Source organism: Dasypus novemcinctus (assembly GCF_030445035.2).
Source record: "Dasypus novemcinctus isolate mDasNov1 chromosome 12 unlocalized genomic scaffold, mDasNov1.1.hap2 SUPER_12_unloc_4, whole genome shotgun sequence".
Lineage (NCBI taxonomy): Eukaryota > Metazoa > Chordata > Mammalia > Cingulata > Dasypodidae > Dasypus > Dasypus novemcinctus.
In genome coordinates this window covers 6,917-79,005 of record NW_026688132.1, presented here as the reverse complement: position 1 = coordinate 79,005, position 72,089 = coordinate 6,917, and positions in this window count along the sequence as shown.

Here is a 72,089-nt window from a genome sequence, read left to right as displayed (position 1 = left end):
AGGCTAGTGGGCCCTGCACCAGCCTATCCAGAGAACTGCAGGTACCTTTGGCTGGCACAGAGTGAATAATCGGAGGTCTACCAGGGCAACTGTGGTCATCTTGGACCTGCACTGCACAGATTGCTGCCCACACCTGGAGCTCCATCCCTGCCCCAGGCAGGGGAGAAAGGGCCATGAATATTCATTAGTCTCTCTGTGGGAACTACAGTGTAGGCCTGCATGACCTGGATTATTCCACATAGCTGTGACTCTGTCTCTACCCCGGCAAAGGAGAAAGTTGAGAGAAGCCTCATGGGTTGCTGAAAAAATGAGGGCAGCTTGAGCCTCCAGAGGTTGTAGTACCATCTCCATCCTTGGCTCCTCCTGCACAACCAGCAAGGAAGACAGAGCAGGAAGCCTTAAAATAAGAGAAAAACTGCACCCAGAATAAATACACTAGTAAGCCAGATGCCAAGACACCAAAAAGAAATTAAAATCCACACCAAGAAACAGGAAGATATGCCCCAGTTAAATAAACAAGATAAGCCTCCAGGGAAGCAGACTTGGCCCAGTGGTTAGGGCATCCGTCTACCACATGGGAGGTCTGTGGTTCAAACCCCAGGCCTCCTTGACCTGTGTGGAGCTGGCCCACACACAGTGCTGATGCACACAAGGAGTGCCCTGCCACGCAGGGGTGTCCCTGCATAGGGGAGCCCCATGCACAAGGAATACGTGCCATAAGGAGAGCTGCCCAGCACGAAAGGAAGTGCAGCCTGCCCAGGAATGGCGCCACACACACGGAGAGCTGACACAGCAAGATGACACAACAAAAAGAAATACAGATTCCCATGCCGCTGACAACAACCGAAGCGGACAAAAAGAACATGCAGCAAATGGACACAGAGAATAGACAACTGGGGGGGGGGGAAGGGGAGAGAAATAAAATAAATGAATAAATCTTTGGGGGAAAAAAAAGATAAGCCTCCAGATGACAAAAAGGAGTTGAGACAACTAATCATAGATGTTCAAATCTCCCTAGTAGATTCAGTGAGATGGCTAAAGTGATGAAGGATAGTAAGAAGCTACTGGATGAGCACAAAGAAGAACATGAAAGCATACATAAAAAATAGCCGATCTTATGGGAATGAAGGTGCAAAAAATGAAATTAAAAAAAATTGAAATCATATAGCAGGTTTGAGGCAGCAGCAGAACAGGTAAGTGAGCTTGAAGAAATGGTCTCTGAAAGGGAACCTACAAAAGAATCGATGAAGAAAAGAATGAAAAAAAAAAACGAGCAAGGTCTCAGGGAAATAAATGACAGCAAAAGTCATGCAAGCATACATGTCATGGGTGTCCCAGAAGGAGAAGAGAAGGGAAAAGGGGCAGAAGGAATAATGAAAGAAGTAATGGTAGAAAATTTCCCAACCCTATTGAAGGACAGGGATATCCCTGTCCAAGAAGTACGATATAGTCCAATCTGAAAAAATCCAAATAGACCAACTCCAAGACACATCCTCATCAGAACATCAAGTGCCAACGACAGAATTCTAAGAACAGCAAGAGAAAAGCAATGCATAATATATAAGGGATACCCAATAAGAGTAAGTACTGATTTCTCACCAGAAACCATGGAGGCAAGAAGACAGTGGTCTGATATATTTACGATACTACAAGAGAAAAACGTCAAGCCAAGGATATTATATCCAGAAAAGCTGTCTTTCAAAAAATGAGGGTGAGATTAGAATATTCACAGATAAACAGAAGCTGAGAGAATTTCTAAGCAAGGGACTTTCAGGAAATACTAAAGTGTGTGCTAGAGCCCGAAAAGACAAGCCAGGGGAGAGAGGCCTGGAAGAGCGTCTAGAAATGAAGATTTTATCAATACAAGTAACTAAAAGTGTGAAAACAACGGTGAAAATAAAATATAAAGGATAAAACACAAATAGTCAAGATTAAACTTAACAATGTAAAGCATTTGTATTCAAAAAACTGCAACTCGATGTTAAAAGAAGTCAAAATAGGCCTAAACTGGAGGAACAGTCCACGCTCATGGATCATAAAACTAAATATCATTAAGATGTCAATTCTACTCAAATTGATATGCATATTCAATGCAATCGAGATCAAAATTCCACCAGCATTTTAAAAAGAATTGAAAACACCTATCAAATTTATTTGGAAGGGTAAGGGATACTGAATAGCCAGAAACAGCATAAAAAGGAAAAGTGAACCCTCATCTCCAGACTTTAAATCATATTACCTAGCTATATTGGTAAAAACAGCATGCTATTGGCATAAAGAGAGACACATAGACCAATGGAACCAAATTGATGGTTCAGAAACATGTATGGTCAAATGATTTTGGACCAACCTGTCAAACCCACACAGCTTGGGCAGAACAGTCCATTCAACAAATGGTGGTGAAAGAAATGGATACCCATAGGCAAAAGAAGGAAAAGGGACTCCTATCTCATACCTTATCCAAAAATTAACTTGAAGTGGATCAAAAATCTGAAAATAAAATTTAAAAATGTAAAGTTTCTCAAAGAAATTATAGGAAACTATCTTCAAGACCTGGTGGTACATGGTAGATTCTTTTTTTTCTAGGTTTATTTTTTTATTTCTCTCCCCTTTCCCACCCGCCCCCCCCCCCCATTTGTTTGCTGTCTGTGTCCATTTGCTGTGTGTTCTTCTTTGCCCACTTGTATTCTTATCAGCAGCACTGGAAATTTGTGTCTCTTTTTGTTGTGTCATCTAGCTGTGTCAGCTCTCTGTGTGTGCAGCACCATTTTGGGCAGGCTGCACTTTTTTCATGTGATGCAGCTCTCCTTATGGGGCACACTACTTGCATGTGGGGCTCCCCTATGCTGCAGATAACCCTGCATGGCATGGCACTCCTTGTGTGCATCAGCACTGTCTATTGGTCATCACATCACATGGGTCAGGAGGTCCTGGGTTTGAACCCTGGGCCTCCCATGTGGTAGGCAGATGCTTTATCAGTCGAGCCAAATCCACTTCCCACCATGCCGTTTTAACCACTGTAGGTTTGTAGTATGTTTTAAAGTCGATTTCATTTTTCTTTTTCATTATGTCTTTGGCTCTTTCGGCCTCTTTCCCTTCCAAATAAATTTCATAGTTTTTCAAGTTCAATAAAAAATGCTGTGTTGCTTTTTATTGGGATGACATTAAATCTTTAGATCAGTTTGGGTAGGATAGATACCTTGATGATATTTAGTCTTCCTTTCCATTTACTGGAAATATTTCTTCATTTATTTAAGTCTTTAATTTTTTTTAACAGTGTTGTGTAGTTTTCTGTGTATGAGTCCTTTACATCTTTAGTTAGATTTATTCCTAGGTATTTGAAGTTTTTATTTACTATTGTAACTGGTAATTTCTTCTTGATTTCCTCCTGAGATCCCTCATTATTGGTGTACAGAAATGCTGCTGATTTTTGTACATTGATCTTATAATCTGTGACTTTACTGAACTCATTTATAAGTTCTAGAAGCTTTTTTTGTAGGTATTTCAGGGCTGTGTATAGGATCATATCTTCTACAAAATGTGAAATTTTGACATTTTACTTTCCAATTTGGATGCCTTTTCTATCTGGTTCTTGCCTCAGTGCTCAAGCAAGTACTTCTAATACAGTGTTAAATAGGAGGGGTGATAGTGGGCATCCTTTTCTTATTCCTGATCTTAGAGGGAAAGATTTTAAGATTTCACCATTCTAAATGATGTTAGCTATGGGTCTTTCATATATGCCCTTTATCATGTTCAGAAAGTTTCCTTCTCTTCTTACCTTTTGCAGTGTTTTTATCAGGAAATTGTGCTGCATTTTGTCAAATGATTTTTCTGCATCTGTATATATGATCATGATTTTTTTACTTACATCTATTTAGTGGTATATTACATTGATTGATTTTTATATGTTGAACCAACTTTGCATCCCAGAGATGAAGCCCACTTGGTCATGGTATATAATTCCTTTAATGTTTTGTTGCTTTTGTTTTTCAGGTGTTTTGTTGAGGATTTTAGCATCTAGGTTCACTAGAGAAATTGGTCTGTAATTTTCCCTTCTTGTGGTGTCTTTGTTTGACTTTGTTATCAGGGTGATGTTGGTATCATAGAATGAGTTAGGCAATGTTCCTTCTATTTTAATTTTTTGAAAGAATTTAAGCAAGATTGGTGTTTGTTCTTTCCAGAATGCTTGATAGAATTCACCTGTGAAGGCATTTGGCCAGGGCTCTGCATAGACGGGAGGTTTTTAATGACTGATTCCATCTCTTTATTTGTGATTGGTTTGTTACGCTCATCGATTTCTTCTTTCGACCTTGTAGGCTCTTTATGTGTTTCTAGAAGTTGATCCATTTCCTCTAAATTGTCCTTCTAGTTTGCATATAGTGTTTCAAAGTATCCTCTTATGATAGTCTTTATTTCTGTGGGGTCACTGGTGATATTCCCTTTCTCATTTTGTATTTTATATATTTGATCTCTCTTTTTTCTTTATTAACCTAGCTAAGCATTTGTCAATTTTATTGATCCTGCCCAAGAACCAGTTATTTGTTTTGTTTAATTTTCTTAGTGCTTTCTTATTTTCTATTTCATTTAGTTTTGCTCTGATCTTTATTTCTTTCTTTCTTCTTGCTTTGATGTTAATTTGTTGTTTTTTCACTAATTGCTCTAAGTGTGCAGTTATGTCTTCGATTTTAGCTCTTATTTTTTTGATGTTTGAATTTATGACTGTGAATTTCCCTCTCAGTACAGCTTTTGCTGCATCCCATAAGTTTCGATATGTAGTGTTGTCATTTTAGTTGGTTTCTAGGTAGGTTTTGATCTCTTTTGAAATTTCCTCCTTGACCCACTGTTTACCTAAGAGTGTGTTGCATAACTTCCATATCTTTGTGCCTGATCTGGTTCTCTGGCCCTTGTAGATTTCCAGCTTCATTCCACTGTGGTCAGAGAAATTATTTTGTAGGATTTCAGTCCTTCTGAATTGAGACTTTTTTCTGTGGCCTAAACTGTGGTCTGTCTTGGAGAATGTTCCATGTGTGCTTGAGAAGAATATCTATCCTGCTATGTTGGGTGTAATGTTCTGTATATGCCTATTAGTTATAGAACCTCTTATATGTTATTGAAAGTCTTTGTTTCTTATTGATTCTCTGTTGAGATGTTTTGTCTAATTGTGATAATGGTATATTAAAGACCCCCGGGATAAGTGTAGAGGCATGTATTACTGCACTTAATTTTTCTGATGTTTGCCTCATGTATTTGGAGGTACACTGGTTTGGTACATACATGTTTATGATTGTTCTTTCTTCTTGAAAGATTACCATTTTACTAATATGTAGTGTGTATCTTTGTCTTTCACAATTGTTTTGCAATTAAAGTCCATTTTGTCTGACATTACTATAGCTACTCTTGCCCTTTTTTGGTTATTGTTTGCCTGTAAGGTTGTTTTGCAGCCATTCACTTTCAACCTCCTTGTATCCCTGTGTGTACGGTGGGTTTCTTATTGACAGCATATAGATGGGTCATATTTCCTTATCCATTCTGCCAATCTGTCTCTTCACAGGTGAATTTAATCCTTTAACATTTAGTGTTATTACTCTCAAGGGATTATTTACATTAGCGATATTTTCTTTAGGTTTATTTTACTTGTTTTTATTTCTCTTTTTGTCTTTCTAGTTGGTCTTACACTCTCCTGCAACTCTGTCTCTCCTGTTATTTCCTTTTCTCCTGCAGAACTCCCTTTAATATTTCTTGAAGAGCAGGTTTCTTACTGACATGCTCTCTTAGTCTATGTTTATCTGTGAATATTTTTAACTTTCTGTCAATTTTGAATGCTAGCTTTACTGGATAGAGTATTCTTGGCTGGAATTTTTTTTCTTTTAGTGCATTATGTCATTCCACTGCCTTCTTCCCTTCATGGTTTCAGATGAGAAATCAGTACTTGGTCTTATTGAGCATCCCTTGTATGTGATGGCTTTCTTTTCTCCTGCTGCCTTCAGTATTTTCTCTTTGTCTTGAGCATTGGATAATCTGACAAGTATATTTCTTGGGGTCGGCCTCTTGGGATTTACGCTGTTTGGGGTGTGTTGCGCTTCCTTGACTTGTACATCCATCTTCCTCAATATCACTGGGATGATATAACCATTAAATAGGTGGGGACTTTTGGAAGTGAGACATTGTTCGAGGACATAGCAGTGAGAGTCTGTTTTTGGGTTGAGGAGAACTGGTCTTTCTAAAATTAAATATGGATATGCGGTCACCCCTCGGGCTGAAGTGTGGTTTGCTGGCCTGGCGGGGGAGCAGCCGCGGCAGGCCAAGCCGCTGCCCCCATAATAGGGTGGCTGGTCGGACTCACTGCCACCCCTGAAGGGAGCTCGGCATGGGCGCAGAGTGCCCTTGGGTCTCCCCTTCTCGGCAGCCATGCTTCCGCGGCCGCCCCTCCTCCCGGGTGGCGCCACACGATGCCTGTGGGGCAGTACCCTTCCTCTTCCTTCTCCCTGCACAGGTGCAGGGCGGAAAAATCCAGTCTGCCCTTTTCCCTTCCCCCGACAGCAGCAACAGCCAGGCGTGGGTGGGAAACTCAAGTCTGCCCTCCACCCCAGCAACAGCAGCCACCAATCCCTAAACCCTGCCCCTTCCCCCAGCAACAGCGACAGCCAATCCCTAACCACCACCCCTCCCCCATCCAGTACTGCCCACTGACCTTTCACCGGCAACCAATCAGAACAGGGCGTGGCTTCGACCAATCAGCCTTCCCCAGCCCCTATAAAACTGTTGCCTCTACCTCAATAAAGTTGGACTTGCGTGTTTACCTTGTCTCCGCGGTAGTTCTTCTGCCGTGCGCCCTCCAGTCCTGAGAGCCCCCGACAAGGGCCTGGCCTCCCTTGTCCCCAGTTCGTCGCCTGCTTCTCCGGGTGACCCCTTCGTCGCCGGCTTCTCCGGGCGACCCCTTCGTCGCCGGCTTTGCCGGGCGACCCCGTCAGCCAAACCGCGCAACCCCTTGTGAGACCGATCCCTCGTCTGCTGCCGGACCGACCCCTCGTCCCAAGTGGGACTGACCCCTCATCCCAAGCGGGACCGACCCCTCGTCCGCAGCCAGACCCCACCTCTACCGACCGAGCAAGCCGTCGCATGGATAGTTGCACAGAGCTTATTATACAGAGTGATTATTGCAAACAGGACATTACAGAGAAATGCTAAGAATTTGTTCTACTTGTGATATAGATTTATTTGTAACCAAACTTTTAACTTCTTATTAAGAATTCATTTTAATTAATAGCCTTGGAAAACAAAACAACTTTGATATACTTGATCATATCTAAGCATAGATATTTTAGAGTTAACATATATTTTTTAGGAGGTTCTAAGGATTTAACTGGGGACCTCATACAAGAGAAGCAGCCACTCAACCACCTTGTTACACCCAGTCCCATCATATTCTTCTTTCTCTACTCTGTTAGTAATCATCTAATGTACTTTTGCCTTGAACACACCTCTCACCTCTTCCAGGTATTGGATGCCTATTCTATGTACAGTGGAACATTGTTTATAAGTGTTTTAAAGATGACTCCTGAATAAATATATATCCAAATACATATTTATAAGGTACAAAATACAGTATTCAAGTAATAATATAAATTCATTGCTTTTTATGTATCTTATTTTCATTCTGCGTACTTCTTGTGTTCTCTAAATTCTGTATTTTAAGTGGGATTTGCGTGAATTGAAAATGCTGGATTATAGCAGGAGGGATTGTAATAACTGTACCCTGCCTTCACTAGGAAAAGTGAGATTTGTTTTCCCCTAAAAGAGCTAAGCCTGAGCAAATCCCATTTGAGTCTCTGGATTTTCAGATTTGTGTCCTGAGAAGGTTTCCATGTATTTTGAAGTAATTCTAACAGATTGCTGATAATCATGTGCTGTCCTCCCTTTTGTTGGCAGGACCTTGTTCACCATGGATCACAATATGATTAAATAAAAATAACAATAAGGAGCACCTGGGGATGGGACAATCCCATCAATCTTGGTTTAAGGATTTTGCTTTTTCAGAAAAAACAAAAAGGCTCCAAGGCTTGTACCTTGGATCAATATGACTGAGCTAATGTGGACTTTCTTTGACGAGAAATTTGTCCATAGTAGAGTCACTTTGAGTAAATTGCATTTCATGATTCAGTTTTTTTATATTTAATTTCTTATTATATATTTTTCAAATACATAAATCACAGAAAATGTTACATTTAAAAATATAAGAGGTTCCCAAATACCCCACTCCCGCTTCCCCCACTCCTCTCCATCAACAACATCTTTCATTAGTGTGGTATATTCATTGCATTTGATGAATACATTTTGGAGCACTGCTACACAGCATGGATTATAGTTTACATTTTAGTTTACACTCTCTCCCAGTCCATTCAGTGTTATGACAGGATATATAATGTCATGCCTCTGTCCCTGCAATATCATTCAGGACAACTCCCAAGTCCTGAAAATGACCCCATATTATACCTCTTTTTCCCTCTCCCTGCCTTTGGCAACTCCTGTGGTCACTGGCTCCACATTAATAGTACAATTTCTTCCATTGCTACAGTCACAATAATTCTATACTAGAATACTCGTAAGTTCACTCTTATCCATATTTTATTCCTCCATCCTGAGGTCCCTGGGATTACGATGCCCTCTCCACCTCTAATTTGAGAAGGAGCTTAGATCCCACATGACTGATGGATGGGAGTCTCGTGCTTTCAATTGTAGACTTTCTTGGTGTGGGGTTAACCATCCTCCCCTCCTTGTTAGTTGACCTGGGTATGTCCAACAAACTGGCCAGTAGGTGTTTCAACTCTGCTCAGGCTTGGTACCAGGCTGACACATGGACAGTCCAGAGATTCAAGTCTCCTGTGTATACACCAACCCCAATGCCAACCACAGGTTCAGTAACAGTGACAGAAGAGTCAGGTGTAGAAAAGTCATATCTGAGTCCAACTCCATCACACTCAGGAGCACAAATTTCAATGTAGGGCCCACTGGCAAGGCACTGAACTCCAGAGCCATCTGTCATGGCCAATGGCCCTGGGTGTCTCCATAGCCCTCAGGAGCACCACTACTTTGGGTTGTATCTACTTTGGCTGTCTCTGAGATTCTGCTGAAATGTGCATAAGTGCGACCCTTCTGATGAGCTCCTGACTCATTTTGAAGTCTCTTAGCTTTATAAACTCATTTCTCTTCACCATTTCCCCCTTTCAGTCAATGTCTATTTCTTGTTGCATCGCCAGGCAGTGCTTGGTAAAAATACCCTCACTACCATGAAGGTTCATCCCTGGGAGTCATATCCTGCTCTGGGGGACGGTAATGCATTTACATGCCTAGTTTGACTTAGAGCATGGCCACATTTGAGCAACATGGAGGCTTTCAGTAGTTAACTCTTAGGTTCCCTACAGCTCAGGCTCATAAGCATAGTCATCAGTATCAAGGGCCCATCATTGGACCATCCTTCTCCACTGGTCTTTGCCTTTGCTCTTGGTGGATTGTTCCTCTTCCATTGGGGGATGTGACAGAGCTCCCCAGGATGTGAACTCAGCACTCCCTCAGTTGTCATGTGAAATTCTACCTACTATGTCAATACACGATTAACATCTGAACGTATATATACACACACACACACACACACCATACATGTATGCCCTGGAGAACTCCCTCCCACCCATGCATCTGCTGTCAATGACACCCCATAACAGTGCTCCTCCCCTGCCATAGTTGAACCCCTCTGTGATCCAAAACCTCTTCAAAAATGGAGCCTAATACATTGCCAAATTCAATTAATAGGAAAATTGAATAGTAATGATAGATTTAAAGATAAGAAATAAAATACATAATAATTTAGAAAAACTAAAAGTAAAAAATAATTTGGGGTATCAAAAATGAAAAAAGTAAAAAATTTTTTGATGTTTTGCCTTTTGCCACTGTAATTGGTGTTGTTGTGCATGTACAGTGGCAAGGCAATCTCTTCCATTTCTTCCGCTGTGTCTTACATCAGATTTTTTGTATTATGTCTTCAAAAAAGTTTTAGGTCATTTTAAAGTCAAATATAAAATGTAAGGGACTCTGATATACCCAACATCCACCCTGTTTTCCCTTTACCACAGCAAGGGTATTTTCACATGTGGATGTTACATTTCCTACAACTGATGTACAAATACTGAAATATAGCTACTACCCATTATTACATTATGGTTTACATTTTAGACTATATGCCTTTATAAATTTTGGGTGATATTTAATGTAGCCTGTATCCATCATTGCACGATCATGCACAACACTTCCATTGCCCCCTGGTTACCCTCTCTTCCATGTATTCTGTTCCTCTTTCCCCTTCCCCTTGGGGCCCACAGTGGCAACCAAGCTTCACTGCACATTTCAAACTACCACATATGGTAAACGAAAATGTTTGCTATTTTTTTTCTTTTGAGGTACTGGCCTTGGGTAGAAGCCAGGGCCTTGTATATAGAAAGCTGGTGCTCAACCACTGAATTACATTGGCTTCCCTGAGTTGATTTTTGCATTATTTTTGCTTGTTGTTTGTTTTTTGCTTGCATTTTCAGGAAGCCCAGGAACAGGACCCAGGGCCTTCCATTTGGAAGACAGGCATTCAACCACTTGCGCACATGGCTCCAAAGATTAGAATTTGATTTTCCCAATTTCCAATTGCATGATGGTTATCCTTGAGGAAACAGAAAGAGTACTACAGTTTTTCATTGCTTCTTTACATGTCCACTTGAGGAATTTTACTCCACATTCTTCATCTTTGTGATATTCTCAGAACTTATCAAAACAAAACCATTATGCTATATCTGTAATTCTGGCACATGTTAGATGGTGTATAATACATTCCTTTGAATGACCCCAATAATAAAAGCAATAGAGCCCTATATTTCTATTTGCAACAGTTCCTCTATTTTTTTATTTCATTATTTTTGGTCTTTTTTTGTTGTTACATTAAAAAAATATGAGGTTCCCATATACCCCTGTCACACCCAACACCCCACTCCTCCCCCCATAACAACAACCTCCATCATCATGAGACATTCATTGCACTTGGTGAATACATCTCTGAGCACCACTGCACCTCATGGTCAGTGGTCCACATCATAGCCTACACTCTCCCACAGTCCACCCAGTAGGCCATGGGAGGACACACAATGTCCAGTAACTGTCCCTGCAGCACCACCCAGCACAACTCCAACCCCCAAAAATGCCCCCACATCACATCTCTTCCTCACACTCCCTACCCCCAGCAGCCGCCATGGCAACTTTCACCACACCAATGCCACATTTTCTTCAATTACTAATCACAATACTTCATGAATAGAATATCAGTAAGTCCGCTCTAATCCATACTCTATTCCTCCATCCTGTGACCCTGGAATGGTTGTGTCCACTCCATATCTATATCAAGATGGGGCTTAGATTCCACATGGATGCTGGATGCAATTCTCCTGCTTGCAGTTGAAGGCACTCTTGGCTCCCTGGTGTGGGGGTTGACCTTCTTCACTTCCATGTTAGCTGAGTGGGGTAAGTCCAATCAACCAGAGTGTAGGAGTTGCAAGTCTGTTGAGGCTCAGGGCCTGGCTATCACATGGTTAGTCCAGAGATTCAGGTCCCCTGGGTATACACTAAACCCCAGCACCAACTACAGATCCGGTAAAAGTAACAGGAGAGACTTTTGAACAAAGATCACATCTCAGTCCAGCTCCATCACACAGAAACGCAAACTCCAAAGTAGGGCCAGCTGACATGGTATACTCCTGTCATCCCCTCACTGCACAACTACTTACCTCCACTTTATCATATGTGTGGGTATTCGTTCACCACCTTCCTCGCCCCCTCTATTTCCTGCAAGCCTATCTTCCAGTCTCTAGCTCTGTGAGACAGCTTGATTTGCTTAATTCATAACAGAGAGGTCCTGTAGTATTTTTCCTACAATGCCTGGCTTGCTTCACTCAACATAAGGTCCTCAAGATTCATCAATGTTATCCCATGTGTTAGTATTGTATTCCTTCTTACATTGTATGTATATACTACATTTTATTTCATGATTCAGGTTTTTAAAGCCTCTCCACAGTTAAATGATTTGAGCCAAATTCTCAGAAATTAAGAGAACAATTTTCACTGTAAATAATAAAAAGCGGAGACCACTCACAGGATCAGCAGAGAATGGAACATTCCTAGCTTGAGTATCTTTCCTCATTTCAGAGACGCAAAGCTTCAGCTCAAGTTACGGAGTCTTAAATCAGTGATCTGCTTGCAAGTTCCAGCAGCAGTCAGTAGATTCTGAAAGGGATAGGACTATCCTCACGGACTGTATTGTTAAGAATTAGAACAATCCTTACCAAATCTGTAGAATAAAGCATACTCCATTTGCAGGAGGCTTAATTCTTAGGGCAGACATTCAATGATGAGCAATAGACTTGTCTCCAAAGCATGACAAAGCCCTATTCTAGCCACCACTTGCATTCAGATTATTATCAGGGCAACATTTTCACCCACTTCCTTACAATCACAATCACAATTTGTTTGGGTGTGGCAATTGGCCAGCTAAAAACTATTTTTTCCAACCTACCTCGCAGCTATAGTTTCCCACATGAAACAATTCTAGCTAAGGAGTTGAAGAGGAAGATTTTAGTTTGTACTTCCAAGAAATCATTTAAAAGGGGACAAACTTGGTTGGCTTGTGCCTTAAACTTTTGTCCTTTTCCACTAGTACTCTACGTCTAGAACACAGATGCAGTAGTGGAGGCAGAATAGCAGACAGTTTGTGACCATGAAGTGACCAGCCCGAGATGGGGCTTGCTGAGCCCAGTGATAGAGGGAGTTGGGCTCCCAGTGACATTGTGGGGCCTCATTGCCAGCATGAGACTGTCAAGCTCCAGACATCACAATAAAACCCTCCCTTAAATAAAGCACTGGTATTTCAGTTTTCCCTTTAATGTAGCTGAGTTCAGTTCTTGCCTAATACACACGTACCTTAAGCAAATATATGGACAGTTGACATAATAAGCAGTGGACTTTAAATTTCTTTAATGTTTCTTATATGCTTTTGAAAATTTCAAACAAGTTTTATGGTTTATACTATAATATTGCTTTTGTAAAACAATACTTAAAGTAAACTTAATGATCCAGGAGGTTTTGTAGCAGTCATTCACTTATTTCCCACAGCACACACCATGGTGCTGTATGTCCAACTTGGAAAATACGCCACTGGAATGAAGTCCGGGAAATTTGCGTCAATTCACAACTCTTAAGCTGTAGTTTTCTCCTCTCTAAAATGGGCATAAAATAACAAAAACATCTCATTTTTGTAAGGAATAAATAGGATGAAACAGAATCACCTAATGCAGGGCCTACCATATACTAGGCACTCAATATTATTTATATAAAACTTACACTATGTATTTCAATATATATTTATATTTTGCATAAAATTATAACTATAATTTATTAGATTTTAGTATCATACTCGACATGTTTAGAGAATACATATGGTATATATTAAATATTCCTATTAACATTCATCTAATCTCATACTTTGTGCCAGGCACTCGTCTATATATAGGTGAATCCAGTGGTTAACAAGATGGATATGGCTCTGTCTTAAGAAGAATACAGCCTGTTATGCTATAGAGAATAGACCTTGGAATACTCTAATATTTTAGGAACACTCCTCAAAGGATTTGAGTCAACATGGAAATTGACACTTATTAATGTAGATAATTCTGTAAAGACAACTTTTATACTTTTTTTTTCAAAGCATCATTTGCTAAGAATATCATGACTTAGGTGCGTGAACTTGTACATACACAATCCAATTCATTACCACAGGCTTTATCCTAGTTTCTTTCTCTCTATATTATTATTTTTATTTCTCTCCCCTCCCCCCACCCTGCCCCAGTTGTCTGCTCTCTGTGTCCATTTGCTGTGTGTTCTTTATGTCCGTTTCTGTTGTTTCAGCAGCACAGGGATCTACATTTCTTTTTATTGCATCATCTCGTTGTGTCAGCTCTCCATGTGTGTGGCCCCATTTCCAGGCAGGCTGCACTTTCTTTTGCTCTGGTGGCTCTCATTATGGGGTGCACTCCTTGCATGTGGGGCTCCCCTACATGGGGGACACTCCTGCGTGGCAGGGCACTCCTTGTACGCATCAGCGCTGTGCATGGGCCAGGTCCACATGGGTCAAGGAGGCCTGGGGTTTGAACCGCAGACCTCCCATGTGGCAGACGGACGCCCTAACCACTGGACCAAGTCTGCTTCCCCCTCTCTATATAATAAACTCCTTTTTCCAATGATAAGAAAGCTGACACCCATTATCCTTAATTTACTGATATAATTTATCACCCTAATGTAATCAATCTCTCATTGCTGCTGTCATCTTCGCCTCCTCACTCATTGTAAAATACCTTCCAGGATCGATAAAATTTTATCTAAAATATCCTTACATATATGAATCCTTCAAACAAGTCCAAAAAAAGTGTGCAGCAAGAATCAAATAATAGAGAAATACCCACTGCTGCAACACTGACAATTGGTGGTTCCTTCCCCACGCCTGAGTAGTGTACAGTAGCCCAGTGTGGACGAAGGTGAACTTGAGTTGAATGAAATAATTGCTCCTAGTAAGCCGGCACATATGCTCATTATAGATGTGCCCTGGTGCTAAATACCCTACGTATTATTATTTTTTAGTGGTAACACATAATTTCTATGAGGAGGAGGCCCTACACTCTGATGGTTAAATGAATGAGCTCTGGAATCACGGAGCCTGGGGTTCAAATCCTGAGTTGGGCATTATCATTTCCATGACACAAGGGAAGTTCTAAAACTTCAGTGTTGTGTTCACAAAATTTATAGAAAGAAGAGAAGAGAACCTAGCTGTGCCAGGAAGGGACAGTGTGGGGTGCAGCATCTGGGCAGGTCAGGGCATTGCGAGCCCTCTGGGAAACCTCTGCGGCCCTCTTGGTGATGTTCATCGACAGGACGGCCATGGAGAAGACATGCCAAGACCGCACAGGGTGCTGGAGAGGACCACTGAGGCGGGTCACTGGGCCTAGCGGTTTGTCATTCTGCACCTTTTCCGTCTGCCCTTCCCTCTCCTCTTCCCCATCCCTCACACACCCTCTCTTTGTGACATGCCCTCTGTGATGCACCCTCCTCTGTGACATGGCCTCTCTCTGTGACACGCCCTCATCTGTGACACACCCTTCCTCTGTGACATGCCCTCCCTTTGTGACAAGTCCAGATGCTGCATATAAAGCCTCGAGCTGAACAGTGCCAGTGTGGTCTTTGCCTGGAGACGCTGGGAGCTAGTTGACCTCTCTAGAGCGTCACACTCCACTCCCTCGATTGGGCAGCCACAGGTAGCTCTTCCTGAGCAATTTCCTGAGCCAACTTTGCTCCCAGCCCTGCAGCTGCTTCTCTGGGCCCGGGTCGCCCACCCGTTTATCCCCTCCTCAGTGCTCCTGGGGCTCATCCGGATCACCCGTTGCCCCAGCACCCCTCCCTGGCCCTGCCCACAGGCTGTCCAACCCGGATGCCATGAAGTTACATTCTGGGACTTACGTTGCCCCTAAGAGGAGATACCCCATCCGGAGCCCTCACTGCTCCTCTCTGGGGGTCCTGCCGTCCGTGTTCAGGAGGGAGAGTCTGAAGCCAGTGCTGTCATCTCACAACTCCAAAATGTTTGGCTACTCTTCTGTGCAGTGAGGATCCCTCCTCCAGGGCCCAAACTGTCCCTTCTGTGTTTGCCCCTGAGCAGGTCATGCCAAGGAGGCTGGCGCCATCCAGACACCTCCCACCTCTTCACCTGAAGGAAAGTGGACAGAGGACCCAGAAGAGGGCAGAGAAGAGCGAGCAGAGGAGGAGGTGCATCGCAGACACCAGAGGGCAGGACAGGCAGAAGAGGGACCCCACACCAGAGGGAGTGTCCGGGCCCTATCCAGGCCCCTGGAGCCCGAGGAGGTGGTCACGTCCTTCCAGGGCGGTCCTGGACCTGGAACAAGCATCTCCATTGTAGGGACGGACAAGGAGAGAGCCAGTGTCAGGAGGCCCAGGCGTCTGTGAGCTCCTTTGTCCACTACTGGGCCACCCCAGGCTCAGACAGGCCTGCGGGAGGCATCCTGCCTGCTGGAAGGGGCGGTCCAGGGGCAGCACAGCTCCCTGGTGCAGCCTCCTCCTGCTGCTGTCAGAGAGACCACCCCATGCGTGCTGGAGGGAAGCCACGGCCGCAGCTCTCCAGGCTCACAGCCAGGGGAGGAGATGCAGGAATATCTCGTCCAGCTGGGCCGTCAAGGAGCGCTGCTCTACCCACACCAGCCAGTGTCAGGCCCCGTAAATGGAAAGGACTGAGCCGCTGCCATTGCCACTGCTGCTGCCACTGTCGTGGGGTGGAAGTGAGCAGCCCCCAGCCCTGAAGCTTCCTCGGAGAGCCGCAGCTGGAGACTCATGCTGGGAAGAGAAGGCTGAGCAAAAACAGGACCAGGGCATCGTGGAGGAAGGTAAAAGTGAGGCCTCTGCAGAGAGCAGTGTCCCCGAGCCTGCCAGTTCTTCCTCTCTGCCTTCGGTGGAGACTACAGACGCCTTGCGCCAAGCCCCAGTCACTGGGCCAGTCCCAGTACAACCGCCACAGCAGTCACTGTCTTGGCTGATTGCCTGCCAGGCCCCAATCCTTTCTGCCCCTGTACCTTCCCCCACACCAGTTATTAATGATCAAATACCAGTTCCCAACTCTCCTTTTGGTCTTCCTACTCAATCTTTGTCTCTCTGTAGGTTCAACCCCCTCTCTGAGGCTTCATCTATTGAGAACAGTGGCCTTTTGCATTCATTGACAGATGCCAAAGCTTTGCCCCTGCTCATGGCTACCACAGCTTCGCGTCCACCGAAGGCTGCCACAGCTTCATGTCTGCTCAAGTCTGGCACAGCCTCTCATCTTCTTCTGCTGCCACACATTCACTTCCATTGTGCCTGCCACAGCAGCACGTGCACTTGATGCTGCCACAGTTTCACATCCAACTGAGGCTGCCACAACTTCAAGTCCAAGTATGTCTGCCACAGCTTCACATCCACCTGTGGCTGCCACCGGTTCACACCCACTTGAACCTGACACAGCTTCACGTCCACAGACAGCTACCAAATGTGCGTGTCCACTCATGGCTGCCACAGCTTCCCATCCACTTGAGGTTGCCACAGATTTGTGTCCAACTGAGGATGCCACCTCCTCACCTCCACTGGAGACTGCCACAGCTTCGTGTCCACACATGGCTGCCAAATGTTCACATAGTGAAAATAAGATACATAAAAAGCAATGAATTTATATTATTACTTTAATACTGTATTTTGTACCTTATAAATATGTATTTGGATAATAGCAACATTACTGAATTTGTTGTTTAGGAGTCATCTTTAAAACACTTATAAACAATGTTCCACTGTACATAGAATAGGCATCCAATACCTGGAAGATGTGAGAGGTGTGTTCAAAGCAAAAGTACATTAGATGATTACTAACAGAGTAGAGAAAGAAGAATATGCTGGGACTTGGTGTAACAAGGTGGTTGAGTGGCTGCTTCTCTTTTATGAGGTCCCCAGTTAAATGCTTAGTACCTCCTAAAAAATATATGTTAACTCTAAAATATCTATGCTTAGATATGATCAAGTATATCAAAGTTGTTTTGTTTTCTGAGGCTATTAATTAAAATGAATTCTTAATAAGAAGTTAAAAGTTTGGTTACAAATAAATCTATATCACAAGTAGAACAAATTCTTAGCATTTCTCTGTAATGTCCTGTTTGCAATAATCACTCTGTATAATAAGCTCTGTGCAACTGTCCATATTTAATTTTAGAAAGACCAGTTCTCCTCAACCCAAAAACAGACTCTCACTGCTATGTCCCCGAACAATATCTCACTTCCAAAAGTCCCCACCTACTTAATGGTTATATCATCCCAGTGATATTGAGGAAGATGGATGTACAAATCAAGGAAGCGCAATACACCCCAAACAGCATAAATCCCAAGAGGCCTACCCCAAGAAATATACTTGTCAAATTATCCAATGCTCAAGACAAAGAAAAAATACTGAAGGCAGCAGGAGAAAAGAAAACCATCACATACAAGGGATGCTCAATAAGACCAAGTACTGATTTCTCATCTGAAACCATGAAGGGAAGAAGGCAGTGGAATGACATAATGCACTAAAAGAAAAAAAATTCCAGCCAAGAATACTCTATCCAGTAAAACTAGCATTCAAAATTGACAGAAAGTTCAAAATATTCACAGATAAACATAGACTAAGAGAGCATGTTAGTAAGAAACTTGCCCTTCAAGGAATATTAAAGGGAGTTCTGCAGGAGAAAAGGAAAGAACAGAAGAGACAGAGTTGGAAGAGAGTGTAAGAACAACTAGAAAGACAAAGAGAAATAAAAAGTAAAATAAACCTAAAGAAAATATTGCTAATGTAAATAATCCCTTGAGAGTAATAACACTATATGTTAATGGATTAAATTCACTTGTAAAGAGACATATTGGCAGAATGGATAAGGAAATATGACCCATCTATATGCTGTCTATAAGAAACCCACCGTACACAGAGGGATACAAGGAGGTTGAAAGTGAATGGCTACAAAACAACCTTACAAGCAAACAATAACCAAAAAAGGGCAAGAGTAGCTATAGTAATATCAGACAAAATGGGCTTTAATTGCAAAACCATTGTGAAAGACAAAGATATACACTACATATTAGTAAAAGTGGTAATCTTTCAAGAAGGAAGAACAATCATTAACAATTATGTACCAAATGAGTGCACCTCCAAATACATGAGGCAAACATCAGAAAAATTAAGTGCAGTAATACATGCCTCTACATTTACTCCAGGGGAATTTAATATACCATTATCACAATTAGGCAAAACATCTCAACAGAGAGTCAATAAGAAACAAAGACTTTCAATAACATATAAGAGGTTCTATAACTAATAGGCATATACAGAACATTACACCCAACATAGCAGGATAGATATTCTTCTCAAGCACACATGGAACATTCTCCAAGACAGACCACAGTTTAGGCCACAGAAAAAAGTCTCAATTCAGAAGGACTGAAATCCTACAAAATAATTTCTCTGACTACAGTGGAATGAAGCTGGAAATCTACAAGGGCCAGAGAACCAGATCAGGCACAAAGATATGGAAGATATGCAACACACTCTTAGGTTAACTGTGGGTCAAGGAGGAAATCTCAAAAGAAATCAATACCTCCCTAGAAACCAATTAAAATGACAACACTACATATTGAAACTTATGGGATGCAGCAAAAGCTGTACTGAGAGGGAAATTCACAGCCATAAATTCAAACATCAAAAAAAAGAGCTAAAATCGAAGACATAACTGCACACTTAGAGCAATTAGTGAAAAAACAAGAAATTAACATCAAAGGAAGAAGAAAGAAAGAAAGATCAGAGCAAAACTAAATGAAATAGAAAATAGGAAAGCACTAAGAAAACTAAACAAAACAAAGAACTGGTTCTTGGGCAGGATCAATAAAATTGACAAATGCTTAGCTAGATTAATAAAGAAAAAAGAGAGATCAAATATATAAAATACAAAATGAGAAAGGGAATATCACCAGTGACCCCACAGAAATAAAGACTATCATAAGAGGATACTTTGAAACACTATATGCAAACTAGAAGGACAATTTAGAGGAAATGGATCAACTTCTAGAAACACATAAAGAGCCTACAAGGTCGAAAGAAGAAATCGATGAGCGTAACAAACCAATCACAAATAAAGAGATGGAATCAGTCATTAAAAACTTCCCGACTATGAAGAGCCCTGGCCAAATAGCTTCACAGGTGAATTCCATCAAACATTCCGGAAAGAACAAACACCAATCGTGCTTAAATTCTTTCAAAAAATTAAAATAGAAGGAACATTGCCTAACTCATTCTATGATACCAGCATCACCCTGATAACAAAGTCAAACAAAGACACCACAAGAAGGGAAAATTACAGACCAATCTCTCTAGTGAACCTAGATGCTAAAATCCTCAACAAAACACTTGAAAAACAAATGCAACAAAACATTAAAGGAATTATACACCATGACCAAGTGGGCTTCATCTCTGGGATGCAAGGTTGGTTCAACATATGAAAATCAATCAATGTAATATACCACTAAATAGATGTAAGTAAAAAAATCACATGATCATATATACAGATGCAGAAAAAGCATTTGACAAAATGCAGCACAATTTCCTGATAAAAACACTGCAAAAGGTAAGAAGAGAAGGAAACTTTCTGAACATGATAAAGGGCATATATGAAAGAGCCATAGCTAACATCATTTAGAATGGTGAAATCTTAAAATCTTTCCCTCTAAGATCAGGAATAAGAAAAGGATGCCTACTATCACCCCTCCAATTTACACTGTATTAGAAGTACTTGCTTGAGCACTGAGGCAAGAACCAGATAGAAAAGGCATCCAAATTGGAAAGTAAAAATCAAAATTTCACTCTTTGTAGAAGACATGATCCTATACATAGCTCTGAAATATCTACAAAAAAAAGCTTCTAGAACGTATAAATGAGTTCAGTAAAGTCACAGATTATAAGATCAATGCACAAAAATCAGCAGCATTTCCATACACCAATAATGAGGGATCTCAGGAGGAAATCAAGAAAAAATTACCAGTTACAATAGTAAATAAAAATTTCAAATACCTAGGAATAAATTTAACTAAAGATGTAAAAGACTCATACACAGAAAACAACACTGTTAAAAGAAATTAAGGAAGACTTAAATAAATGAAGAAATATTCCCAGTACATGGAAAGGAAAACTAAATATCATCAAGGTATCTATCCTACCCAAACTGATCTAAAGATTTAATGTATTCCCAATAAAAATCAACACAGCATTTTTTATTGAACTTGAAAATCTATGAAATTTATTTGGAAGGGAAAGAGGCCCCGAAGAGCCAAAGACATAATGAAAAAGAAAAATGAAATTGACTTTAAAACATACTACAAAACTACAGTGGTTAAAATGGCATGGTGGGAAGTGGATATGGCTCGACTGATAAAGCATCTGCCTACCACATGGGAGGCCCAGGGTTCAAACCCAGGACCTCCTGACCCATGTGATATGATGACCTATACGCAGTGCTGATGCGCACAAGGAGTGCCATGCCATGCAGGGTTATCCCCATATAGGGGAGCCCCACATGCAAGGAGTGTGCCCCATAAGGAGAGCCGCATTGCACAAAAAAAGTGCAGCCTGCCCAAGGTGGTGCTGCACACAAAGAGAGCTGACACAGCTAGATGACACAACAAAAAGAGACACAGATTCCTGGTGCTGCTGATAAGGATACAAGTGGACAAAGAAGAATACACAGCAAATGGACACAGAAAGCAAACAACTGGGGGGGTTGGGGGGGAAAGGGGAGAGAAATAAATAAAAATAACATTAAAAAAAAAAAGTATCTACCCTGTACCACCAATTCTTGAAGATATTTTCCTACAATTTCTTCAAGAAGTTTTACATTTCTTGATTTTATTTTCAGGTTTTTGATCCATGTCGAGTTAATTTTTGGATAACGTAGGAGATAAGAGTCCTCTTTCCTTCTTTTGCCTATGGGTATCCATTTCTTTCACCACCATTTGTTGAATGGACTGCTCTGCCCAAGCTGTGTGGGTTTGACAGGCTAGTCAAAAATCATTTGATCATAGATGTTTCTGAACCATCAATTTGGTTACATTGGTCTATGTGTCTCTCTTTATGCCAATAACATGCTGTTTTTACTGATATAGCTAGGTAATATGATTTAAAGTCTGGAGATGAGGGTTCACTTTTCCTTTTTATGTGTTTCTGGCTATTCAGAATCCCTTACCCTTCCAAATAAATTTGATAATCATGTTTCAATTCTTTTTCAAATGCTGGTGGAATTTTGATCTGGAGTACATTGAATCTGCATATCAATTTGAGTAGAATTAACATCTTAATATTCAGTCTTACAAGCCATGAGCATGGACTGTTCCTCCAATTATTTAGGCCTATTTTGACTTCTTTTAACATCAAGTTGCAGTTTTTTTAATACAAATGCTTTACATTGTTAATCTTGACTATCTGAGTTTTATACTTCATATTTTATTTCACCGCTGTTTTCACACTTTTAGTTACTTGTATTGATAAAATCTTCATTTCTAGACGCCCTTCCAGGCCTCTCTCCCCTGTCTTGTCTTTTCAGGCTCTAGCACACCCTTTAATATTTCCTGAAAGTCCCTTGCTTAGAAATTCCCTCAGCTTCTGTTTATCTGTGAATATTCTAATCTCGCCCACATTTTTTGAAAGACAGCTTTTCTGGATATAATATCCTTGGCTTGACGTTTTTCTCTTGTAGTATCTTAAATATATCAGACCACTGTCTTCTTGCCTCTATGGTTTCTGGTGAGAAATCAGTAGTTAATCTTATTGGGTATCCCTTATATATTATGCATTGCTTTTCTCTTGCTGTTCTTAGAATTCTATCTTTGGCATTTGATGTTCTGATGAGTATTTGGATTTTTTCGGATGGGACTAATTGTACTCCTTGGACAGGGATATCCCTGTCCTTCAATAGGGTTGGGAAATTTTCTACCATTACTTCTTTCATTATTCCTTCTGTCCCTTTTCCCTTCTCTTCTCCTTCTGGGACACCCATGACATGTATGCTTGCATGACTTTTGCTGTCATTTATTTCCCTGAGACCTTGTTCATTTTTTTCCATTCTTTTATTCTATTCTTTTGTATGTTCCCTTTCAGAGGCCATTTCTTCAATCTCACTAATCCTTTCTTCTGCCACCTCAAATCTGCTATATGATTCTAAGTTTTTAAAATTTCATTTTTTGCACCTTCATTCCCATAAGATCTGCTATTTTCTATGTATGCTTTCAAATTCTTTGTGCTTATCCAGTATCTTCTTAATATCCTTCATCTCTTTAGCCATCTCACTGAATCCACTAGGGAGATTTGTTTGAACATCTATGATTAGTTGTCTCAACTACTTTCTGTCATCTGGAGGCTTATCTTTCTTTTTTTTCCAAAGATTTATTTTATTTCTCCCCCTTCCTCCCTCCCCCCATTTTTTTGTTCTCTGTCCATTTGTAGCATGTTCTTCTTTATGTCTGCTTCTGTTGTCAGCGGCACAGGAATCTGTGTTTCTTTTTGTTGCATCATCTTGCTGTGTCAGCTCTCCGTGTATGTGGTGCCATTCCTGGGCAGGCTGCACTTTCTTTCATGCTGTGCAGCTCTCCTTATGGTGTGTACTTCTTGCGCATGGCCACCCCTATGTGGGGACAGCCTCGCATGGCAGGGCACTCCTTGCGTGTATCAGCACTGCATGTGGGCCAGCTCCACACAGGTCAAGGAGGCCCGGGATTTGAACCACAGACCTCCCATGTGGTAGATGGATGCCCTAACCACTGGGCCAAGTCCGCTTCCCTGGAGGCTTATCTTGTTCATTGAACTGGGGCATATCTTCCTGTTTCTTGGTGTGGATTTTAATTTCTTGTTGGTGTCTTGACATCTGACTTACTAGAGTATTTATTCTGGTTGCAGTTTTTCTCTTATTTTAAGGCATCCTGCCCTGTCTTCCTTGCTGGTTGTGCAGGAGGAGCCAAGGATGGATTTGGTGCTACAACCTCTGGAGGCTCAAGCTGCCCTCATTGCTTCAGCGACCCATGAGGCTTCTCCCAACTTTCTCCTTTGCTGGGGTAGGGATAGAGTCACAACTATGTGGAATAATCCAGGTCATGCAGGCCTACACTGCAGTTGCCCCAGAGGGACTAATGAATCTTCATGGCCCTTACTATCCTGCCTGGGGCAGGGATGGAGCTGCAGATGTGGGCAGCAATCTGTACAGTGCAGGTCCAAGATGACCACAGTTGCCCTGGTAGACCTCCGATTATTCACTCTGTGCCAGCCAAAGGTACCTCCAGTTCTCTGGATAGGCTGGTGCAGGGCCCAGTAGCCTCCTCCCTGCCAAAGGTGGCCTTGAAGCCTAGTGTAGGGTTGCAGGCCTATCTAGGTGAAAGAAACTGGTTCCTACCATCACTGTGGTGTTTGGTCAGCCCAATTTTCCCTCATGCTGGGGATGGAATAAAAACGGTGGCTACTGGCGGCAGACTTGGCCCAGTGGTTAGGGCATCCATCTACCACACGGGAGGTCTGCAGTTCAACCCCGGGCCTCCTTGACTCATGTGCAGCTGGCCCATGCACAGTGCTGATGTGCACGAGGAGTGCTGTGCCACACAGGGGTGTCCCCTGCATAGGGGAGCCCCATGCGCAAGGAGTGTGCCCCGTAAGGGAGCTGCCCAGTGTGAAAGAAAGTGCAGCCTGCCCAGGAATGGAGAGCTGACACAAGATGATGTAACAGAAAGTAACACAGATTCCTGTCACTGACAACAGAAGTGGATGAAGAAGATGACACCACAAATAGCAACAGAGAACAGACAACTGGGGTGGGGGGGAAAGGGGAGAGAAATAAATCTTAAAAAAAAAAAAAGGTGGCTACTCAACTCTTTTTTGACTTGGGCAGATTCACACCTCAGCTGTTCCTAGGGTTTTACCTTAGCCAACTGAGTTTACTAATCAGTAGCCGAAATCCGTAGCCAACTGTCTCCTCCTCCCCTGTTTTTGGTAAATGGAGCTTCCAATTCCAGTCATAAAACAGCTCCTGAGGTGACTTGCACTGCCAAAGTAAAGTAATCACCAGCCTCCATGTCTTGGCTGGTAATTTCCCAGAGAGCCCAGCACAGGTCACAGCAGCTTCCTCCCTGCTGGAGGAGGGGCTGGGGCTTAGGCTAGAGTGCAATGTGATCTGGATGGAAAGAAGCCCATCTCCACTGGCGCTGGGATTTTTACTCTGCCCTGCCCGGGTGTGGAAGATGGTGGCTCCTGGCCTCTTTGTGACTTTCACAGGCTCAACCTTCAGCTGTTCTTAGGATTATACTTTAGCCTGCTGAATTCACTCATCAATAGCTGAAGTTGGTGCCCAACCATCTCTTCCTCCCCCATTTTTGGGAAGAGGAGTTTTCAATACCAGGTGCGGAACAGCTCCCGAGGCAGTTTGTGCCTCCAGTGGAGCTCTACTTATGAATCTTCTCTGCAGATGGGCAGTCTCCTCCTTCCATTCCTCCAAGTATATTGTAGGATGCCCTTCTGGCCTCCTAAAGACCCCAAACAGGTGCTTCAGATAGCTCCAGAGAGCTCTGGGTGTTTACTAACTGCCCTGTAGCAGGAGCTGACTCTAGAAGTTCCTTACTCTGCTACTGTCTTGCTAGTTTCTAGTGACTGCTTTTTGATAGACACTGGAGTTTCAAATTAAAATTTGTGCTTGCTGTTAGAGGAGAAGCACATTGATGAGGTGTAAGAAAAATGAGAACATAGCCGGTCCTCCAGTTTCTGATTAAGGTGTTTGATATTCTGTTTTCGCCATTAAGCAGTTTTTACTGGTACACATGATAATACAGAGGTCTTGAGAGTTTTGATGTTATATGACACTGAGTCTGACTTCAAGGACTATATTAACCTGTTCTTTGTTGTTTTTTTTTTTTTTTTTACACTGGATATTACCCAGAAAAGGGACTTTTAACCTTTAAATTGATTTTTAAGTCTGCACTTATAGTATGTAAACACACAAGCACATTCACATCCAAACACTCTTGATCAAAAAGGAATAATGTCAAAAATAATAAATACCTCTTTACAATGATTTCACCACATCCTGGTACCTGGAAAAATAGCTTTCCCTTATGTTCTGCTTTTAATATTAATAACCAAGATCTGTTCACTTAGCAGATATTTTTATGACATGCTAAATAAAATTCATGTTTATATGAACACTCAAGCAGTTCACAGGGTACTTATTTCATTTATAACTCTGGAGGTTCTGGGTGGCATTGAAGATTTAGGTGGTTACTCAGTTTGTTTTTTTGGTCCAAAATAGCTGATTATTTCTTTTTAAAAAAAGTATTTGAACCCTGTTAGTGTTAGGAACAGCAGTTCCTTTGCATCTTACAATTTCCAGACTCCATCTGATTGGGCAAACGTGTCATGCTATATACTTCCTTATAAATGTAAAGGTACTGTTTAATTACAGTGGTCATCTATTCAGGGAGTGGGAGGTGGGGATAAGTGAAGTATGGGACATTGAATGCTTTTTTTTTTTTTTAAGAAAACAAACTCCCATGTTATAATATTTCAAAAAGACTAAGCCTCAGGTTAAAATCCACCATGCAGTCTGGAAATTAACCCATACATTTATCATCAAATAATTTTTTTTTAAGATTTATTTTTATTTATTTAATTCCCCTCCCCTCCCCAGTTGTCTGTTTTCTGTGTCTTTTTGCTGCGTCTTGTTTCTTTGTCCGCTTCTGTTGTCGTCAGTGGCACGGGAAGTGTGGGCGGCACCATTCCTCGGCAGACTGCTCCCTCCTTCGCGCTGGGTGGCTCTCCTTATGGGTGCACTCCTTGCGCGTGGGGCTCCCCTACGCAAGGGACACCCCTGTGTAGCACAGCACTCCTTGCGTGCATCAGCACTGCACATGGGCCAGCTCCACACGGGTCAAGGAGGCCCGGGGCTTGAACCGCGGACCTCCCATGTGGTAGACGGACGCCCTAACCACTGGGCCAAAGTCCGTTTCCCTCATCAAATTAATTTTCAACAAGGATACCAAGAACCTTCAATAGGGGAAAGATTGTCTCTTCAACAAATGGTGCTGGGACTACTGGCTGTTAACATACTAAAAAAATGAGGATGAACTCCATACCATATAAAAAAATTAAGTCAAATGAATCAAGTACATAAATATAACATGAAAACCATAAAACTCTTAGAAGGAAGCAGGAGTAAACCTCTAAGACCTTGTATTTGGCAGGGGATTCTTGTATATGATATCAGAAGCATAAGTAATCAAAGAAAAAAATAGATACATTGGATTTCTGTTGGAGATTTTGACCCAAAGGGTATCAGGAATGAAAGAAAGTGAAAGAAAGAAAAAGAAAGAATGAGAGAGCTGGGATCATGGGGTCTGCGAGTAATAACTCATCAGACAACTTTATTGTTTACAAGGGGCTCTCTATCTACCCCAGTGTACATGACAAGAAGCAGGCATATGTAGCCTATGTGCCAATAAGCATTAACATGTAGTGTACATGACATCAAGCAGCAATGCATATTAACTATCAGCATTATCTGTAGTCTAAGGAATTTTTAAAAATCTTATCTCAAGGTACAAAGTCTAAGTGTTCTAGTCACTACAAAAGGTATGTTCTCATCTTTTCTTTCAGCCTTTAATAGCTTCATCCCATTTGCCAGGAACTTTTAATTACTGCATTACTTAGGTTGCAAAGCTAGCCATGGAGACAGCACTAGCATGGAGACAGCACGTCTCTCCTTGAGAGGCTACTGTGCCTCAGTTTCCAACATCCCCCCTTTTTGTTTTAGTCGAGGTGACCATGCCTGTCTTAGGTTGCCCTCCTCTGAGAGTCTTACACATCATTGGCTACTGGCCAAGCTCTTCGACTTGGGGAAATTATTGAAGTGCTTTTGCTAGCACCAGATTATTTGCATGTCCCATGGCTGTTAAGCTTTGCAATTTTCTTCAATAGCACTGTCCGGCACAGGCAAGAATCATGAGCAATAGAACAAATATGATTAGCCCTATTCCTAAAGCTGACAGGAAATGCTGTGATTTCCACCAATTAACTGGGTTAAATTTTGTAATATGTGAAATCATATCTGAGAAAATATCCTTATCATTGGCTACATGAATTTGATTTTGGGACATTTCTAATATTTTCTTTGTAATTCCATTATTTCCAGAGATATTACTTTTATGGCCGAGCAAATGATTCTTAATTTCCCCCCATTCTATATCAGATGAATTATAGGCAAGAGGAGTAATACAAAAGTTGCTTTCATTCCAATCACATCTCAATATGCAAAACTCATTAACCCGATTATTTACCTGTTCATCAATGTGTTCTTGGCTATGCCACAAATCACTAGCATTTTTATGCCAATCATGCACGTATTGTTGAGTCTGTACTTTTCACGTAAAGGTACCATAGCAGTAGCAGCAGCTGTAATGATTCCAATCAGTCCCAAAATGCTTATAAGAGGCAGTCCAATAAAGCATTTAGTCCATTTCAAGAATTCTTATGTAGCAATAATTGACTTTCAAATAATTTCAAATAATTGACTGCCAAATCTGCATCATTCACACTGGTATCCAGATGCATTTTCTTTTTCTGGCCATGGCTCATCGATGTTCACCTTTTCAGTGGAGCCACTTTTGCCTTTTCTCAGGTTTCAGTGGTAGGGCCCTGGATCTTCACAAAGGCATCTGCGTCAACAGTCCTAAAAGGGATGTTAGTGGAGTGGGCAGAGACATGACAGTCACCTGTTACTACTACCATGTTCCCAGATGTTTTTTCACAATCTGAGGATGATTTACAGCAGTCCATCATTTCTGTCTTGCTTTTAGTGTTTGCAGTCTTTAGAGTGACCAGACACTATTGGGTTAAGTCTTTCACTTTTATCAGGACCTCCTATGCTGCACACAATTGCTTTTTTATATTTTACTTTTGGCCTCCTTCCACAATTGTGATTAAAACCCAAGGGGTACTTGTTCAGAATTTTGCTTTTGCCATAAATCTACTCAAAGCCAATATGGGTGCTTGCTACATCCAATTCATAGGCTAAGTTAATGTCCATGATTTACCTTCCTTCTGTTATTTAAAGCAGCTTGCTGGAGGTTTTCCTACTTCCATGAAGGACCTTTCCCAATTAATACATACAATGGTTTTAATATTTGAGACTAAGTGAGAGAGAAAACATTGTACTTTATCAATTATAGTAGGTTATAGTTTTGTTTTACCTAACTAAACAATATTGAAGAATTTGATAGAGCAGCAGGGATCCTGCAGCCTGTCCCAATTGATTGCCTAGTTCAGGCTCTTAAGATAAGATAGTATTGTCTCTGATGTTTCTTTTCATTCTGAGAAAAGGATTACTGGTTAACAATGTCATCAGTAGAGTTTCAGCCACTGAGTTTTTTTCTATGCAGGTAGATTATCATCACCATGCCAGGACTGATGGTTGGGCTATGCACACAGCCTTGGGGAAGCACTGCAAAAGTCCATTGTTGACTTTTCTACAGGTAGGAGAATGCAGGTTGGCTTGAGTTGCCTAAGGAAATATTAAAGAAAGTCTTTGCATGTTTAAAATAAAGTGATAGTGACATAGCTGGACATTAACTTCTTGCAACAAACTAGCAATATTTGTGACTGTTGCATTTTATATTTTCTTAGTAACCAATTATTTTATTTTAGTGTTATAGACCAGCGATATTGACCAGACTCAGATTTTGAATAAAGTTCCAGTTGAGAGCTTTATTAGCCATGCAGCAAATGCCTCATCCTATGCAGAGGAGAGAGCAGCCCCGAGTCTCAGGGAAGGGGTGGTTTTATAGCCTTTTAGGAAGGGGGGCATTTGCGAGCAAGCAAGCAGGCACAGAAGCGGAACACTGCAGTTAGCTGAAGATAGCATATCTATTTTTTTTCTTTTTTTAAAAGCCCCTTCTTGTGAGCATCCCCATGTTACTGGCCCTTTTCTTGGGGACAGTCCTAAGTTATTTATTGGCACTCTCCTTGGAGACAGTCCTAAGTTATTTATTTATCTGAAGGCACTAGCAATTCCTACTTCCTAATGTAGTTCTATTCCTATTTTCCCAACGTGGCCTTACCCTTACATTAGGACAAAATTATTACTATTATTTTTAATAATAAAAACATTCTATATATTCCACATACTAAGTTACCAGGCAAACTTCTTACAACATATAATTGCCATCAATAGTAAACAAGCTTGTTAAAATAATGAACTTTTCTTCACTTTAAATACTTAGTAGCATGCAATACTAGAAACAGTCCCCTAGAAGCAAATTGGCACGGGAGGCTGGCCACCATGTTTTCCTGTTATAAAATTACCTTTTATTAGTAGTATCATCAATTCAGATTTTGTTTAATAAAGACTTTTTGGAATGAGCCATTTAAATACCTTTATTTAAACAATGCTTTATTAAACTTCTTATAATTATTTATAACCATGTAGACTATAATTATTTTTAAGACAAATTTTACCTTCACAGAACACATTTCCTTACTTAAAGTTACCACAATACCTTCTACAACTTGCCACATGCATTTAAGTTCCAAGAGTTGATGAAAACTAGCCATCCTACTTTAGGACAAAACACACCTTTTAGAAAAAAACTTATTAAATTTCAGTCAGCATTCCCACAAACTTTTAAACTTCTTTAATATTCATTTAAGTTTTACATCCTTCATTTTATCCTGTGAGGAAAAAGAAACTATTCGTTTCAATCTAGGCAAGAACTATTTTTTATGAAAAGACTTACAGTAATTTTGTTAATCAAGACTTACAATTTTTTTATCATTGTAGATATCTTATTAACATTTAAACTTATGTATTTAAACTTATGTATTATATAAGGACTTATTTTTGGCCATTTGAATAGAGTCCTTTATATTTATTAATTTATATCACCATCTGGGGGTATCAAAATATACACTGACATTGAACAAACAAACACAAAACAACTACAACACATTAACAGAAACATACAGTTTATAATTGACTCATAATTCTTACTTTCTTGGTATAGTTGCTTTTAAGTTCTCTGTTATATCACATCTTAGATTGTACTTTTAAAAATTTCTTCTGGAACCCATGTTGCCTGTAACATGCAAGCTTGTGCTTGGAAGCATTTTTACTAATTATTAGCAATTAGTTAAGATAACTTGAGCAGCATAAATGTAGTTAAGCTTTTAGCAGTTTAGACAGACCGTTAACACACATTTTTGGATTACTACTCTGTAAGACTATACTGAGACTTGAAGTTTAGTAGTAAACTACTGATTTAAAACTGAAAATTCCTTTTACCACCTTGAGAAAAATTTTGTACTAATTTTATTATTTTGGTTAAATAGGACCAATCAGAATTACCATGGAAACAAAACAGAACAGAAGGCAATGAGGTAGGTGCAGAGGGTTGCACTGGATACACAGAAGATATTTCATTAGGACATTTCACTGAGTTTTTGATGATGAAAGAGTTAATATTCCCCATTCACCTCAAGCTCCTGCTCTTGTTCCAATTTACTTTCTTTCATTTCAAATTTACTTATGTGCTTAGGAAATAATTTCATCTTTCTCTCCTTTTTCAGACTGTAAAGGATCTAAAGCTGCCACTGTCAGGTAGCATAAGGCCCATACTGATAACGGAATGAATTCCCTTTTTTGATATGCTCTTCGTAAAGCTTTCATTACACATCTCCACTGTTTCAAATTTAAAACATTATGCCTCTGAGGCTGAAGCCAGCAACAATGCTTTTGTATTAAAGCTAACAATTCTAGTAATTCATAGCTTTTTACAGGCACCCCATTAACTTTCAGTAAAGTTCCTAACACTTGCAAATATGCTTCCACACGCCCCTTTTGATTACCCATTACCCTGATGACTTCGCAGAAAATGTTACTTAAAAGAAGACTCAAGTCACTCTGCTTTGGACATCACACGACCCTCGACAAGGTCTTTTCCATGGTTCCCGATACTGATTTGGAAGACTCACTTCTTCAGGCCCCATGTTGGGGCACCAGATGTTGGAGATTTGGACCCAAAGGGTATCAGGAATGAAGGAAAGAGAAAAGGGAGAAGGAAACTAAGAGAAAAGATGAGCAAAAAAGAAAGAAAGAGAGAGCTGGGATCAGGGGGTCTGTGAGTAATAGCTCCTCAGATAACTTTATTGTTTACAAGGGGCTCTCTATATACTCCAGTGTACATGACAAGAAGCAGACATATGTAGCCTACATGCCAATAAGCAGGAACACGTAGCATACGTGACATCAAGCAGCAACATGTATTAACTACCAGCATTATGCATAGTCGAAGGAATTTTAAAAAATCTTATCTCAAGGTACAAAGTCTAAGTGTACTATTCACTACAAAAGGTATGTGCTCATCTTTTCTTTCAGCCTTTAACAGCTTCATCCCATTTGCCTGGAACTCTTAATTACCTGCTTTCCTTAGGGTGTAAGCATAGCCATGAAGACAGCACAAGCATGGAGACAACACATCTCTCCTGGAGAGGCCACTGTGCCTCAGTTTCCAACAGATTTCAAAGCAAAATCAGATCATAGGTAAATGGAAGAAAATCGCTGAAAATCTGGATGGAAAACTGGTGTTATTACAGGAACGTCTGGATGAGGCGAATGCTGCCTTGGACGCAGCATCGACACTTACAGAACAGTTAGATCTGAAGGAGGAACAAACTGAAGAACTTAAAAGAGAAAATGAGCTCCAACAGGAAATGCTGGATGATGTACAAAAGATACTGATTAATTTAATAAACTGCACGGAAGGAAAAGTGGACGAAGTTCTAATGAGAAACCTTTTCATTAGACATTTTCACACACCAAAAAACAAATGTCATGAGGTGTGAAGATTTTTGGGAAGCATCCTGGGTATCAAAAAGGAAGAAAGGGATCTATTTTTCACTGAAGACCTGGGCAGAGTTACTAGGTGGGTGAATGGTTGGCTTGCAGGGGGATCAAAAAGTGTCCCCACAACACCTCTGAAACTGAATCAACAGAGTGTGCTTAAAAGTTCTTTTCCAGAACTTTTTGTTAAATTTCTAGAAACAATCTCACACATCTGTCCCAGCACCAAAGCTTTCTGTTCATGCTATGAAACCTCTAGATTCACCAGGAAAGACAAAATTAGCCATAAATGTAGCACCATGTTTCAAAGATACAGTAGAGACCAGAACCAGAAGAACAGAGGGGAATCCAGTCTTACCTCCCGGCTCTGCAGCTGTGCCTCATATCAACCTACCTGGACTTGGAAGTGGTGGGCCTGGGAATCTTCTTTTAAAAGCCATTTCAGATGAGTTGCCCATATATACCCCTTTGCCATGTTACCTGACAACAGTGCTGGAGCTATTTTGAAAGACTTTTTAAAGCAATAGGTGATTCTCAAGCTATAAAAAATATAGCACTTTGAAACAGGCAAACCAACCTTGAACATTAGGTGTTCATGTTTTATCACAATGTGGCCTTTTGGAAGAAGTCATGTATTTCTTTGTAGTTGTACTTTCCTTATGTTCAATAAAAATGTCCTTAAAGTACTTTTAGAAATTACAGATGTTATAGAAAAAGTGTTTGCTATATAATATGCCCTTTCTTCTCTGAAGTGAACCCATTTAAACTAAAAACATTGATCTTTTATCATAATATATAAAAGGGAAAAAGAAAGAAATGCAAATAACCATATAGCAGTTCTTTATTTCCTTCTCTGATTTTGTTAAGAGATGAATGCTATGGCTAGTTACCCAGAGCTGAGCCCCAGGAGAGAGTGGACTCTGGGGGGGGGGGGAAGGCAGGGATCTCGGCAGAGACAGGCAGCCAGCTGTGCCATGGGGCAGGACCTGAGGGTCACCAGTGCTGACACTGGTGAGAAAGCATCTCTGCTGGTGCTTTCATTTGTACACTTCACAGCCTCAGCGCTGTAAGTTTTCACACTAAATAAATCTCCATTATGATTTACTCGATTTAACTTAATGTGTGAGGGAGCATTCCTGCTTCTTCTATGCATTGGGACTGGCTCCCAGTGCAGGACAAGGTGCTGACATCCAGGCTACAGGTCAGGGAGGACAGATGGGGAGAGTGTGATGAGAAGGAGGGCTCCTGGCAGGGCCCAGTGTTTCCTCTCCTAGGAACACCCCCATCACTTTCTTCACTCTGATTGATATATGTACAGTGCCTTCATGAAGCCCAGGCAAGTGGCTGTAAGAATCTGCTTCCTCAACTGCTCCTTCCAGAATTAGCACTGGGATCCCCAAACCCATAATCCTTCCTCTCTGTCCCATGCTCCCTCCCCATGGGCCCCTTCCCAGTGATGGCACGGCCTCTGCCACCACCCTGACCACCAAGACATTGTCTACTTTGTCTCCAGGAAGACATGACTGTCTTGTGGACATCATATTCCCTGTCTCCTCATCAGTGACTCCAGAGTCTCTCAATCCCCTTTCCCACTCCATGTGCCAGATCCTTGCAGGCCACTCATGGTCATCTCACCCATTTCCCCATATCCAGAAAACCCATTCCGACAGTCTAATGCTGACACACTAGGACCTGCTTAATAAATTGGGTTCATGTCTCAAGCTGTTCGTCCCTCTACACCCGATCTGCTTGTGGGAAACCTATGCCTGATTCAGGAGTTTCAGTTCATCCAACTTGATAGCCTCTAAGAGCTTCCTGTCTCACACAGTATACGCACATGCAAAATTACAGGACTGACATACTTAAACTATGCCATTCCTACCCTTCACACTGCACAGAATGGGCTTCTGTCATTTATTGTTAATATTTTTACTGTTTGTGTAAGTAGAAATTCTAAGTGATGAGAACATTAAAATAAATTATGAGTTCTACCATGGAGTAATATCACTGACCTACAATGATGAATTAATTTGAATGCCTTGGAATTTCTTGTTGGTATTGATCTATAGCTCTTCTGGCCATATTTTATATGTACACACAAAGATATGGAGATAGAGAATGGGTCCCAGGGTCCAGCGTCTGTGCATTTGCAGGAATGCAGGCCAAGTGAGTTCCTCTCCCTTGGAAAATGCTGAAATCACATAAACAGGTGAAGCACAAAGTGTTTCATCAAGAGTCATGGGTACTTCATGGGACAGTTGAAAGCTGAGTGCCCTTCCCAAGAAAAGTTAATGAATGTGCCTCTACGACAGAAACACCTGAGATCTGAGGGCTCAGTAGTCATCAGGAGAGAAGGCAAAGGCAGTGAGGCAGGGAGTGTGAGGCCAGAACCAGGTCGGTCCTTCAGGGAGCCTAGGAGGGGCTGGACTGAGTGGGATCAGGACCAATGAGCTGAAGCTCTTCCCAGGACCAGGGAGTGGAGGGAGGCAGGGACGGGCCTTCCTGCCAGGTTCCTGGGCTTCCTCTCTCATCTCACCCCCAGCTTCAAGTCTCTGGCTCCCTCCCTACTCTGAAAATCACATTTTATTCTTAGAGACATGCCCATCAGTGTGGGCAGAGCCTAGACTGACACTGAGGAAGGTGGACGACACCATGACTTTCCCTTTTGTCTTTGTTCTGTGCCCTGGGAGCCCCGGCACAGCCCCCAGTGCCTTTCCTCATCTGACTCAGGAGAGATATGAGGGAAATGACTTAACACAGAGTTATACCAAAAACTCTACACAGTCTACCCTCTTGTCCAAGGCCAGAATGTTCCCTCAGCAATTCATGGTTAAACACTAATGAGTCAGAGATACTCTATGTCCTCTGAGCTCCCAAATAGTAAATGATGGTGTAGCTTCCTAATGACCAGGAAGATGTGGTGGCCCCATCTGATGCTGAGGTGGGGTTGCTCTTCTGTGTCTAAGATACAAATCTTATCTTTTTTGTTTCTTTCTCTTTCCATTGACTTCAGATAAGGATATCTAATTATGTACAGTATATTTGACATATACAATTTCCTAGAAGAGGAGAGTGTCAAGTGGGGGCATCTTCAAACTGACCCCTTTTTGAAAAGGGCACCCACAAAAAGTAGCAGCAGATTATAAACTACTTGGTAGGGGTCTTTATCTCAGCAAAGTTTTTCCTTCACTGATTAAGAATTTTGGACTCACAAAGCAAAATGGACTTGGGAGATGTATGCCCAAGCAAAGCATGTGCCCTTCCACAAGTGTCCCCACACTTCGTTACAGGGCCTTTGACTTGACCACCATATCCCATCTGTTCTTCTAAAGCACCAAGAGAAAAGCATCTGAGCAAAGAGTGCACAGCAGGGTCCAATTCTCAAAGAGTTTTCATTTGGGCAACTGGGCATTACTCTAAGAGAAACCAGAACAGTATGGATTCTAGATTAACTCACTTTTCATTGTTGTTGCATCATCATCTTGCTGCATGACTCACTTACGTGGGTACTTCTTCACCACACGGGCACTTGGCTAACTGTGGGGGCACTCAGAGCACTGTGCAGGCACTGGGGTGACCATGCAGGCACTGCCCTGCTGTGCGGGCACCGGCTCGCCATGTGGCGCTTGCCACGCAGGCACTCGGCTCACCGTGCGGGTACAAGGCTCACCACACAGGCACTCGCATCGGTGCTCAGCTCACCGCACAGACTCTGGGCTGGCCACGTGGGCACTGGCTCGCCACACAGGCATGCTTTCTCTTCTTCTTTTTTACTGGGAGGCCAGAGGGATAAAATCCAGGTCCTCTTCATATGGCAGGAAGGCAGAGGCCCTATCACCTGAGCCACATCCACTTCCCAGGATTCACTCACTTCCGAGGAAAAATCTGCACAAGAAAATCAGAGCATCCTGGAGAACCATTCTGGTTCCATCTCCTGGAAGAAACAAGGATTGGGGTATGGTTAGAGAAAGTGATTTTCCTGTAAAGAACTACAGTTCTTGTAAGCATCGGTGTTCCTGTAAGCTGGCGTGGATTCTGTGGGCAGGGATGGGAGTCTCTAGGTGTAAGCCTGTGTGCTGTGCTGGTGAATGTGGGGGCAGGGGAGGGGTGTGAGTGTGTGTCCTGGAGCCAGGCAGTGGGAGGCATATCCTTGAACTCACTTCTAGACTCCACTCTTCACCCAAATTCAAAATTCCAGGATTAGGAATAAAACTGAATTGGCTCCCATTTGAGAGACAGTGCTGTCCAGCTGCCCCTCCACACTTCCCAAGGCCTGGCAGGGTTTCTGGAGGACTTGGGGAAGGGGTTACTGACTGGCCTGTTTCACACCCTGGCTCTCCCCCTCTGCTGACCTGCTCTCCTGGAATGAACCAGGCCCACCACAGCGTCTCTGGACCACAGGGCCCAGGGCTCCCTGCTTTCTCAAAACCCACAGCTCCAGTAAGACAGCCCGCTCTGTGCCCCAAACTCTACACATGCCCCTCCCTGTGAACTTTATTCAGGCCACACAGGTGTTTTCCTGCACTGTGTCACTAGGAGATGCATAAATGTTTCCTTCCATCCCTCCCCCAGCTGTCAACACTGTTCCAGGACAATGTGGTTCCAGAAATTATCCTGTACTAAATTCAAGAGAAGAGATCTGGGAAGTGAGAAAACATGAAGAGGGAAGATGACTTGGCTCAACAGATGGAGCATCTGCCTACAACATGGGAGGTCCAAGGTTCAAACCCAGGGCATCCTGACCCATGTGGTGAGCTGGTCCAAGTACAGTGCTGATGTGAGCAAGGATTGCTGTGCTACACAGGGGTGTCCTCCTGGAAGGGGAGCCCCATGAACAAGCAGTGTGCCCTGTAAGGAGAGCTGCCCCACACGAAAAACTTGCAGCCTGCCCAGGAGTGGCGCTGCACACACGGAGAGCTGATTCAGCAAGATGACGCAACAAAAGGAGACACGGATTCCTGGTGCTGCTGACAAGAATACAAGTGGACACAGAAGAACACACAGCAAATGGACACAGAGACCAGAGAACTGGCGGGGTGGGATGGAAAGGGAGAGAAATAAATTTTTTAAAATCTTAAAAAAAAAAACCAAAAGATGAAGAGAAAGAAGAGGAAATGTGGAGGGAAACAAGTGCAAATGGAATCCTCTGCTTTTCTAGCTTTCTTTTTGGCATTTCAGGAAATCCAGCAAAACTCAGGGGAACACTAGGTAGCTGCTATTAATACTTTATGTGACCTTGAATGTGGAGATAAGAACTAGCTGGTAGAAGTAGGCACAGAAAGTGAAGGATGTCCTGAGAACTTCCACCAGGGGACAGAAACCCTTTCCACCCAAGCCCTTAGTTTGCTCAGCCGCCCCTGAGGGCTCCTTAATTTGGAGAAGAGGGCTGACACGACGTGCTGTTTTCCAAAACCTTGATGGGATTGTAATTTTCTTTCTATTACGCCACTGGCTTTTACCTAAATGCACAAAGGATTTTTCTTTTTCTTTAAAGCCCATCAATTTTACTAGAACATATACTGCCATAAAATTCATTCTCATTCACTGCTCAGTATGCGCTTTTAAGAAGCAGCTTCAAAGCATTTTCTACTTCCAGAAGAAAATGACATTTTAAAAATTCGTTTCAGTACTCTACTTTGGTTTTGTCTTTTCATGGACTCCAGTTATTCACATATTGGCTCTTCTGTACCTATCACTAACTTTTGACACATCTTCTCAAATCTTTTACAATTTCTGTTAATTTCTCAAATATTTCTTTCTCTTTTCACCTTCTATTCATTTCAAATATGGCTTTATCATTCACTGTATTTTTTTAAAGATTTATTTTTATTTATTTAATTCCCCTCCCCTCCCCCAGTTGTCTGTTTTCTGTGTCTCCTTGCTGCGTCTTGTTTCTTGTTTCTTTGTCCGCTTCTGTTGTGGTCAGCGGCACGGGAAGTGTGGGCGGCGCCATTCCTGGGCAGGCTGCTCCCTCCTTCGCGCTGGGCGGCTCTCCTTATGGGTGCACTCCTTGCGCGTGGGGCTCCCCTACGCGCGGGACCCCCTGCGTGGGGCGGCACTCCTTGCGCGCATCAGCACCGCGCATGGCCAGCTCCACACGGGTCAAGGAGGCCCGGGGCTTGAACCGCGGGCCTCCCATGTGGTAGACAGACGCCCTAACCACTGGGCCAAAGTCCGTTTCCCTCATTCACTGTATTTATTCTAGCTTACATTACATTTAAAAGTAATTTTTCCTTTCTTTTCATGTTCTTTCCTCACATTTGTTCCTTCATTTTTTGAGTATTTCTTACCTGGTGTCTTTTCATATCTTGCTTCATTTTTGTAATGCCTTATAACTTGTTTTTAAAAAGTACAGTATAAAGTCACCAAGATGAAGCTTTTTTCTCTTTGTAGGGTTATTACTAGGCACTTACTCCTTTTTTGTCCTGTATTCCCTTTGTGACATGACTATTTTTTCTATTGGTCATTTTACTTGTTTTTTTCCTTGACTTTGTAGGTAGTAGTATGATTCAGAATCGCTTTTCCTACCTTACAGAACTGTCTCTCCTGTTGTTTCTGTAAAATGCTCATAAATATGGCAGCTTACTTCTGGGTGTTTCCTGGTTCCATATTTCTCCCACTGTTAAATATGGGTCTTTGTGCTCACTACCTCTATTGCACCTGTCCTGTTCTATTTCATTCTGCATCTGATTATTGCTTTTTATCCCTATAGTAACTTCTTGTTCTGAAAGGGAACAAATGCCATCATCTTGCCAAAATGTAGTCATCACCTTTAAATGTGCATGTATTTTCAGAATCAATTAGTTTCAAAGGTATTTTCAGTTAAACATCTTAAAATGTAATTCATTTCTGAAATAAATTTTGTTTATATGTATTTAATTATTAACTTTTAGTTTATTATTACTGTTGAAACTGAAAGTAAGTTCTAGTCAACTCAAGGATTATTATTAATTTGTGATGTTAAATATAAACTCCACTATAAGCCCACAAAGAAATTATCTAAAAAATACAGAAAAATAAATAAGAATGGGATCAAACTGTTTCACTACAAAAGATCAACTCCACACAAAAGAAGGCACCAATGGAGGAAATGAGGGGTAAACAGTACAAGATGTACAAGAAATGAATTTACAATGCCTAAATAAATCCTGCTTTTCAAAGTAATGGCTTCAAAATAAATAGCTTATAAGATAAACTTCCAAGAGACCTAAATCTTTGGGCTGTCCATGTCCCAGCTAGGCTTTGAATCACAACAGAGCTGCAAACACCTACTCTACAGGTTCACTGGACTCACCCAGTACAAGTAACAAGGAGGTGAAGATGGGCAACAATCATCCCAAGGAATGTAGAGAGTCTACAACTGTAAGCAAGAGAGTCCCATCCATCTGCTCCCTGGGAGTGAAGCCCCCTCCCAATTAGAGGTGGAATGAGCATCACCATCCCAGGATCCTCAGGACTGGGAAAAGAACTATGGACTAAAGTAGACTTACAGGTATCCTACTATAGACTAGTTGTGATTCTAACAACGGAAAAATTTATACCACTGATGTGGAGACAGAGGCCACTGGAGGTTCTATATGCAGGGAGAGGGAAAAACAGGTTCAATATGGGGTTATTCTTGGGACTTGGGAATTGCCCTGAATGACACTGCAATGACAGATACAGGTCACTATATATCTTGATATAACATTTAAGATTGTGTGGGAGACAGTGTAAATTACAATGTAAAATATAATCCATGCTTAGAAGCAATGCTCCTAAATGCGCTCATCAATTATAACAAATACACCACAATAATGAAAAATGTTATTAATGGGGAAAAATGTGGTAAGTGTAGGGAATAGGGCATACGGGAAAACCCTATGTTTTTAACGTAATATTTATGTATTCTAAGTAACTTTAAAAAATAAAAAAAAATAGATTAAACTCACCAATCAAAAGACACATGTTGGCAGAAAGTATTTTTTAAAAAATTACTTTGAGAGGGAGGCGGGGCAAGATGGAGTCTGAGTGAGTGCACCTTATAATCTCTCCTGCAAAGAAGCAGTTGAGCAGGGTTGGAATTTTTCTGGACCAGGCTGTTTCAGGGTTTTGTGGGGCAGGAGGTGTCTGGACATTGATTTAGTGGGATGGTGACAGAGAAGATTTGTGTAAAAAGTAGAATTTTGGGTCTCTTTTATGGAGATCAGGGCTGCGCACGGGACACTTCCCCCTGGAGCAGGCGGCATGGTAGCGGCAATTCCTGGAGGCTTTGCTGTGCTGTGGAATTCCTAAGCTCTGAGTGGGCTATTTGGGGGCTTGCAGGGCAGGAGGTGTATAGAAGCCGATTTGGTGAGACAGAGACAGAGGAGATTTTTGTAAGACGTGGAATTTTGGGTTTCTGACACAGAGGTCAGAGCTTCCGGCTAGAGCCCCTCCCCGTAGGGCTGGCGGCCGATCTGTGGAGGTCCTTGAATTGTTTGTAATACAGAGGCATCCCCAGAAGGCTGTTTCAGGGGCTTGCAGAGCGGAAGGTGACTGGAAGCCGATTTGGTGAGAAAGAGACGGAGGAGATTTTTGCGAGACATGGAATTTTGGGTTTCTGACACAGAGATCAGAGCTTCCGGCTAGAGCCCCTCACCATTGGGCTGGCAGTCCATCTGCAGCAGTCCCCGAATTGTCTGTAGTACAGCGGCACCCCCAGCAGGCTGCATAGGGGGCTTGCAGGGCGGGAGGTGTCCTGAAGTCAACTTGGTGAGACAGTGACAGAAGAGACCCTTGTGAGAGGGGGAATTTTGGGATTCTGACACAGAGGTCAGAGTTTGTGGATGTGACCCCCCTCGTAGGGCTGGCACCCAGCTGCGGGGATCCCTGAAGGCTGTGTTGCACTGTGGTGCTCCCAGACTCCCTGATAACTGGTCTGTGTCCCCTAAACCCTGGTGGCCCACACATCAGAGACTCACACCTCTTGAGTCTGCAATATCGCAGACTTCCCATCCCTGAATCCACCACACCCTGAGGCCCATCTGAGGTCCTTGATTGTCCTAGCCTTCAGCGTTTGTGTTTTTTTTTTTTTTATTGTCTTGGTTGCTAATATTTCATTATCTCCTAGTCTTTTCTCCCATTGTATACCCCAAGGTCCTTTTTCGTTTATTTAGGTTTTTTTTTTTCCTTTCTTCTTTTCTTTTACTTGCTTGTTTCCCTCCCTTTTCTCTGCCCACCCCCCTTTTTTTTCCTTTTCTCTCTTTTTCTTCTTATTCTATTTTATCTTATTTATACAATAGGTGCTGCAGGGAACGCCTTACATTTGCTGGGTTTCCTCATTCTCCATTTCCTCGTTTCTGTGTGAACTGATTTTGGTCACCCACACTACCCCCTTTCCCCCACATCTTCCTATCTTCCATCATCTACTGTCTCTCCTACATTCCACCCCCCTTTCTTTGGTCCTCAAATTGTCTAACATTTAATTGCTAATACCTTTGTTTTGTTTTCTGTCTTTTATCTACTCTTGATACTATTGTCTTTCTTTTCTCTTTCCCTTTCTCATGAAAACACTGGCTTTTAAATTCATACTATATTCCTCCACATATTCAGTTGGCTATCTCATTATAGGTACTCTACTTACTGCTATAACTACACAACTTACATGAATCTAATACCCATTCTCCCAGATCTCATATTGTGGCTCTGTTAACATTTATTACCAATACTACTTTACACATTGTCCTTTCTTACACAATTGTCTTTCCATGGCCCTAATATTTTCCTTTAAAGTGAACTCAGCCAGCAACAAGAAATTAGAAGAAGAAGAAGAAAGTGACAAGGAGAAGATATAACACTTATGCAAGAACAACAGCTAATTAATCCCCAAGACTAGACAAAGAAGCTAAGGAAGTGATTAAACCCGTCAAGATAAAATGATGACCAGACAGCAACAAAAAACTACAAACCAAACCAATAATCAGGAAAACATGGCTGAATCCAATGAACAAACTAAAAACCAGGAAGGGGAGCAGAACATCAGACAAGTCATTAAAGATCTCAGAACATATATTAGAGACCAACTTAATGAAGTAAAGGAAGAGTTTAACAATATGAAGAAAACACTTGGAGAGGAAATTGCAGACATATGCAAAGAGATAACAGATATGATGGGAATGAACACCAGAGTTCAAGAAATCAAAAATACACTCACAGCAAATAGCAGCAGATTAGAAGAGGCAGAGAAGAGAATTAGCGATGTGGAAGACAGTACATGGGAAATCAAAGAGATACTACAATTGATTGATAAAAAGCTGGAAAAAATCCAGCTAGGACTTAGGGACCTGAATGACAATGCAAAATGCACAAACATACGTATTATAGGCATCCCAGAAGGAGAAGAGAAGGGAAAGGGGACAGAAGGGGTGTGGCAAGACATAATAGCTGAAAACTTCCCAAATCTACTGAGAGAGACAGATGTACATATCCAGGAATCACAATGAACCCCAAACATCATAAACCCCAACAGACCCACCCCAACACATATGCTTTTCAAATTATCCAGTGTTCAAGAAAAAGAGAAAATTCTAAAAGCAGCAAGAGAAAAGAAAACCATCACATACAAGGGAGGCTCCAAAAGATTAAGTGCTGATTTCTCAACTGAAACCATGGAGGCAAGAAGGCAGTGGTATGATATAGTCAAGGTACTACAAGAAAAAAATTTCCAGCCAGGAATACTCTACCCAGCTAAACTAGCATTCAAAAGTGATAGAGAGTTCAAAATATTCACAGATAAACAAACTGAAAGAGTATGCCAACAAGAAACCTCCCCTTCAAGAAATACCAGAGGGAGTTCTGCAGGAAGAAAGGAAAAAACAGGACCGGCAGAGCTGGAGGAGAGTGTAAGAGCAACAAAAAAGACAGAAAGAGAAGGAAAAAAATACAAACAAAATATGACAAACACAGGTCCAATCAAAATATGGCTAACATAAATAATTCCTTGAAAGGAATAACACTGAATGTCAACAGATTAAACTCACCTATCAAAAGATTCAGACTGGGACATTGGATAAGGAAATATGACCCATCTATATGCTGTCTACAAGAAACACATCTTAGACCCAGGGATTCATGGAAGCTGAAAGTAAATGGTTGGAAAACAATCATACAAGCAAACAATAACCAAAAAAAAGGCAGGAGTAGCTATATTAATATCAGACAAAATGGACTTTAAATGTGAAACAATTGAGAGAGACAAAGAAGGATACCACATATTAGTGAAAGGGACAATCTCTCAAGAAGAATGAACAATCATAAATATTTATGCTCCTAACAAGGGCACCTCCAAATATGTGAGGGAAACACTGGAAAAACTAAGTGAAAAAATAGATGCCTCTACAATTATAGTGGTAGTTTTTAATACACCACTATCAACTTTGGACAGAACATCTCAAAAGAGAATCACTAAAGAAACAAAATATTTGAACAGTATATTAGAGGAGCTGGATCTAATAGACATATACAGATCATTACACCCAAATACAGCAGGATATACATTCTTCTCAAGTGCACATGAATCATTCTCCAAGATAGACCATATGTTAGGCCAGAAAGAAAGGTTGAATGAATTCAGAATATCGAAATCATACAAAATAATATCTCTGACTACAGTGGAGTGAAGCTGGAAATCTGCAAGGGCCAGAGGCCCAAATTTCATACCAAGATATGGAAATTAAATAGCACACTCTTAGACGAACAGTGGGTCAGAGAGGAAATCTCAAAAGAAATCAATAACTACCTGAAAACTAATGATAATGATAACACAACATACCAGAACTTATGGGATGCAGCAAAAGCAGTAACTGAGAGGGAAATTTATAGCCATAAATTCATACATCAAAAAAGGAGAAAGAGCAAAAATTGAAGAACTAACTGCACATTTGGAGACATAAGGATAAAAAACAACAAAGTAACCCCACAGGAAGAAGAAAGAAAGAAATAAGAAAGATAAGAGCAAAACTAAATGAAATAGAAAATAAGAAAGCACTTGAAAAGATAAACAAGACCAAGGGCTAGTTCTTTGAGAAGATCAATAAAATTGACAAACCCTTACCGACACTAACAAAGAAAAAGAGAGAGAAGATGAAAATACACAAAATAAGAAATGAGAAAGGAGATATCACCACTGACCCCACAGAAATAAAGACTATCAAAAGAGGATACTTTGAAAAACTATATTCCAACAAAAATGACAATTCAGAGGAAATGGGCAAATTCCTAGAAACACATAAGCAGCCTATATTGATGAAAGAAGAAATTGAAGATCTCAAAAAAACAATCACAAATAGATAGAATCAGTCATTAAAAACCTCCCAACTAAGAAAAGCCCAGGTCCAGACCGCTTCACAGGTGAATTCTACAAAACATTCCAGAAAGAACTAACACCAAGCCTGCTAAAACTCTTCCAAAAAATGGAAACAGAAGGAACATTACCGAACTCATTCTATGATGCCAACATTACCCTAGTACCAAAGCCAAACAAAGACACCACAAGAAAGGAAAATTACAGACCAATTTCTCTAATGAACCTAGAAGCAAAAATCCTCAAGAAAATACTTGCTAACTGTATTCAACAACACATTAAATGAATTATACACCATGACCAAGTGGGATTCATTCCAGGTATGCAAGGATGGTTCAACATAAGAAAATCAATCAATCTAATACACCATATAAACAGATTGAAGGAAAAAAATCTCATGATTATATCTATAGATGCAGAAAAAGCATTTGACAAAATACAGCACCCTTTCTTGATAAAAATACTCCAAAAGATTGGGATACAAGGAAATTTTCTGAACATGATAAAGAGTATATATGAAAAACCCACAGACAACATCGTTTACAATGGTGAAATCCTAAAATCCTTCCCTCTAAGATCAGGAACAAGACAAGGATGCCCACTCTCTCCCCTTCTATTTAACATTGTCTTAGAAGTACTTGCTCAAGCACTGAGGCAAGAACCAGATGTAAAAGGCATTCAAATAGGAAAGGAAGAAGTCAAAATTTCATGATTTACAAATCACATGATTGTATACATAGAAAACCCTGAGAGGTCTACAACAAAGCTTCTAGAACTCATAAATGAGTTTAGTTAGGTCGCAGGTTATAAGATCAATGCACAAAAATCAGTAGCATTTCTGTACACCAATAATGAGCAAGCTCAGGAGGAAATCAAGAAACAAATACCATTTACAACAGTCAATAAAAAAATCAAATACCTGGGAATAACTTTAACTAAAGAGGTAAAGAACTTATACACAGAGAACTACACAAGACTGTTCAAGGAAATCAAAGAAGACCTAAATAAATGGAAGAATATTCCCTGTTCATGGATAGGAAGACTACATAGTATTAAGATATCTATCCTACCAAAACTGATCTACACATTCAATGCAATCCCAATAAAAATCAGCACAGCCTTCTTTAAGGAACTAGAAAAACTAACTATGAAATTTATTTGGAAAGGAAAGAGGCCCTGAATAGCCAAACACATACTGAAAAAGAAAAACGAAATAGGAGGAATCACACTACCTGACTTCAAAACATACTACAAAGCTACAGTAGTGAAAACAACATGGTATTGGCATAAGGAGAGACACACAGACCAATGGAATTGAATTGAAAGTTCTGATATAGAACCTCATATGTATAGCCATATAATATTCGATAAAGCCACCAAACTCTCTCAACTGGGAGAGAACGGCCTATTCAACAAATGGTGCCTGGAGAACTGGATATCCATATGTAAAAGAATGAAAGAGGATTACCATCTCACACCTTATACAAAGATCAACTCAAGATGGATCAATGACCTAAATATAAGAGCCAAGACCATAAAGACTTTGGAAAGCAGTGTAGGGAAGCATCTACAAGACCTTGTAATAGGAAATGGCTTCATGAACTTCACACCAAAAGCACGAGCAGCAAAAGAACAAATAGATAAATGGGACTTCCTCAAAATTAAAGCCTTCTGCACCTCAAAGGAGTTTGTTAAGAAAGTAAAACGGAAGCCTACTCAATGGGAGAAAATATTTGGTAACCATATATCGGATAAGAGACTTGTAAGATAAACAATCATTTAAAAAATGTGAAAAAGATTTAAACAGACACTTCTCCAAAGAAGAAATACAAATGCCTAAAAAGCACATGAAAAAATGTTCCAAATCTCTAGCTATCAGGGAAATGCAAATCAAAACTACAAAGAGATACCATCTTACTCCCGTAAGATTGGCTGCTATGAAAAAAACAGAAGAATACAAATGCTGGAGAGGAGGTGGAGGAATGGAACACTCATCCACTACTGGTGGGAATGCAGAATGATCCAACCATTTCTTGCAGACAGTTTGGCAGTTTCTCAAAAAACAAACCATAGATTTGCCATATGACCCAGCAATTCCACCGCTGGGTATATACCCAGTAGAACTGAAAACAAGGACGCAAACCGATATATGCACACCAATGTTCATAGCAGCATTGTTCACTATCGCCAAAAGTTGGAACCAACCCAAATGCCCATCAACAGATGAATGGATAAATAAAATGTGATATACATACAATGGAATACCACTCGGCTTTAAGAACAAATACACTACAAGCACACGTGATAACAGGGATGAATCTTGAGAACCTTATGTTGAGTGAAGCAACCCAGGCCTTGAAGGACAAATACTACATGACCTCAATGATAGGAAATAAGTAAACCAAGCTGCCTCCGAGAATTAGAGACTGGATGACAGGCTTACAGGAAATCGGGGGGTAGAGGAAGGATGTAAGCTGACATCTACATGGGTGAAATCTATGATAAGCTGGAGGTAAGTATGTGTACAAGGAAGGGATAAAATGGGGGCATAGGGTTACCTTTTGGTGGGGCTTTGTGGGCTTGAGGGGGCTAGGGATGGGCAGATGGGTAATATTGCCCAAGAAATTGGGGGGAGGGTGGAGCAACATATGAACATAGGAGGTTGTCAGGTGTTCATTGAGAGTATAATGCTGAGAAAACCTTTTCAAAAATATAATAAGGAAGTCACCTGTTTAAGATACTTAAAGGGGATAATTTGATGCAGGACAGACTCCTAGGGAATATGTGAATGTTCATTTTGCCATAGTGGGTTATATCATTGGGGTAGAGACCTATATAATGAGAGTGAAGGTATATCCACATCCTGGGGAAGACTGATGCCATCAAATAGAGGGAACTGTATCTCTCAAGAGAAATGGTGGTTCCCAGGGCATTAGGGCAGTTGAACATGTCAAGCCCTCAACACTGTTGCAAGTATCTCTGAACATGGCTCTTCAAGAAATGAAGATTGACTGTCACTTTGGGCCCTAAGGGAAGGGGGAAATAGGTATTGAATAGATGGAAGCAACGTAACTGTGAGGGCAATAGAAGTGTTCCACAAGAGTACACAAGGATGGATATAAAACATGTAAAAGTACACCAAAAATATATAGAGGCCAATAGGCTAAAATATAAATCATAATGTAAAACATAGGATAACTAAAAATTGAGAAAATTGTATAACCTAAAGTATAAACCACAATGTAAACACAAGTGTTACCTTGTTTGAAAGCTATTGTCTCAATATCTGTACATCAGTTTCAGTAAATATGGTATGAATATGTTAAAAGATTATTGCTGTGGAAGGGAAAAGTTTTTATGTTGGATATGTGGGAGTACTGTATATGGTATATATGAATTACTGTGATCTAAAACTCTTGTGAAGATAAGCTTAATAATTAGAAAAAAGAAAAGAAAAAGATACAATGTAGAATTTTTCCAAATTGATATATATTCTATATCTAATCTTTAAACTCATCGCTATATTCCATTTTACTATTAAGGCAACCTGGCATTATATTGGGCTTCATTTTTCAGGAAGTTTTGGATCACAGAGTGGTTCAACAATGGCAGCGGAGGAATACTGGTATGGGATGTTATTGACCGGGGACATATGGTTGACAGGGAGTTCTACAGGGCATGTGTCCGGGGTGCATGGAAATGTTTGGATATTTTCATAGTGGAAACAATTAAAAACAACAGCTGGGGGGTTGATGTGTTCCTGGCTGGGGGGGGGGCTCTGTTGCAGTCCCTAGGGGAGCAGCAGCAGTCCCCCAGGTGCAACGGCAAGGACCAGGAAGGAATGAGGGTCCAACAGTGAGCCCTTGATACTAATGACTATGCTTGTGAGCCTGTGCACCTGAAATAAAAACAAGGCCTAGAGCAGCAGTGTGCCTGAGTTCCGTCCTGAGAGCCTCCATGTTGCTCAAATGTGGCCAGTCTTGTGAAGCCAAACTCAGCATGTAAATGAACTGCCTTCCCCCTAGCATTGGACATGACTCCCAGGGATGAGACTCCCTGGTGCCGAGGGATCACTACCAAGTACCAACTGATGACGTTAACTACAAAATGACCTTGAATAAAAGGTTCAACTCGGACCAGCAGAATATAATAGCAGGAGTTAAAAATGCTTTTTGACCTAAATCAAGGGGGAAATGGAAAGGACACATGAGTTTATATGGCTATGAGTATCTAAAAAAGAGCCTGGAGGTTATCAGAGGGGTTGCCCTTATGCACACCTGAGCAGAGTCTCAGAGACAGATAAAGTAGATACAACCCCAGGTATTGGTTCTTCTAAGGGCTACAGAGACCCACAGATTTTATGGTCATGGCAGATGGAGTTCACTGCCATATCAGTTGGCCCTTCTTTGGAGTTGGTATTTCTGCGTGATGCAGCTGGACTCAGATGGGATCTCTTTTCACAAGCCTTTCCTGTTACTTTACCAGAATTGTAGTTGGTGCTGGGGTTTAAGATATATCTAGGGGATCTGAATCTCTGGACTGACCATATGATAGCCAGGCCCTGAGCCTCAACAGACTTCAGCTCCTACACTCTGGTTTATTGGACTTACCCCACTCAGCTAACATGGAGTTGAAGAATGTCAACCACCACACCATGGAGCCAAGAGTGCTTACAACTGAAAGCAGGAGGATTGCATCCAGCATCCATGTGGAATCTAAGCCCCCTCTTGACATAGATGTGGAATGGACACAACCAACCCAAGGCCCACAGGATGGAGGAATAGAGTAAGGATTAGAGTGCACTTACTGATATTCTATTCATGAACTATTGTGGTTAGTAATCGAAGAAAATGTGGCATTGGTGTGGAAAAACTGGCCATGGTGGCTGCTGGTTGTGGGGAATGGGAGGAAGAGATGAGATGTGGAGGCATTTTCGGGACTTGGAGTTGTTCTGGGTTGTGCTGCAGGGACAATTACCAGACATTGTAGATCCTCCCATGGCCCACTGGGTGGAACTTGGGAGAGTGTGGGCTATGATATGGACCATTGACCATGAGGTACAGTCATGCTCAGAGATGTATTCACCAAATGCAATGGATGTGTCATGATGATGGGGGAGGGTGTTGCTGTGGGGAGAGTGGTCGGGTGGGGGGGTTGGGGGGGGTGCATGGGGACCTCATATTTTTTGAATGTAATATTTTTTAAAAATGAATTTAAAAAAATGCTTTGAATATCTATGTAATAGTAAAGAGACTCACTTTAGATCCAAAGAAACAAATAGTTGGAAAGTTTTAAGATGAATAAAAATATTATATACTATAAGAGTAACAAGAAGATAGCTGGGGGGGCTATACTACTATCAAAAAAAAAAAAAAACAGAAAAAATTAGCCTTGACATCCAAAACAACAAAAGAAAATGGGGGACGTTATATATTAAGAAAGGGGTTGATCCACCAAGAAGGTGAAACAATCATCAAAATATTATGCACAGAGCCACGAAATACATGGAACAACATTGGCAAAACTGAAAGAAGAAACAGAGTTATACAATAATAGTTGCAGACTTCAAAATTCCACTTTCAAGAATGAATCGATCATCAAGACAGAGTACCAGAAACTGAGGAAGTCAACAACACAATAAACAAACTGCACCTAACAAACATATATAGAAAACCACTCAAAAACTGTAGACTACACATTCTTCTAAAGTATCCTTGTATCATTCCCCAGGCTAGACCATCTATTAAGGTATAAGACAATAAAAATTAAAAGACTGGAATCACAGAAAGTTTCTTTCCTACCACAGTGAATTTATATAAAAACCAATAACAGAAAGAAAACTGGAATTGTACAAATAAGTGGAAAATATATGACCCAGTTTTAAATAACCAACAGGATAATTTTCTGAAATCCATCTACAAAAGAAATCAGAAAAATCTTAGAGAAGAATAAAAAAAAAACATGCAAAAAATTATGGGAAGGAGCAAGGCACTGCTCTCTGGGAAACATATAGGTATAAATTCCTACATTAACAAAGAATGATATCAAAGCAATAACCTAACTTCATATCTTGAAGAAAGAAAAATAAGCCAAACTTAACATTAGAAGGAGGAAGGAAATAATAAGGATTAGAGTGGAGATAAGTGAGATGAAGAATAGAAAAACAATTGAGATGGACCAATGAAAGCAAAATTTGGTTCTTTGAAAAGATTAATAAAATTGAGACACATTTTTCCAAAGAAAATGAGAGAAGAGGCAAATAGCTATTTAAGGAATGAAAGTGGGAACATTGTCATTCACATGGCAGAAATTAAAAGGGTTATAAGAGAATACTATGAACATTCATATGCCAACAAACTAGACTATCTAAAGGACAGGAACAAATTCCTAGAAACATAAAAATAACCTGCACGGACTCAAGAAGAAATAAAAGATCTTAACAGACCTATAAAATAAAAAAATAAAAAAATTCCCAAGAAGGAAAAGTCCAAGACCAGATGCCTTGAGAGAATTGTTCCAAACATCCCAACAAGAATTAACACAAATCCTTTCCAAATTCTTCCCAAAAAAATGAAGAGGTCGAGATTCTTCCTAACTCATTCTATGAGGCTAGTATTATTGTGATATCCAAACCACATAAAGACATCACAAGAAAACAACACGGCAACTTCCCTTATGAATACAGAAGCAAAAATCTCAACAAAACACTGGAAAATCAAATCAAACTACAGATCTTATAAGGATTATACCCCAATACCAAGGGTGACTTATCCCAGGAATCCCAGTGGTTCCACATAAGAACAAATCCGTATGATCACTTTTAATAGCACAGAGAAGGCTTTTGATGAAATCATTGGTCAATAATAAAATCACTCAAAAACATAGGATCAAAAGGTAACATACCCAATACAATAAATACAAAAAACTCACAGCTAACATTGTACTCAATTTGAGAAAGAATGAAAGCTTGCAATGAAAGCCTAAACCTGAGGCCAGGAATAAGATAAGGATACCCACTTTTACTACTTCTATTCAAAATTATACTGAAAGTTTCTGCCAAGGTAATTAGGCAAAATAAGAGAAAGCCATTGAAATCAGAAATCAAAAAGTTAAACTAACACTATTCTTTGATGGTATGATCCTCCATATTGAAAATTCCAAAGGATTCACAAGAAAACTACTACAGAAAATAAAGAAATTTAGTAAAGTTGCAGGGTACGAGATAAACCTGTAAAAAATCAGTTTTGTTTTTCCATACCAGGAAAGAACAATCTGAAATGGGCATTAAAAATCAATTCCATTAGTTGCAACATCTACTCTCCAGTTCATTGGCCTCACGTGGACAACTAACAGTGAGGTGGGGATGGACAATCACCATAGGAAGGAACTGAGAGAGTCTACAACTGCAAGCATCAGAGTCCCATCCATCAGCCTATGGGATTGAGGCCACCTCTCAATCAGAGGTGGAATAGGTATCACCACCCCAGAACCCTCAGGATTGGGGAATAAACTATGGACTAGAGAGGACTTACTGATACTATGCTATAGACTTATTGGTATTCTAGCAAGGGAAGAAATTATATTATTGATGTGGAGACAGTGGCTACTGGAGGTGCTGAAGGAAGGGAGAGGGAAGAAGAGGCATAATATGGGGGCATTTTTGGGACATAGATTGTCCTGACACTGCAGTGACAGATATACGCCATTATATATCCTGCCATAACCTAGAGAATTGAGCATAAACTGTAATGGAAACTATAATCCATGCTTACTGGCAATGCTCCAAATGTGTTTATCAATTGCAATGAATGTACCACGTTAATGAAAGAAGTTGTTAATGTGGGGAAGAGTGGGAGGTATGGGGAGTGGGATATTTGGGAATTCCTTACATTGTTTCTGTGACATTTTGTGAATCCTAAGTATCTTTGAAAAAAAAATAAAGAATATATTTTTTAAAAACTCCATTCACTATAGCATCTACAAGAATACCTGAGAATAAATTTAAATTAAAGGAAGAATGAACTATATTAGAAAAACTGAAAAGCACCATAGAAAGAAATTAAAGAAGACCTAAATTAATGGCAAGATATCATGTGTCCATGTTTCACATTTAATATCGTTACAATATCATTACTACCTAAAATGATCTACAGATTAAATACAAAACCTATCAAAATCTTTACAGCATTTTTTTTGTAGAAATGGAAAAAATCGATCCTCAAATTCATATGGAAGAGCAAGAGGCCCCAACTAGCCAAAACAGTCTTTCTGAAGTCTCTAACTACATAATAAGCACATATAACCAGAATATCATTACAAATTATATAGCATAACATATAAAGAATGAGAAAAATCTAATCTATTTTCCAGGGGAAAAAACAATCAGCTGTTACAGTCTCAAAAGAACCACAAAAGGAATTATCAGACAAAGCAGTTATTAATTCTCTTCTCAATGAGAAAGGTAAGTACTCTTCTTGGAATGAATGAAAAGATAGTTCACAACAAAGAAACAAACAACAAAAAGATGTAAAGGGAAACTTTAGACCTAGATATAAAATATCCATTTCCAGGACAACCAGCAGGATGGCGGCAGAGCAAGGAGGTCCTAAAGTCAGCTCTTGCTAAGAGCAGTTAGTAATCACACAGCTATCTAAAGCACCTGCTTGGGGGCTCCAGGAGGGCAGAAGAGCCTCCTGCAACATCTTTGTTGGAAAGGAAGAGGGGGGACTGCTCATGTGCAGAGAAGATTCGTGAATACTCCATGTCACAGAGGCTGGTGCCCATCCTCCACTGGAGGCACAAGCTGCCTCAGGAGCTGTTCCTCAGCTGGAATTGATAGCTGCACTTCACAAAAACGGGGGAGGAGGAGATGGTTGGGCACCAACTTCAGATCCTGATGAGTGAATTCAGTGGGGTAAAGTATAATGCTAAGAATAACTAAAGTCTGCACCTGTCCGGGTTGGAAAGAAGCCTGTAGCTGCCATCCTAACTCCTTCCCTGGGGGGAGGTGAAGTGGGGCAGACTGAAATCACAGTGCTGGTAGGGAGCTACTTCTCTCCATATAGGCAAGAGGGCAGCTCTAGCATAAGACCCAGACCCCCCTCCAGCATGGAGGGCAGCTGGGGGAACCTCCAGCAGCCTCTCCAGGAGATTACAGGCCATGCCACTGAGGATGGTAATCATCCTACTTTGGCAGCACAAGCTGTCCCAGGAGCTATTCTGTGGCTGGAATTGGAAGCTCCATTTCCCAAAAACAGGGAGGAAGAGATGGTTGGCCACCAATTTCAGCTACTGATTAGTAAATTCAGCTGGTTTAAGTATAACTGGAAGAACAGCTAAACTTTGAACCTGTCCAAGTCAGAAAGAGGCCAGCCACCTCCATGTTGGCTCTGCCACCAGCAGGAGGGGAAGCCAACCTGACCGAAAATCACTGTGATGGTAGGTACTAGCTTCTTTCACGCAGAAGGGCCTGCAGCCCTTGGCATCACTCCAACCTCTGTCAGGGTGGAAACCAGAAGGACTGGCTTAGCCTATACAAGTAACTGCAGGTACCTTTGGCTGGCACAGACTGAATAATCAGGAGTCTACTCCACAGGAGTCTACTGGGATCCTTTGAACCCACACTGCATAGATTGCTGTCCACACCTGCAGCTCCAAGTCCACCCAGGCAGGGGAGAAAGAGGCATGAGGCTTCATCAGGCTCTCTGGGCATCTACAGTCTAGGCCTGCAGGACTTGGATTATTCCAAACACCTGTGACTCTGTCCCTTACCCTGAGCAAAGGAGAAACTTGGGAGAACTTTCACTGGTCCTTGGGGCAATCAGGAAGCTTGAGCTTCCACAGCTTACATCACCACCTACATCCTTAGCTCCTACTGTACAACCAGCAGGGCAGAAAAGGCAGGAAGCCCTGAACTAAAGAGAAAAATAAATACTCTAGTAAGCCAGATGCCAAGACACCAACAAAAAATTACAGTCCACACCAAGAAACAGGAAGCTATGGCTCAGTTAAAGGAACAAGATAAGCCTCCAAATGACATAGGGAATTGAGACAACTAATCATGCATGTTCAAACAAATCTGTTAATAAATTTAATGAGATGGGTAATGAGATTAGGGATATTAAGAGGACATTGGGTGAGCACAAAGAAGAATTTAAAGCATACACAGAGTAACAGTAGAAATTAATAATATATAATAGCCGATTTGAGGAGGCAGAAGAAAGCATTAGTGAGCCTGAACAAATGGCCTCTGCTAGTGAAGAACAGAAGAATGGAAAACTGAACAAGATCTCAGGAAAATACATGACAGCAAGACATGCAAACATATGCAAACATATGGTGTCCCAGAAGGAGAAGAGAAGGGATAAGGGACAGAAGAAATATTTGAAGAAATAATGGTAGAAAATTTCCCAACCCCACTGAAAGACATAGATATTCGTGTCCAAGAACATGATGTACTCCCATCCAAAAAAATAGGAATAGACAAACTCTGAGAACATACTGATCAGAATGCCAAATGCAAAGACAAAAAGAGAATTCTGAGAGCAGAAAGAGAAAAGCAATGCATAACATACAAGGGATATTCAGTAAGATTAAGTGCTGATTTCTCATTATAAAACATGGAGGCAAAAAGACAGTGAGTGGTATGATTGATTTAAGATCCTGCAAGAGAAAAAACTCACATCCAGAATATATTAAAAGATTTCCAAACTGCAATCAGAAAAGCACAATTAGAAAATAGGCAAAATATATAAACAAACATTTCACCATGGTAGACACATGGATGGGAAATAAGTACACGAAGAGAAGCATGATATCATTAGCAATCAGGGAAATGCAAACTACACCACTATGAGGTATAACTACATGCTATTAGAACAAATATAAAGTGACAATATCGAATGCTGGTGAGAGTGCAGAGAAGCCGGATGTCTCATATATTGCTTGAAGGGATGTAAAATGATACGGTCACTCTGTAAACTAGTTAGCAGTTTCTTGTAACACTAAATATATACCTATCATACAGCCCAGCAAGTGCACACCTTCACAGTATTCACATAGGAATGATAACTATTCTCAAACTAAAGCATTAGTTTGTTCTTTGAAAAGGTTAATCAAACTGATAAACCTATAGGCTAACCAAACAAAATTGAGAAGATACAAATGACCAATACCAGGCATGGAAGAGAGGTCATCCCTCCTGGTTCCAGAGACATTCAAAGGACATTCAAAGAAGACTATCAACAGCCCTATGTCCAATAGTTTGATAAATTACATGTAATGGCCCCAAACTCCTTGAGATGCAAAATATCAAAACTCATACAAGAACAAATGTATAATCAGAATAGCCCTATAGCCACTAACATGTTGAATCAATAATTAATGACATTTCAAAAAAGAAAGGACCAGGTTCAGATCGTTCACTGGCAACTTCTATCAATCATTTAAGGAAAAATGAAACAAATTCTCCCCAATCTCTTTCAGAAAACAAAGGGAACATTTCCTAACTCACTCTAGGACGCCAATATTACCCTAATGCTAAAACCACATAAAGATAGTAAAAGAATGGAAAATTACATACCAATATGTATCATGAACATAAAACTAAAATTGTGTTCCATTGTCTGGAAATGTCCAGCTGACTAGGGCCTCCTGGAAGGAAAATTCACATAACAGGACATATTTCAAAAATGCTTGCCATGACCCCTCCCCATAATCTACCTTTATAATTATTTTTTATTTTGTGGAAAAGAAACACATGCTCATATAAATAAAAAACAAATCAAATGTTGAAACAGGTGCACAATTAAAGGTAAGCCTCCCTCTATCCAGCCCCTGCTCCTCAGTTTTACCCCCTCCCAGACACCACTTACCAATTTCTCTCACCTTTTGCATGAACAGGCCAGCCAGGTACAAGCATATATGTCTGTGGTTGGTTGGACATAGTATTTTTTGTGGATTTTAATCTAAATTATTAAGTTATTCAGGCATTAAGTCAACCTTTCTTAAGTAAATTTCCATAACAGACCTAATAACGTGACCATATAACATAAAGTCACATCAGGATACTCTTACTGGAACGGGTGACATGAGAAGGGAGGACAATAGACATAACCCAGGACTGCCCTGGACAGGTGGGAACACACCACGTTAAGGTACAAATCGGGACTCTGGAGTCCCCTCGGGTCCACGGCAGACACACACACCACCTCCCACTCCAGCCGCGGGGATGCTCAGTGGAGTAAAGGACAAGGAGCTCAGATGAAGGGGGGCTCCCTCAGTGCACAGGACTAGCACCTACCACAATCCTCCCAGGTGCAGAGCTCAAGGCGGCCTAGACCTGAGGAGCCACAGCCGTCGCCCAAGGCCTGGCGCTGAAGCCTGGACACCACCAACTGCCAAGGCCTGCAGCCCGGAGCTGAGCATCATGGGAGGAGGGGGCAGCTTCCAGGACCACCCACATGAGGCCCCCCCCCCCAGACCCAGGGCCAGCCAGGGCTGAGGGACTGCAATGGCCCTGCCGACCTCCTGGCTCAGGCCCCCCAGGGGACAGATGCTGGACCAGCTGCACCATTCCTCAACCTGTGACTTTTTTTTAATCTCTAACATTCTCCATTTAAGATTTTCAGTCCTTTCCACTTTTTTATGCTTCTCTTTCTACTTAAGCATTAACTTGTCACCCTATTTCTTAGAGATTACATTTCAATTTTGAAGTATTTTCCCACTTCTTCTCAATCACTTTTTGACTTTTTTTAACATATGATGTCTTATCATATATTGTTTCATTTTATTAATGCCTTTTATCTTCTTTTCAGAATGTCTATTTCAGTACATCATGTAGGTCATGATGAAGAGCTTTATTCACTTGTGGTGGGATACTCTGCACTTACTCCTTTTCTCCCAGTACTATTTTGGTACTTGAAAATAACATTCATTTTTTTCTGTTGGTGTTCATACAATTTTTAAAAATTATGGACAAAAGTGAGATTTAAAATAGCTTTCGCAGGGCGGTGGACTTGGCCCAGTGGTTAGGGCGTCTGTCTACCACATGGGAGGTCCGCAGTTCAAACCCCGGGCCTCCTTGACCCATGTGGAGGTGACCCATGCTCAGTGCTGATGCGTGCAGGGAGTGCTGTGCCACGCAGGGATGTCCCCCGCATAGGGGAACCCCATGTGCAAGGAGTGCGCCCATAAGGAGAGCCACCCAGGGTGAAAGATAGTGCAGCCTGTCTAATAATGGTGCTGCACACACGGAGAGCTGACACAACAATATGACCCAACAAAAAGCAACACAGAATCCCGTGCCACTGACAACAACAAAAGCGGACAAAGAAGACACAGCAAATAGACACAGAGAACAGACAACCGGGGTGGGGAGGGGGGAAGGTAGAGAAATAAAATAAATCTTTAAAAATAAAATAAAATAAAATAGCTTTCCCAAAAACATACATGTATTTTTTCTTTCTAAATTTTTAATGAAATTTCTTACAGGATGAAAGCTTTCTTCATGATATTTCTGAATTCTGTACTTCTACCACTCGTATAAACAGTTCTCACTCTCATTAGTTCTATTTTTTATCTATTTTGTTATCTATTTTCTGTCTCCAAATACTGAATATTCCTTTTATGTGAACTCCTCTCTTGAAGAGAAACATTAGCACATTGCCAATATTTATACATGTCCACATATTTTCAAATCAATTATCTGCAAGTTATTTCAATAAGTACACTGGATTTCATTTTTTAATTATTTATTTTTATATATTTATATGTACTGCATTCCACAGTCATTAGATTTTAGCTTCTTATATGTTATAATGAAATTTTTTGTTTTTATACTTTATGTTTGAGTCATTTGACTACAGTTAATTGTTTTCTATTTAATTTTATATCACTCTTTTTATACATGCTTGGTATTGGCAATGGCAGTTAATATTAAGCAAATTTTAAAAAAATTTCTATTGTTTTCGATTTCCAGTCACATAGGTTCAGGGTCATTTATAGCTGGACTACACTATTACCACTTTATGGCTTCATATCTGTCATCAGGAACATATATAAACATCCCTCAAAATAATCTTTATACTTTCCACGGTCCTCAAGGATTCTGGTGAATACTTGTCCTTGTCCAATTAAAGTACTCTTATAAATATCCTCTAGAAAAAAAAAATCATTTAATTGGCTTTTTTGAATTTTTAAAGTTTAAGATCACATAAACCTTTCAGGTGTATTGGCATGATATTATTAAAACATGAATACATGTACATTAGTAAGAAATAATTCAAAACCATAAAAATGTACATCTTCTATAATTAGCTCTTATTCCTGGATTTCAGAAATGCACTCACAGGCACCCCACATCCTGGGGACTTTCTGCTGCTCTCTGAGGGGACGGTCACTGGTGCAACTCATTCCACTCTGTGCACAGCTGCATCGACATAACCCACTGCTAACATTATACTCAACAGGGAAAGCCTGAAAGTCTTCCCATGAGGTCAGGAACAAGATATACACTGCTATTCACCAGTGTACTGAAAGTTATAGCCAGAGAAAATGGGCAAGAAAAAAAATAAAGTCATCCAAATTGGAATGGAAGAAATAAACTCTCTTTATACACAAATGACACAGTGTTTTAAATACACAATCAGAAAGAATCCAAAACAATACTACGGCAACAAATAAAGACATTAAGTAAACTTCTGTTGTACAAGATATACACTCAAAAGTCAGTTTTGTTTATACAGCAGAAAGTACTATGAAGTGGAGTTTAAAAAGAAAATCCATTCATTAGCCTCTAACGAATAAACTACCTAAGAATGATTTAATGAAAGGGTGAAACAGTTCAACAACTACCAAACATAGCTGCATGAAATTTTAGAAGACCCAAATGTTTGGCAAGACATCCATTGTTCATGGATGATATGACTCAATATTGTTCTAATATCGACACTACCCACAGGTGTCTGCCATGCTTCTTCATGGGGTATTTGACTTTACTGCTGTTTTCCATCTGTGTTTTAAAATCATCAAGCCTGGAAAAAACACAACATAACATGGTCCTATTTTCATTGTGTTTTCTTTTCTGCCATTGCAGGTGACCTTGAAAACAAATGAAAATGGTAGCTATGCTGGGCTCATCAAAGTATGCTGGGGAAAACTGAGATAACATAGGGGGCTTGCTGCAAGCTGTAGGCTGGAGACCTAGCCTGGTCCCAGCCTCAAAGGAGAATGTGGATATGATGAGAGACTTTCCATTAAGGAACTGTCCTTTGCAGAGTCCCCAGGAATGGATCTGTTTGCTTTGAGGGTTACAGGTTAGGCTGTGGAGAGGCTTAAGGGAATCCATGTGAGTCTCTGTGGTGTGACTTGAGAGTGTGTGTGAGCCTCTGGGGGTCACTGTGTGCATTTCCCCGATGTGAGATGGACTGCTCAAGCTCTGGTGCTCCAAGGGGCTGGGCCTTAATGTGAACCCAGGTGAGTGGCTCTAATGCTCTGCACTACAGACCTGAAGGTATCACTCAGTCATGGGAATATTAGAAACCACGCAGGGAAGCAGATGTAGCTCAAGAGACTGAAATCCTGCCTACCATATGGGAGCTTCCTGGTTTGGTTCCGGCAAGCTTGCATGAAGGGCAGGCTTGGGAAGCTGACACAACAAGATGATGCGACAAGAGACACAAGAGGAAAAACATAATGAGAGACACAACACAGCAGGGAGAAGAGGTTGCTGGTGCCTCCAGCAGAATGCAGCAAGCTGGCACAGCAGGCAGCCACAGGAAGCTGACACAACAAGATGATGCAACAAGAGACACAAGAGGAAAAACATAATGGCAGAAACAACAAAGGCAGGGAATAGAGGTGGCTTAAGGGATTAGGCACCTCCCTCTCACATCCGAGGTCCCGAGTTCAGTTCCCAGTGCCTCCTAAAGAAACAAAAGCAGACAGACACAGCAAGTGTAAACAATGAGGGGGTAGAGAGAAATAAGAAAATGAAAATAAATCTGTTAAAAAAAACAACCAAAAAGAAACGAAAAAAACTACCACAAGAACAAAAAAGAAACCACACAAGGAAGTTCCACCGTCTGTGCACGTGCTTACAATCATCTGAGTCTACAAAGACCAAATCGCCACCTTCATAAGGAGGCCTCCAGATCGCAGGGCCTAGGGAAGCTAGCCGTGCAGCCACCCTCAGACTCTGGCATTATAATGTTCCTGATGTCCAAAACTAAAAGAAAGCCCACAGGACTCTGGGTTAGATCAAAATCCTGAGAGTTGTGAGGAATCACATAGAATGACCTGCCAACCTCCACGCTGATGTCACAGCCAGGAGCTCAGCCACAGCGCACAGGCATTGGGAAGGAAAGTTAGTGCACTGGATTACAGCATTACCACGGACCCTCTAGCTGCTCAAATCCTAGGAGTCACACAGGAGGGTCTCTGATGAGTAAGAACTCAGATTCCACTTGGCTCTTAACCTGGTGTCCAAAACCTTGGTTGAAATGCAACTAGAGAGCAACCTTAGAGGGAGTCAGCATTGACCCTTGGCGCCCCTTCATAATGACTGTCCCACTGCCAAGGGCCAAGAATTCAATGGATAAACACACACGGTGGAGAAAAGGAAGACTGGATGGAAAAATACACTATTATTAAGTGATCATTTTTAAATGGTAAGATATCAATACTTTCATATTTATAATTATTATACTTACCACAAAGATTAGTGAATAAATGTGGTAGAATGCATTGCCAAGAATCAAACTGATGTCAGCAAAAAAAAGCTTGCCTCTGATGAAGTAGAAATTCTGTTAGTGAATTTGGTAAATGCAGTGTCAGTTTATGCAGATCCAGGGAGGCTGAATTCATTGGAGATGGCAAGAAGACACCAGTGAGGACCTTCAAAGACAATGGCAGAGTAGAAAGACATGGGACTCTCTCCTCCTGCAGACAAGTAGCTGGGGGACAGGCAGAAACAGACTGGAAAAAGATCACTAGGCTTTAGGACAGCAGGTGAAGGCTGGACACCACCCAGAATAGAGACGCACAAAGGAGGGGAATCGTGACAGCCAAGCTGTGAGCTGAAAGCAGCAGCTACTGCTGCTGGCACCGTCCCCCACACTAAGGGCTTTACAATACTCAGGCCTCTGAACCAACTTTAGACAAAGGGGTCTCCAGGGATCCACCACCCTTGGAAAGGGGAGGGCGAGGGACACGGTCTAAGGCTGCAGCTTCTGACCCACAAATCTGGTCTGCTGTGTTCCCCCAGCCTTTCCAGGCCAGGTGGGACCTCTCAATCTCCCTCTCTCACAGCCAGAACTCACTGTTGAGGGCTCGCCTCTGCAGGAAACAGGAGAGAGAAGGACACAGCTAAGGCTGACTCAGCTTCTGACCCACAGATCTGGTCTGCAGTGTTTCATTGGCTCTACTGGGCTGGGTGGGGCCGGGCCATTGTTGGGCTTGGGAGCTTGCAAAGGACTAAGGAGATCTCACCCTCTCAATCTCCTTCTCTGCTAACCTGGAATGACTGTGGAGGACACAGAGGGGAGTGGAACAATTTCCTACCCAGGAAAAGGGAGGGGGCTGCCAGAGAAGGCTGAAGAACTGTTTCTGAGAAGCCCACTAAATCCCAACCAGAATAAATACAAACAGACCTATTCCAAGACACGTACTACTGAGAAGGTCAAACCTCAGAGATAAAGAGAAAATTCTGAGAGCAGTGAGAGAGAAGGGAACCATCATGTACAAGAGACACCAAGTAAGACTTAGTAGAGACTCCTCATGAGAAACCACAGAGCCAAGAAGACAGTAGTATGATACAATTAGGAGACTGAAAGAGAAAAACTGCCAGCCAAGAATTCTGCATCCAGCAAAACTGTCCTTCAACTAGGAAGGTAGTTAAAAAACATTCACAAGCAAAGTTGAACAAAGACAGTTCATAATAAAGAATCCATCTTGAAGGATATATTAAAGGAAGCCTTAGAACCTGAAAGTAAAAGGAGATAGAGGCTTGGAGGAGACAATAGAAGAATAGAAGGATAACCAAAAAAGTAAAAAGACAGACCAAAATCTGATATGACATATCATAACCAAAGAAAAAAATGGTGGAAATAAATAATTGTTTTATAATAATATCATTGAATGTGAATGGATTAAACTCACCAATCAAAAGATATAGGTTGAAAGGATGTATTGAATAAAAAGCATGAGCCATCCATCTGCTGCTTACCACGGACCCACCTTAAACCCAGGGATACAAGCTGCCTGAAAGTGAAAGGCTGGAAAAAGATACTCCATGCGAACAGTAACCAAGAATGAGCAGGCTTAGCTATACTAATATTGGACAAAACAGACTTTAAATGCAAAAAAGTTGAGAGATAAGAAGGCCATTAAATATTTATAATAGGGACAGTCAACTAGGAAGGTATAACAGACATAGATATCTATGCACCTAACCAAGGTCCCCCAAAATACATGAAGCAAACTCTGGGAAAATTGAACAGAGAAACAGGCATCTCTACAATAATCAGTGGAGACTTTAACACACCTCTCACAACATTAGATAGAACTAGACAGAAGACCAACAAGGAAATAGAGAATTTAATATGACAAATGAGTTAGACTTAACAGACATATACAAAACACAGCATCCAAACTCAGTGGGTTGTACATTGCTTTCACGTGCCTAGGGAGCCTTCCCTGGGCTAAACCACGTTAGAGCACAATACAGCTCTCAATAAATATAAAAGACTGAAATTATACAAGCATCTTCTCAGATCATAAGGGAATGACACTGAAAACCAATAACAAACAGGATCAAAATAAATTCGCCAATGTGCGGAGGCTAAACAACACACTCCTAAGTAATCATCTGGGTCAAAGAAGAAATTGCAAGTGAGATCAGTAAATGTATTCAGACAAATGAAAATGAGATGACCACTTATCAAAACTTATGGGATACAGCAGAGGCAGTCTTGAGAGGGAAATTTATAGACCAAAAAGCCTACATTTAAAAAGGAGAAAGTACTAAACTCAAAGAATTAACAGAACAACATGAGAAACTAGAAAAAGTACAACAAACCAATCCTCATAGCAATCAGAAGAAATAATAAAGGTTAGAGTAAAAATAAATGAAATTGAGAAAGAAACAAATAGAAAAAATAAAACCAAAAGCTGATTCTTTAGGAAGGTCAGTAAAATTCACAAAATCCTAGCAAGATTAAGAAAGGGGAAAAAAAAGTAAGTACAATTTGAAATGAAAAAAGGGGAAGTTATGAGTGACCCCACAGAAGTAAAAAGAATCATGAGTATATTCTGAAAACCTGTATGTCATCAAACTAGACAATCTACATGAAATGGGTAAATTCCTAGAAATGCACAACCAGCCTACATTGACGCTACAAGAAATAAGAGAACTTAACAAACCAATCACGTTTAAAGACATTGAATCTGTCTTCAAAAACCTCCCAACGAAGACATGTCCAGGATCATATGGCCTCACATGTGAATTCTACCAAACATTTCAAAAAGAATTAACACCAATCCTATTTCAACTCTTCCAAAAATTGAAGAGGAGGGAAAATAATCCAACACTTTTTAGGAAGCTAACATCACCATAATACCAAAGCCAAATAAAGACACTACCTACAGAGGGAAAAAAATTACAGGCCAATGTCCTGAATGAACATTGATGCAAACATTTTCAACAAAGTATTTGTAAGTCAAATCCAGCAGCATAGCAAAAGACTTATACATCACAACCAAGTGGGATTTATTTCAGGCAGGCAAGGCAGGTTCAGCGTAAGAAAATCAATGAATATAATACACCACATTAACAAATTGAAGGGGAAAAAAAACAAATATCATCTCAATCGAGGCAGAAAAAGCATTTGACAAAATGCAGCATCCTTTCTGATGAATAGAAGAAAAATTCCTGAATATGAAAAAAGGCATATATGAAAAACCCACAGCTAACATTGTACTCAGTGGGGAAAGGTTGAAAGCTTTCCCTCTAAGACCAGGAACAAGACAAGGATGCCCACTAGCACCATTGTTAGTCAACATTGTGCTAGAAGAGCTAGGTAGAGCAATTAGAGAAGAAAACAAAATTAAAGGGATCCAAATAAGAAAAGAGGAAGGAAATCTCTATTTGCAGATGATATGATCCTATATGTAGAAAATTTTGAAATATCTACAACGAAGCTCCTTTAGCTAGTAAACAAGTTCAACAAAGTGACAGGCAGCAAGATCGACAGAGAAATCAGTAATGTTTTTGAACACTAGTGTTGCATAATCTGAGGAGGAAATCAGTAGAAAATTCCGTTTACAATACCAACAAAAAGGCTCAAATACCTAGGAATCAATTTAACAAAAGAAATATAGGACCTATATGGGAAAAATTAGAAAACAATGCAAAAAGAAACATCAAAAGCCCTCAAAAATTGGAAAAGACATTCCATGTTCATGGACTAAAGACTAAATGTCATGAAGATGTTCATCCTACCCAAACTCATCTATAGCTTCTCTGCAAAACCAATCAAAATTCCAATAGTCTACTTTACAGAAATGGAAAAGACAATTACCAAGTCATTTGGAAGGGAAAGTGCATGTTAAAAGCCAAAAGCATTCTAAAAAAGAAGAGTGACATAGGAGGAATTTCACTGCCTGACCTTGATATAAATTACAAAGCTACATCATCATGATACTGCCATAAAGAGAGGCACATTGCTCAGTGGAATAGAATTGAGAGTACAGAAATAAACCCTCATCTCTATGGTCAACTAGATTTTGACAAGCCTACCAAGTTGGCAGTAATGGGAAAAAGACAAAAAATGCTCTGGGAGAACAGGTTTTCTATAAACAAATGAATTAAAGAGGACCTCTATCTCACTCCCCATACAAAAATCAACTCAGAATGGATCAAAGACCTAAATATAAAAGCAAGTATGATAAAACTACTACAAGAGGGAAGTGGACTTGGCCCAGTGGTTAGGGCATCTATCTACCACATGGGAGGTACAAGGTTCAAACTCCAGGACTCCTTGACCCGTGTAGAGATGGCCCATGTGCAGTGCTGATGCATGCAAGGTGTGCCGTGCCATGCAGGGGTATCCCCGCGTAGGGGAGCCCCATGCACAAGGAGTGCACCCCATAAGGAAAGCCAACCAGCGAGAAAGAAAGTGCAGCCTGCCCAAGAATGGTGCCGCACACACGGAGAGCTGACACAGCAAGATGACACAACAAAAAGAAACACAGATCCCTGTGCTGCTGACAACAACAGAAGTGGACAAAGAACACGCAGCAAATAGGCACAGAGAACGGACAACTGGAGGGGGGGAGAGAAATAAATAAATAAATAAATAAATCTCAAAACAAAAAAAAACTACTGGAAGAAAATATACAGAGAGATCTTAAAGATATTGAGGTACAGGGTGGTTTCTTGGACATTACACCCAAAGCACACATAAAAAAAGAAAAAATATATAAATGTGACCTCCTTAAAATTAAACATTTTGCCCCTCATAGGACTTTGATAAAGGGTGAAAAGGGGGAAGCAGACTTGGCCCAAAGGACAGGGCATCCTCCTACCACATGGGAGGTCCGCGGTTCAAACCCTGAGCCTCCTTGACCTGTGTGGAGCTGGCCCATGTGCAGTGCTGATGCTCACAAGGAGTACTGTGCCACGCAGGGGTATCCCCTGTGTAGGGAAGCCCCATACACCAGGAGTGCGCCACATAAGGAGAGCCACCCAGCACGAAAGAAAGTACAGCCTGCCCAAGAATGGCGCCGCACACACGGAGAGCTGACATAACAAGATGATGCAACCAAAAGAAACACAGATTCCTGGTGCCACTAATAAGGATAGAAGTGATCACAGAAGAACACACAGTGAATGGACACAGAGAGCAGATAACTGGGGGGCGGGGGAGAAGGGGAGAGCAATAAATAAAAAATAAATCTAAAAAAAAAGGGGTGAAAAGGGAACTGACCCAATGGGAGAAAATACTTGGAAATCATGCGTCCAATAAGGGTTTAATATCCAAGATATAAAGAGATGTTACAACTCAACAATAAAAAAGACAAACTACCCAATTAAAAAATTGGCAAAAGAAATGATTAGACGTTTGTCCAAAGAAGACATATAAATGGCAATAACACAGGAAAAATGTTCAATATCATTATGGTTTAAGGAAATACAAAGCAAAACAACCATGAGATATCATTTCACAACTATCAGAATGGCCACTATTAAAAATCAAAGAACTACAAGTGTTGGCGAGGAAGCATAATGATACACCACTGTGGAGTACCTTTCAGCAGTTCCTCAAGAATTTGACTAAGGCTTGCCAAGTGACCCTGCAATACCACTATTGGGTATATACGCAGAAGAACTGAGGGCAATAACATGAATAGACACCTGCACACCTATATTAAAATAGCGGCGTTATTAACAAGTGCCAAAAGCTTGAAACAATACAAGTGTCCATTAACCGAAGAATGGATAAACGAACTGTGGGGGAGTCACACGATGGAATATCATGCAGTGGTGAGAAGAAATGAAGTCATAAACCACATGACAATGGGGATGCACCTGGAGTACAGTATGTTGAGTGAAGCAAGCCAGACACTAAAGGACAAACACAGGAACCTTGCATGACTGTGACCTAAATGTACTGTGTAACATAATGCATGGTTTCATTTATCTAAAGCACAAATATAAACTTATAGAGAAAAATAAAAGTATTTGTGCAAACACAGCCAGAAATGGGATCTGTGGACAGCAGGGGAAACGTACAGAGATTGAGAGGTGATGGATTTTCTTATTTGTTTTTGGTTTATTACTGTTATTATTGAAATAATGAAAATGCTCTAATGATGATGGAGGTGACCACTATGTGATTGTGCTGAATACACCAGTGATTGCACACTGTGGATGAATTTTATGTTGTTTTTAAAGAAAAAAAAAAAAAAAGGCAAACAGCACTTAAAAATGGGAAAATACATAAATACACATTTACCAAAGAAGAGACGTATGATTCTTTACATCACTAGGGAAATACACGTTAAAATCTAGTATACATATGAGAGTGCGTAAAATCAAGATATATAATACCAACTGTTAAAGATAATATAGAAAAACTGGAGCCCTCATACATTTCTGGTGAGAATGCAAAATGGTGCACCACTTTGGGAAATATTTTTGTCAGTTTTTAAAAAACATAAACTTACCATAATTCTTGTTAATTCCACTCCAAGAAATCTATCCCAGACAAATGAAATCCTGTCAGTGCAATGATTCCCAGGGCAAGTGCATGGCAGCTAACACTGGGAAAAAATATATGAATGTCTATTAGCTGGAGCATGGATAACAAAAGGTGGTATATCCATAAATAGGTCTGCACCTTGAACTATCTAATTCCAGGCATCCCCTCCACGCTGTCCTTGGAAGCAGCCCACCAGACTGTCCACAACCTATCTGGAGGGTACGTAGGCCTCTACAGGACTAACCTTAGTACTGATGATAGATTCAAATAGAAGGACAGAAGAGCCATGTGTAGGAAACCATGAATGAGTCCAATTCTGGCACTCTGGGGGAGCATGAATCCCAAAGTAAGGACCACTGGCAAGGCACCAAACTCCTGAGCTGTCTGCCCTGACTCAAGTGTCTGGATGCCTCCAGAACCCTCAGGAGCCCAGCTATTTGGAGTAGTATCTACTTGGGCAGTTAAAGAGATCTTTCTGAGATGTGCATAAGCACTGTCTCTGGGATGACCTCTGGAATCACCTCACTTTTAAGTCTCTTAGCCATATAAACTCATTTGTCTTTATCTTTTTATTTTTGTATTTTAATTTTTTATTACCCTTTTTTAAAAGATACATGGATCATATAAAGTATTACATTGAAAAATTATAAGAGGTGCTCATATAACCCCCTCCCCACAACCTCCACTCATCCCACATTGAAAACTTCTTTCATTAGTGTGGTACATTCATTGCATTTGATGAGTTCATTTTCAAGCACTGCAACACAGCATGGATTATAGTTTATGTTGTAGTTTATACACTCCCCAAGTTCATTCAGTGAGTTATGATAGGTTACATAGTGTCCTGCTGTGTCCCTGAAATATTATTGAGGACAACGCCAAGTCCTGAAAATGACCCAATGTCACACCTCTTTCCCTCTCCCTGACTTCAGCAGCTCCCGTGGCTGTGGGAAAATAGATTGAGTTCGAATGTGGGAACATGGCTTGAAGTTAAAACGTTTCCATAACACAGAGAAAAAGTGTGGGCTTAGGAACACCGGCCTTGACTAGATGGAACGCTGTCTGGTCAGCACGAAAATTGTTTGTGTGAGGAGACATTTGAACTTTGCATGGCCTGTTCACTGACTAATATTGTAGGTGCTGCAGCTTTAATAACAAGCAGCCTTAAAAGTAAATATAGATAACTACTGCTTTGTAATTTCTAATAAGAACGATGTGGAAACTAGGGACGAGGTTCTCAGTTCCAGAAGATGTTGTGTCCTCTGGTCCCATCTTTAATTTCTCTCTTGTGTCTTTCTTTCTGTCCTTTAATTTCTTCAGTTCTGCATTGCCTTCCCTTCATGTGAACCTATTGCTGAGCTGTTCTCAGCAGGTGCCCACTGTCTCCACATCAATGATATAATTTCCTCCATTGCTACAGTCACAATATTTCTAAAGTAGAATACCAGTAAGTCCACTCTAATCCATATTTTATTCCTCCATCCAGAAGACACTGGAGTGGCAATGTCCATTCCACTCCAAATCAAGAGGGGACTTAGATCCCACATGGCTGATGGATGGGATTCTCCTGCTTGCAGCTGTAGCCTCTTGGTTCCCTGGTGTGGTGGTTGACCATCCTTACCTCCCTGTTAGCTGACCTGGGTAAGTCCAAGGAACTGGAGAGTAGGTGTTACAATGCTGCTGAGGCTCAGGGCCCAGATGACACATAGACAGTCCAGAGATTCAAGTCTTCTGCACATACAACAATCCTAGCATCAAATACAGTTTCAGTAAAAGTGACAGAAGAGACATGCGTAGAGAGGTCACATCTGAGTGAGACTGCATCACACTCAGGAGCACAAACTCAAAAGAAGGTCCCACTGGCAAGGAAGAGAACTCCAAACCCATCTCTCATGGCCATAGGGCCAGTATGTCTCTATAGCCCTCAAGAGCACCACTACATGGGCTTGTACCTATTGGGACTGTCTTTGAGATGTTGCTGGGATGTTCATAAACATGACCCCTCTGATGACCACCCAACTCATTTGGAAGTCTCTTAGCCATATAAACTCATTTATCTTTACCATTTCCCCCATTTATTCAAGGACTTTTTCTTTTTTTCTTTTTGAAAGATTTAATTTTTATATTTTTCTCTCCTCCCCCCCACAGTTGTCTGCTCTCCGTCCATTCGCTGTGTGTTCTTCTGTGACTGCTTCTATCAGTATCAGTGGCACCGGGAAACTGTTTCTTTTTGTTGTGTCATCTTGTTGTGTCCGCTCTCTGTGTGTGCAGCATCGTTCCTGGGCAGGATGTACTTTCTTTCGCTCTGGGTGGCTCTCCTTACAGGGTGCACTCCTTGTGTGTGGGGCTCCCCTATGTGGGGGACACCCCTCCGAGGCATGGCACTCCTTGCATGCATCAGCACTGCATGTGTGCCAGCTCCACATGGGTAAATGAGGCCTGAGGTTTGAACCGCATACCTCCCATGTGGTAGATGGACGCCCTATCCATTGGGCCAAGTCTGCTTCCCTCAAGGTCTTTTTCTAGCTGCATCACCAGCTGGGGCTTGGTAGTAATCCCTCAGCACCACAGAGGCTCATCCCAGGGAATCATGTCCCATGCTGGGGGGAAAGTAATGCATTTACATGCTGAGTTTGGCTTAGAGTGGGCACTTTTGAGCAACTTGGAGGCTCTCAGGAGGTAACTCTAAGGCACCTTCCAGCTCTAGGCCTAGTTGAAATTTCAAGCGCACAGGCTCATAAGCATATTCATAAGGTTTAAGGGCCTATGAGTGGAGCTTCCTTCTTCACTGGTCATTCTCCTTGTTCTCGGGGGGTTGCTGCTGCTCCACTGGGCAGTAGGACAGAGTTTCCTGGAATGGGATCTCAGCACTCCCTCAGTTGGGTGGAAATACCCCCAAGTCAATACCCAACTAACACCCAAACCTAACTATATACCCTATATGCATGCCCTAGAGAAGACCCTCCCACTCATGCTTCCCCCATCAATGACACCCCACATCAGTGCTCCTCCCCTGCCATAGTTGAACCCTTCTGTGATCCAAACCTACTTCAAAAATGAAGTCTAATATATTGTGAAATTCGAGGGATTACTAACGAGTACAAACTAGGAATACAACTGAAAAAGGCCTTGACCAAAACGGATAAAGACAAATTAAATTGTCTTTATCTTTTCCCCATTTTGGTCAAGTTCTATTTCCAGTTGCATTGCTAGTTGATGCTCAGTAGTAATCTCTAGGTGCAAGGGAGTCTTATTCCCAGGAGTCATGTCCCACACTTGGGGGAAAGTAATATTTGTATATGCTCAGTTTGCCTTTCAGCAAAAAGGAGGCACCCAGGAGGCAATTAGTAGGCACCCTATAATACTAGGCTAAGTTTTAATTTCAAGTGTCAAGATTCATAAGCACAGTCATCAGTATCAGGGGCCCATCAGTAGACCATCCTCCTTCACTAGTCACTGCCTCTGTACTCAGAGGGTTCTTGCTGACCTCTTAGAGAATGTGGCATAAGAGAATCTGAAGTAATCTGATACTATTTCAGTTATTGTATAAATCTCCATCCACAGTGACAATGCCCCATGAACATAGGAACACATTTATATGCCTGATATTTATGCTCAGGTGAGCTTCTTCCCATGTTATCCCCTGTCACTGACACCCCACTCCAATGATCGTACTCTGCCACAGACAGAGAACCATAAGTGCTGGAGAGGATGTGGAGAGATAGGAACACTTATTCACTGTTGGGGGGATTGCAGAATGGTACATCCACTGTGGAGGACTATTCCTAACATAGTTGAATACAAACTTGCCACATGACGCTGCAATACCACTACTGAATATATATCCAGAAAAACTGATAGCAGAGATACTAACACTCATCTGCACATCGATGTTCATAGCAGCATTATTCACGACTG